The sequence below is a fragment of the Thalia democratica genome, chromosome 5, assembly GCF_965202585.1.
Source record: "Thalia democratica chromosome 5, ktThaDemo2.hap1.1, whole genome shotgun sequence".
Lineage (NCBI taxonomy): Eukaryota > Metazoa > Chordata > Thaliacea > Salpida > Salpidae > Thalia > Thalia democratica.
In genome coordinates, this window is record NC_139169.1 from 75,530,908 (window position 1) to 75,602,996 (window position 72,089).

Sequence of the window (72,089 nt, forward strand, 5' to 3'; positions counted from 1 at the left end):
AGGTTCAAATACAAATAGCGTTTTATTAAAAATGCTGATAATTAATTTTATAATGAATTAAAATATTAAAAACTTCTTTCTGATCTAAATAAAGTAGAAACTTTGATAAATTTTACATAGAAATAAAAGTTTCTATAAATTTTAAATGCCCGTTTTATCTACATTCTAAGCTACTTTTTGCAGTAAAAAAATTAAGAACATATGCCGAAAACAATAGAAAGTTTATAATAAACATATTTAGAAGCAAAACAATCTACCAAAATATTTACATCTACTAATAAACAATTGTAAATAAATGTGCAAACGGAGCTTATATAGACTTAAAGTAATTAGAAATTGAAATCACATTTTATGTTCAATTGAACTTGAGTCAAATTGTATTTTTTTATAGAAAACCTTAACTTTTATTAACATAAAGAATCACACTGTTTATCTATTTCGCAATGTATTTTATTTTTTAAGTGTAGTGTAGTAAAAAGAAACTGTAATTTAAATAAATTTTGTTGGTTTTTAGTAAGCTGTTTGTTGTTGTTTTAGAAAATGCTTTCTTAATATATTTTCTTCAAATTGGTTTGCATATTTATGACTATAAAAGTCAAAAAAATAACTTTTTATATTTTACGGAAACACCTTATTAAAAAGAAAAAAAAAATAACTTTTGATCATTAAGAAGTTATAAACCGATTTGTTATACTATGTTTAATAATATATAAATACAAATTGAGATTTGTTTGGTTTTTTGAATCGTACATTGACGCTTTTATTTTTTTCAAGAGAGCAAAACATAGCATAAGATAAAAATTACTGATTAATAGTGTGTTATTGATATTTGAATTGTTAATATGTTATTACTTTTTTATTTTTTCTCTTATCTTTTTACAAATGTTAGAATTTTCTAAGTGTTTTAATCAAATACATATTGAAAAAATATTTCAAACAGTTTTTATTTTAGTTTTACAGTTAGGTGTCGCACCGTTTTAGTTGCCTGGATAATTTAAAAGCTAAGTTTTAGTTAAGTATAACTTAATAACTTATTTATATACCTTCAAATGGTATAAAGTGAAACAGTTAGAGTTTCAAACTTAAGTTAAGGAGATAAGCACATACATTATATTTCAAATGACTTTAATTCACGTAAAACTTGTAAAATAATTTATGAAGTCTTTAACACTTTATCTGAAACAGAAATGTTTAGTATTGAATAAGTATATTTTCTTGAACAGATTTTAAATTATTCTATATACAATTGATGTACTTAACAATTTAGTCAAAAGTATAAATAGTTTTAAAAAACGGATTAGTAGGAAAATTATAATCTTATATATTTATTAATTTTAAAGTGATATTAAAGTTTTTTCCTAAGTTCTATTTTTGAAAATTCTCTTAGTGTCAACTAAAACTAATATGCTAATAGTTGTAATTGCCTTTTTGTATTCTAAAAATTAATAAATAAAATTAATCTAAAATTATAATTAAAAGGGGTCCACCTTGTTTTTTACAAATGGCTTTACATTATGTAAATTTTCATCTCAGTTGTATATGTATATAATTAAACAGTAGATTTTGAATATTCACCAATGTCTAAAGCAGATTAGTCCACTTGAAATATTTTTTCAATTGAATATTTTTTTAAAACTGATTGTCAAAGACTCATCTTTTGTAAAAGCTGTTTTTTAATCAAATATTTATCTTTATAATAATAAAAAATGTTAACTTCATACAAAACTTGTCTAAAATAAACATCTGTTTCCAACTGGAAAAATAAAAGGTAATTACCTAGGATGATGTTGCAACAATATCAAGCTAAAATTATATTATTTTGGATTTATTTTTGAACTATAATTTTAGACTAAAAATCAATGTTTTAAGCCTAGTATGTTTAATCTAAATTGATACTTTCTTTTAAATAAGCAATATAAGTACATAGTAAGAATTTAATCTATATATTTATTTATTATTATTACTATATAATATTATTTTATTTAAATATTGTTCTATTTATTATAAACTGTAATATTTAATTGATTTATTTTACAATATTGTAAACAATATAAATTAATGTATTGATATAATTGCTTTACATTGTAAAATAAAAGCAATTAAGTATATAATTTTTGTTAAGTTATGATGAACAAGTTAAATTTATTTTTGTATCTATAAAATATAAACTTATAGCCTAAAATTGTGATTAATAAAGAGATTAAATACAATTTAGTTTCAGCTTTATATTGGTGTGACATCATCCTAGGTAATTACCAAATGAAATGTTTTCAAACCCTATTTTAGCTCTCAAAATATATATATTAAAAAAAAAAGATATTTAATTAAATAAAATTTTGTTTAGTTCTATAATATAGTTCTTATATTTCTTTTGGTTTTATTTTAATGCTAATTGGTTTTTGAAAAACATACTTGATTAAAAAGTTGATAAATTTTTAATTCATATTTAAAAAATAAAAGTTTTTGTATAAGGCTTTTTAAAGTTTTTACTTTTATATATGAAACAAGTTGTTCCAACAAAATTTTCACAATATTTTAACTAGGACTTCTTAAAAGTTTAAGTTACTGATAAAAAAAAGATGTAACAGAGTACATATCATTTTCTTTAAATTTATTTTAGTACTTTTGTAGTAAGGCTCATTAGAAATTGTTTCTTACTTTATTGGAATGAATACAAATTGAAATAAAATCATACTGAAGTTTAAAGTTTTGAAATGTAAAATGACGTAATAATCAAATGTTAAAAATTAAATAAGTGCTTATGCATATACATTTTGTATACTAATTAAACTGGTTAGAATAAAAACAATCTAAATAAACAAGCGATAAAAATTAAAAATACAAAAGTACTAAAATAAATTTAAAGAAAATGAAATGTATTCTGTTATATTTTTTAAATAAGTTATGCACCGGAAAAAAGCTGTTGAAAAAAAAGAAAAAATATATTGTGTACTTTAAAATTTCCCAGAAAATTGACAATGAAAAAACTCTGCTTCATGAATTTGCAATTTAAGCTTTTTACAAAGTTGACTATTCCTCTCAAGTTAATTAAAAATTACTTTTCTTATTTTAATATAAAAAAATTAAATTATAATTTAAGGGTTCTTTAAAAAGCTAATGTATTTTAGTAAATAAAATATTTAACCCTTGCTGGCTTTGAGTCCATTTATAATTGTTTTGGTATTTTTATGTATTAAAGATTTAAACTTTTTTTTTTAATTTTTAATGACTTATACTATTATTTTTTATCAATATTTTCATAAAATCAAGCTAAATTGATATAAATCAAGCTGTTTTTTGTCTCAAAAAGTAACTACCCTATTTTTTTATTTTTTGGGTTGAGTTTGTTGTAAAACTTTTGTTGTTATAACAAAATATATTTATAGTTTAATGTTTATAAGTTTATAGGAGGAGCACATGTTTATTTTATGAAATTAGTTATATTCTATATTATAGACTCTATCAAAATACTCGACTAAGCTTCCTTTTAAATTTAATTATTATTTACAGATATTAGCTTTCTTTGGATAATGATTTAGTTATTTACGTAAAAATAAAAATGCCATTACAAAAAAAGAATGACCCGAGTAAGTTTTGCTCTGTTTCTACCTTCTGCTCTGTTTAATATTTTTGAGTTTTACATTGTCTTTAAGAAATTAGTTAACTATGTCTTATTATTACTAATTGCCGTTTATTTACAAATATTTTAATAATTTTAAAAGTTTTTCTTGTACAAAATTATAATTAGTTTTGTCATTCAGATTATAAATTTCTTTATGAACACTAATTAGAAGGTTATAAGAAAACTATACACTGTTTGTTTTGGTGTTGTAATAGTTTAAGCTGAAACATAAATTTTATACTTAAGAAATTATTCTGTTTCGTTTTACTTTGGAACAAAAAATTTTTAAACAAATTTTATAGAGTAAATAAGGAGCAATATAAACTATGGATAAATTTCTGTTAAATCTACTTTGCAATCATTTTATTTGCAATCTACTCTGTGATTGTAGTTATTCTTAAAAAATACCATTAAATATCCAGTTTTAAAGTTGGATAATAAGTTTTTATTGTATACTGTTTATTTTTGCCAAAAAAATTAAATTTCTGAGCTAAAATAGTGATCAAAGTGTACTGCTTGTGATATGATTTCTTAACTTTTTAAACTTATTTTAATTCAGAAAAGAAGGGGGCAAAGCACCATTCGCAGCCAACAGACGTTCCAGTCTCTCCGATTCATTCTGAAAGCAATGAGAAAGTTGACATACTGAATGATGAGGAAATTCAAAGTTATGCCATCAAACCTTTGGAGCTGGAGAAGGTATATGTTTTAAATTGGTACTTATAGTTTAGCCCCAAACTTTAATTAAATAGCATAATCAATTATTTATATATTCATATCATAGTATAAGTTTTTAGGTAGTTTGCTTTGTTTATAAATTGCTATTCAATATACTTAATAGTTACAACTGCTATTAATAAATATCATAAACCCTTTCAAAGTTTAAAACTATGTATGTATACAAAATTACAGATGTTACCTTCCCGCGCAAAACTAACTTGTAAATAGTTACTAATTTATTGCTGCAGGTCCGACAAGCCATGTCAGTGAAGCAGCTGGCAACAAAACCTCCGGGCAAGAAGCTGCAGGTCCACGTCAAAAGGAAGATGGAAGTTAGGAAGCAGACGCCAGTCAAGGACAAGGTGGTCGTGGCCAAGGCCATGGTGGATTCAAATTTGAATGACGTGGATTACTCTGGGCCTGCTGGACCAAGGTTGCATGTTTAAATTTACTTTTACATACAAAAGTACCATTAAAATGTAGAAATCTTCTAGCCTTTACAAGTTTAGTTTCATACACAGTTTTAAATTACGACGTCGTAATATGTTTTTTCACAAATTTTTACTTTTTTGCATGAATATCTTTCAGTTCTATTAGTTTATCATAAGTTTACTGTATACCAACTTTTGTCTGAAAACGTTATGAACTTAACTAGTATGCAATAAATTTCAAAACAATTCTTTGATTTTTTCTAATTATTGATGCAGAAGAAAAATCACAAGTATAAAATTTACTGTAAGAATTTTCTATAAATCTTGTCTAAAATATCTTGAAAGTTTTGAGTTATTGAATTAACTTGTTTGCACAAAAAAAAATGTTTTAAATTTGCAATGCTTTAGTTTTACCAAGGTTTTTAGTTTTTGTAAGTTTTAATGTTTATTAATTTAGACTGATAAACCTGAATTTTGGTTTAATTTTTTTTTATACAAAGCTACTCGGTTGTAAACAGCAAGCTTTTTCTAAACTAATAGTTTTGAGTTTTAATTGTAATGTTTAAAAGGTTGTGGGTATTTCTTTTTGTGATAAGCAGTATTTATAAAGTATGAACTAACAAATCATAAATTCTACTCCAAGTGAAAATAATTTGTTTAATTTAATTTTTTTTACACAACTATCATGTACTGAGTTGTAAACAGCGGGCTTTTTTAATGTATTGATAGTTGAAAAGTAAAGACTTTTACCTAATTTACTTTAACAAGTTTTTATGTTAGAAACAATTATTTGTTTTTCGGATTAAAGTAAATTATAAAAAAAAAATGAAGATTGTTACAACAAAAAAAACTTACTAGTTAAAAATCAAGTTTTAGTTCACATGTTTCATTGTACAAATTATCAAAATTTAATTATATTTTTATTTTTATTTATTATTAAATACTTGATACTTTACAAACTTAGTAGAACAAAATAAATAATTGGAGTAAATGTATATAAAAGAAACATCAACACTATTTTTATTGATATAATTGATTTTTTTTTCACAGATACACAAGTGAGGGCCACATAGTAGAGTACAGTTTGGTCGGTCCCGTGGAGGATTTCATCAAAGAAGCCGTCGAAAGAGAACAACTAACTGTACGTAGCAGAATGTTTGGGCATTTGTTTAAATAACCAACTGTTTAAAAAAACACTTTAATTAAACTTGTTTTAGTGTACATTATTTATAGCCGATTTGATGTTAAAATAAGACATAGCGTTGTTATGAATAGATTTTTTTTAAGTTTACTGCATCGTATAACAATGGTTTTAGAATACCATTAAGTATATTATTTAAAGTTTACAAAAAATTGTTTATAAAATCAATTGAAAGTTATTCTGATCCATGAGTTCATTGATTTAAAATATTTTAATGATTCTTATTTTGTATTACTGAACATATATAGACATAAAAAAACCTGTTTTTTTAGTAAAACAATATAGTTGTTTTTATGTAGATTTTTCTCTAGTGTTAACACTAAAAATAACTACTCTTTTGATGCTTTAAAAAAAGTTTTAGCTATACAGCTTATGGTCAATTTTTCTTTAGTTTTAACATCATAGAATTTCGTTTTTTGCCTCCTATTAACAATTTGTGGATTTTTGTTTTTAGCCAAAAGCCTTTCTAAAACCAAAATTATTTAATGGTATTTTGTCTGACTTTTTAAAAAACTAAAACATAGCACAAAAACTATTCAAATTTTAAAATGATCTAGAGTAGAGTGACAGTGCCGTACCCTTACGGGTGGTTTTGGTAAGTTTTGGGTAATAGCTAGCAAGGGGTAAAAAGTGGACAGTTTTAAAATTTTGGGCATTCATAGAATTTTTATTTTTTAATTTGCTAATCATTATTTGACCCTGAGGTGATGTTTTACCAAAATAAGTCCATTTTGATCAAGTAAAAAAAATATGTGCTCAGTACTAATGTTTTAATGTAAAGTACATACTTTCACTACTCTTACCTTTTTTAAAGTAAAACTTTCATGAATGAAACTACTGTTACTATTTTATTAATTCGGCTTTTCCCAATTTGGGCAATATCGTCTCCTTAGTGACTTTTCTGGTTATAAGAGGACAGTAACTATTAAGGGACGATAATGTAAATTGATAATTAGCTAATAAAGAGGTGATATCTAATAAAACGGGTGATTATTTTTAGAATTTCTGTCAATAGGACAATTATGAAAGTGTGTTTGGATGTTTGATTTAGCGGAGTTTATAATTTTTTGTCTCTGTGATTAAATTTCCCTTCTGTAAAATATAAGAAATTAGTATAATTAAAAAAAAACTGTTTATTATTTACCCTTACTGTTAAACACATGTGTATCTTATTTAACAGCTTCAGACAAATTCAACTTAACCTTATGCCAACGTATTTTATTGTGTAAATTTAATAACTCTTTTAAAACCTGGGGAAAATACGCTTAGGCTTCAGTTTATACTTACATTTATGTTTCTAAATAAAAATATTTTAATATAAATTCCTTTACATTTATTTAATCGTTTAATGGGTCTATTAGATTTTTAAAATCAAGAAGGATAAGTTCATCAGTTAGCAGAAGGTTTCTTATTAAACTTTTTGTTTATTTTTTCCAGGCAAACTCCCCAGCAGCAACCATAGTAACGCCCCGCAGCGTAGACGGTCACATGGCCATGTACGAGAGACCGGAACCCATCCCGGAACACCCGACCAAGTTCACTTACGACCAGAACAAAGCGCTCAATAGGTGGCACCAGCACATCAACAAGAGGATTGTCAATCAGAAAAAAATTGCAAGTTGGTTTTGAAATTATATTTTTATATTATATAATAGCTTAAAGCAATTTAAATTTATTTTAAGTAAAAATCAACACGTTAACAAGCAGATTGTTGATCAGAACTCCATTGCTAGTTGGTTAATTGTGTATAATTAAAAAATAACAATAAAAGTTTTCAATATAAGATTTAGTAATTAATTATACTATATAATCATATCAGCAAGATGATCAACAACCAAAACTACGTTGCTAGTTGGTTGATTTTGAATAATTAATTGTTTTAATTGAAATCAGCACATCAGTAAGAGTATCATTAGTAAGTTGGTAGTTAATTGATTGTTAATAACTTAACTTTGTATTGAAATAAACCAGAAATCCATTTCTATGTAGTTATTTTTTAAAGTCAAATAAAGAATAATTTGATAAATTTGCAGTTAAATGTTTAATTATTGTTTTTTGGTTGTTTGTATACAATTTTAAAAATAGCACATCAGTAGGGCATAGTAAATCAGATCACTTTTGGTAGTAACTTGTTTGAAAGTGAGAAATTGTCAGAATTTTGAAATAAGTTTTGGTAACTTGTTTGGAATAAAAAAAATAGTCAGAATTTTTGAATAAGTTTTGGTAACTTTTTGAAATTTGAAATTAGTATGTTTAATGTAATAATCTTAGTTTTCGCCAGTTATGCATTAAAATAAAGTTGCTTGGGTATTTAATACATTGGAAATAAACCAGTGCACAATTATTTGTTGGTTGTTGAAAGTATTCAGTAAAACATTTGTATGGTCACTATTTATTTATTATTTAACAAGGTTTGAAATTTTATCAAAAGCATAGACTACCTTGGGCTTGTTATTGTGGCTTGGTGTTATGTCTTTTATAAAACTGCTATTTTTTTACTTTAAACTTAGTTTTGGCTTTTATAATTTTGAAATTCTTACTGTTAATTTACAATAAGTTTTTTGTGATAGTAGCTTCAAGTAGTTTATATACTGTTAACTTCCTTTAAAGAAGAAGTTAGTTAACTAGCTGTAAACTAGCTTTTTTGTATTATTTTTTATACAACAATAAGTTGATTTCGGTTTTACATAGATCATTTTTATATAAACTAATTAAGTAAATTGGTGGTTTTAATAACAATTCTTCATATAACTTTTTTTTTCACAGAAAAAATCGACAGAAACGTTGGAGATTTAGTGATGAATGCGAACCGTCACAGCAAACTCAACGCTAAAATGGAGACGAAAAAGTTGATAGAGTATGCAACTCCTTTCTACGATAACTCAATTGTCCTTCCTAGTAAGTTGTTAACAAATATATTACAACTACATATTTTGTTAATCAGTTGTATAAATACTTACTTTTGAAAAATATGGAGTTTACAGCACCTTTTTACGATAACTTTACTGTTCATACTACTCCAGTGGTTCTCGAATGGGGTAATAGCCCTTGTTTTTAGGGGTAAAATTTGTTTATTACAAGTTTGTAAATTGATATTTATTAATTTGTCATTCAGTTTATAAGTTAGTATTTAACTGTGTTTTTTTTAAGTTAAAAATACTCTTTAAATTTTAAGATTTTTTATATTTGAAAAGCCTAAAGTTCAAAAAATCTAGTTTTTTCCTTCAAAATTAATCACTATTTTAAATATTTAGGGTAAATTTGGTAATAAGCGTCCAAAAAGGGGTAAAAAATTATAAACATTTTATAAACTGCTTTACTAGTCAATTTTTCATGAAAAATCATAACTATTATTTTTGTTTTTTCTTTTTGTTGAATAATTGTATATAGACTTATATTTTTAAATAGTTTGCCACTCCTTTCTACGAAAATTCCACCTTCTAAGTTATTTTGAATCCTTCATACATTTGCTTGTTGTTATTGGGTGCATGATGGTTATATTTATCAATATTCAAATTTAGTAATTTCAAATTGTTATGAATTACCTCTTTTAGTAATTTTTTTAGTACTTCTTGTCACTACTGTAGTATGTAAACTTTGCTAACAACCTATATAGATGATTTCTGGTGTGCAGGTCTTTCTACCCTTTGACCAAAATTTTATCGCGCACAATATGAAAATAATAATCACACTTAGGTGTGAACGTAAAGTAACTACAATACACTTAGGTGTGAACTTTTAATAACTGCATACACACAGGTGTGAACGGGTGTGAATTTTGGAAGTATCCTCACCAAATGGGCGGAGAAGACGGAATTTCAACGACTCTAACCAAAACTGAGAAGGGATTTCCTTATTACTACGGTTTTTTTTGTATTAATAACACATAAAATAAGTATTATTTCAACAACTCTCACCAAAACTGAGAAGGGATTTCCTTGTTATTACGGTTTGTTTAAACAATTTACAACTTAAAAAAAAAAAAAGAAATCTTTAATAAAGTTAATGAGTTAAACTATTATTAAAAATTACTTTTTAACAACTAATAGAAACAAATTAAACAGTATTGTTTCTTTATTACACTAACACATGTTTTTTGATTGAATACTGTTTAATTTTTTATTATTATATGTTCCAGTTAACTTGTTTTGCTCGGATCTTTGTTAACAAACGCTTAAGTTTATATCTTTGAATAGTTTTAAATAATCAAAATTTAATTATACTTTCAGAACACATAAGGCAGCCTCTTTCAATTCAAAAGGAAACAGGAATTTACGACTCAGGTGAGAAAAAACTTTATTTTGTACATTTCCAATTTTAAGTAAATTTTAAAGTAGAAAGGCTCTCTGCAAAGAATGTTATCATTTTTATAGAACTAAAATAGGCAGAAGAGATGTGAAAATAAATAAATTTTACAATCATTTTTTGATAATTCAGGTGAGAAAACTACAAAAGCAGAGAAGAGTAGAGACTTCGAAAATATCGACTACCTGAAGAGAAAGAAGCTGGCCATGGGCGACCTCATAAGAGAAATTCACCCCCATAAACCAGTTTGTTACAAAATTATTTATTTGTATGTAGTCCATTCTAAAACTCTACAAACTATAATGATTACTATTATATAAACTACAAATTAAGCAGAATTTTTTTTTCTTTATTACACTAACACATGTTTCTGTGTGTTAAGGATTAGCACACTTCAACGGAGCTATGGATAATGTTTTATTTGTTATTACTAATTACCAGTGCATAAACCAGTTTGTTACAAAATTATTTATTTCTATAATATCCATTATAAAACTCTACAAACTTTTTTGTAACATTTAAACATCAAGTATGTTAACAGACATGTTTGTAATATTGTCAATGTTTAATAAGGTTCGTTTGATAACTTACTGCTGCATAGTTTAAAGTGAATTTTTTAGCAGATGAAACCTACATTTTGAATTAAATTTTAAGTAATGTTTAATTTCTAAACAGAATTTGGACAGCTTGGAGGTCCGCCACCGTAAAGTCAAGCTTCACAATCCTGATGAAAACATAAGCCCCGAACAGACTTCCATCAACAGCAGATTTTATGTTAGTTTTTATATATTAAAATGTTCAAGTCATACTGGATCATTCAACTCAAGTCTTATTGTTTAGTTAGTTTTATTTTGTTGATGTATAGTTAAAATGTAAAGTTATTAGTTCAATCTGTAGAGTTGTTGTATAGCTTATTGAAGTTTCTCATTACATATTTTTTTACGAAACACTCATAATTCATAGATTAGCTAAAGAAACTTAAATAAGAAGTTCACAACCGTTTAACAAACTTTGAATTAAAAAAAAAAATTCAAATAAAAATTAAACTGGAAGAAAATGGCAATTGTCAGTCTTTAAAAAAAAACAATCTGCTAAAAATATAAACAAACTTTTATGTAAATTAAAAAATATAACCTTTAAAAATAAAAAACAATATTATTTACAGACCCCGCACCCCACACACGGGTTCAACAGCTTCGACAGTTCCGAGCTTCACAGCAGCCCCGAAAAAATCCCCTCTCCCGACAGGTACTCTCTGCCCCCGGAGCAAACCGCTGTCATGGCAACCAACGTGAACAACAACCAGGTTTGAATAAAAATAAGTAATAAAACTTTGAGATAATAAAACTTCAAGCTCATAACTTTTCAATACGCAGTAAACTAAAATCTAAAGGTGGTTTTTAATGAAAAAAAAAACAACTAAAACTGTAAAAATATGCAACACTAAACTCAAAGTGTAGATAAGGAAAAACTTACTAAAATAAAATTTTTTTTAGAAACAACAGAAGATTAGACTTAATATTTTTCAACAGAACACCAGTGGATTAAGCTACCAAAATGTTTTTGAATCAAGATTTAATTGAAAAAAATAAATTGACCGTTTACAACCGTAAAATAAACTTTAAAAAACAGAAAATGTACACTTGTGTCAAAAAAAAAGTACAAATAATTTTTCAAAACCAAGGGTTCGCCGGGGCGAAGGGGGAAGTACTCGGCCCGGTCCAGCAAGAACCACAGCAGCAACGGGGACACCAGGGAGGCGCTGAAGGAGCTGGTCCCCGACAACGTGCGGGTTCAGACCAGCTTGGGGGAGTTCCCGGACGTGGAAATGAAGTACTTCGACGGACCGAGCGTCAAGCTGAACGACGAGGTGGCTTGTTGGAACGGAAGCAGCAGCGACAGATTGGTCAGTTGATTGTGTCACGGTTGAATGAACACTAAAACGTTTCATTGTGTTTGAGTTTTCAAAGTTAACTGTAATTTAATTCTGTGTGTGTGCTGAAATTTTTTTTAAAGTTAAACATGGAATAAAAATATTCAGGTAATTTTTTTTTTTCTTTTCAAGAAAAATTTAAAGTTTTCCATCTTTTTTTTTTGGATTTTATTTTACCTTAGGAAAGTGCTAATAGTTAATAGTATAAAACACGATAAATTATTATTTTTATTGAAGTTTATCAATGAGTTTGTTTAATTCAGTTTTATTAATTGTGTAGGTTGGTTGAAATTAAAAGTAAAAAAGCACTAAGTAAGCTTAGCTAATGTTAAAGATTTAAAATTAAAAGAAAATATTTCTGCTGTAAGATAAAATATGAGAAACTTAATTTGTATGTTAAATACAAATTGTTACATCTCCTCACAGGAATGCGAAAGGTCTTCAACTAATTATTACTCGAAGTTATTATTTAGTTTATTATGACGTCACAGGGGGCGAAGGGCTTGCAGGTGCGCATGACGTTCAACTCTGCGATCAACAAGCGTGACGAGATGCAGTTACGTATTGAGAACAACGGAACGACTTCCATGTCTTTCCAATGGAACAAGATACCCACGCCTCCCAAGTTCAGTATTATTCAGAAGGACGAAGTTCAGAGGTTCTACTTCAACATTGGCGACGGTGATTTGTTTTGCATGTAAAAAAAACGACTAGACTAGGATAAGACAAGCGTGATAAATAACCTATACTCTCTTTTGAGAAAACTTTTGCAACGGATGAAATGAAGAGATAAAAAAGTGTTTTAGTTTTTAAACCGATATTTAAATCAGTTTGATGATATGAGTGTAAATTTCAGTTATCTGTAGTTTGCAACCATTTAAGTATTTTAAGTAAACTAATAACCAGCTCTTAAAACTCAGAAGTCTTTTAAACTACTGTAAGTTTATTAACGCAAAGTTTTTTATTTTAGGAGTGATACTGCCTGGTGACGTAATAATGCTTCCGTTCACTTTCAAGTCGCCGAACGCGGGAATATTCACCGAACTGTGGAGGTTTTCAACACAGCCCGTGGTCATGGGTGGGGCATCTTTGCATGTAAGATTTATAAGTTTTTTTTTATTCTAAAACTTTTGTAAGTTTCTTTTAAGTATGTCCTAAGCGTGTGAAATGCGTAATTTTTTTTCTATGAGCTTAAAAGTTTTCAATAGCTTGTAAGGTTTCTTGTTTCAATCATTTTACTTAGTTTAAACTCAAATTAAATTTACTTTGCTAGCTCGAAAACCTTGATCGATTTGTCAAGTTAATAAGTAATGGTAATATAACAGTTTAGAGCTGCTTTTTTTTACATAAAAAGTTAACTTTCATTACTTATTAATAACAAGGTTTTTTAAGAAGTAAACATAACCGTTTCTGCTTACTGAAAAGATGATACTAAAAAACAATCTGATTGCTTAAAACAGATTAACCTAAATATCAAGCAGAAATTTATTCTTTGTTTTATATGTTTAATAATGATAGAAAATGTTTCAAACAGATTATACTGAAAGGAGTCGCAACGCAGGAATCAGATCACGTTAACATGAAAGAAATTTGCCGACAAATAGACTTAAGGTTGGATACATTAAATTAAATGTATTTTGGTAATACAATTTAAATTTCAATTTGATGTGGTTAAGGTTAGATAAATGCAGAAATGTTAAATGTAATTATTTCAATATTTTTTTTAATTTTAAGGTTTTGCTAAATTCAAGGTCGAATCAATTGTTATTGTTAGTTTATTGTCATACGAAGGACCCAGGCATCAAAACCTAGGCCACTTATACAGAAAGACATACAACAAAAAGACAAAAATAAACCAAAATTGTACATTAAAAATGAAAAAAAAAAACTGAGTTTAACTAATTAAAGTTTAAAAATTAACATAAAAAACAACAAAAATTATAACACAAAATTTATAATTCCGGTGCTTCCGAAAAGAGAACAACAATATCCTACTTCAACTTCACCCGAACAGATGGGTTCACTCCAAAACTGGTTTCACTTTCATTCGAACGACTGGCTTCACATTATTTGAACAACTGGTTTAGCTTTCATTTGAGTAACCGGCTTAACTTTTATCCATACAACTTGTTTCACTTTTATTCGTATAACTAGAACCGCTTTTATATGAACAACGTTTTTCATTTTTCTTAGGAGAGCCTGCTTCATATTTACTTTCAAATCTTTAATACTCAGATAACTCAGCGTTTGTTGGACTTTCGTAGTAGCTGATAAATGTTGAGAACACTGACTATAAACAAAACTTAAGAACCCAAGGCCTCTAGCACTTTAACAGCCCAATAAACTATGTATTAAGGAACAGGTTTTGTTATACACAGAGGAAAGGCGCCGCTAATAAAATAAAGCTATAGGTTAAACCAAATTAGACAAATACAACTAGTGGTTAATGAAGAAATAACAACAAAAAAAAAATCACTTATGAATTTTGCTAACAAAATATTTATTTAAATCAAACTTTTTTAACCTTAACCGAAAATGCTCAACTTTTTTACAAGAAACTAATTCGTTTGGAAGCTTGTTCCATAATTCAACTGAACGATAAAAAAAAAGAATTATGCCAAACATTATTATTAAAATTATATCTGCATGTAAATTTTCTGCTGTTACCTCTCAGTAAATAAGTACATTTATGAGGTTCAAAAATAGACTGTAAATTAATTGTAGTTTCACTATTAATCAGTTTGAAAAAAGTAATTAAGTCAAACTCAATCCTTCTATACTCTAAAGACTTAATACCAAGTTCTGAGAGTCTATCAAAATAAGATGTGTATGAGATGTTACAACGGTTGAAGACTATTCTAGTATATTTTCTTTGAATGGATTCAAGATGGTTAATATCTTTCTTCAGGTATGGAGACCAAATTGGTGTGTTGTATTCTAACTTAGGACGAATGTAAACGAGATAAATCTTTTTGAGAATGTTTATATCTGTAGATTTAAAACTCTTTAAAACTTGAAAAGAAATAGTTGATGCAATTTGATAAACGTAATTGATATGGTGGTTCCATTTTAGGTTTTCAGCAATAAAAATTCCCAGATCTTTAAACACTTTAGTTGAAGGTAACCTTATGTTGTTTATTCTAAATTCAGAAGTGATACTAGATGTATTTTTTTGAATTTTTAGAACCTGACATTTACTAGGATTTAAAACTAGTTTTCTTTCTTTTAGCCAATGATAAATTTTATCCAAAGATTTTTGTAGAATTGTGCTAGAATGGCTAAAATTTTTTGTATCGTCTGCAAAGAGATTTATGTTGCTATCGACATCTACTTCTAAAGCTATATCATTGATATAAATTATAAATAAAAGTGGGCCAATAACCCCTCCTTTAATAATTGTCAAACATTAATTAATTTAATTATTTTTGAGTTTAGATAAATACTTAAATGTTATTTTTTTAATGTTTGTAATTTTAATTTTAAGGTTTTTTATTTTCAAAGGTTGGATAAATGCGAGGCGAAGTCAATTGTCAACAGGATGTTATCAGATCTAATCAGAGGCATAAGGACTCCTGAGAGGTTTTTATTGAGTTTTTAAGTTCAAATAAATATACTTTTTATAAAGTTTTAAAATCAACAGTTTAATAATAAACTAAGTAATATCAAGGATAAGAACTCCTAAACGGTTGGTACTTTAGAAATAAACTGAAAAATTTGATTAAGTTTGCTAGTATATGCTATTTTTTTATAATCTGTTCTTCAGGTTATTATTTTAAAAATATTTGTTTTTGCTCATGAGAGTAAAATATTATTTAAATTACTAATTCATTATTGAACAGATGCCCTTCACCGATAGAGAACCATGTAACAGAAGAAGAATTGTTCTTGGAGAAGAATATTGGAATGTTCTACAATTTCGAAGGAGTTTCTGAGTTGAGACTAATATACGAGGAGGTTATTAAAGTGTTGTGTTTTTTTATATTTTATTATTAAATGCATATTTTACAAAGTTATTTAAACATTTAAAATATTATGGTTTGTATTGGCTTCAAGCTTATAGTGAAAGCATATCAGTGTGTAAAAATACATGTTTTTTTTTAGTCTTTATTAAAGTAAGTTTTTTATTTCACTGATAAAACATAAATTTATCAAGACTAATCATTTGTTCAAGTCTGTATGTGCTTACCGATTTATTATTTTATTTTTTGTAGCCGAATTGAGATTTGAAAAGTTAATTAACTAAAGTTTAATTCTCAACCAAGTATTCTATTTCAAGCTACATGCATGTTTTTTTTTGCAAAACCTTTAATAAAACAAACTTTACAGCTCTAATTTAAAAACCATATTATTGAAAATAAAATTATATAAATTCTCCAGTTCATAAAAAAAAATAATAAAAAGTTTAATTATTTTTGAATTATTAATTAGAGAAACCCTCTAATTAGAAATACAATAGTATAAATTCCCACCAACATCAACTACAAAGTTCTAATTTAAATACCCTCTCATTGTAAATGTAATTATATAAATTCTCTAGTTTATTAAGTAAAGTTTTAATACAAAATGTTTAATTATTTCTCTCACAATATAAAAAATATAATTGTACATTACAACAGAAATTTTATTACAAAACCTTTCACGAAACAAAGCACTGTACAATTTAAATTTTAAGAAATTCTCTAGTTCATAAAAAATATAAGATAAATTTTAATTATTTTTGATAAAATTTTAATTTAATGTAATGTTAAAAAATTGAAAATATAATTGTATAAATTCTCTAGTTCATTGAGGCAAAAATAACAAAAAGTTTTGTAGTTGTTTAAGTTTTATTATTTTATCATTTAAGTTTAATTATTTTTCCATCACCCTGACAGTGCATGCGAGTGGAAAACAGCAATGACGTCATACCCCCGTGGTCGTTGAGCGTGGACGACCTGCGACACGTCATCAGGCACTCGTCGGTCAACTGTGACGTCACCGAGAACCTGCTGAAGCGCGTCAATGACGTCATAACGGCGAAGTTGTGCGCCAAGCTGATCACACCTCCCACAAACATCAACTACAACGCCTGGTTTGTTTATTATTTTATTTATTTTATTTTATTGTTTTATTTATTCTATTGTTTTATTTTATTTATTATTTTATTACATTTTATTATTACTGTTTTTTTGTTTAATTTTTATGCTTACAGACGTTTTTTTTTAACTTAATATTTTAAAAACCACATGCGAACTTTCTCGAAGTTATATGTTTGGTATATCTCGCTTTTTATCATTGAGAATGTGATAGTAGTTTAAATGCAATTTATAAGTTTTAATTTTTTACAAAAACATTGGCAAAAGTCAGTAAAAGTCGTTAGCTTGTATCACGGCATACGAAAGTTTAGGCTTCTGCCTTGCTAACTTTCGCCAATGTTTTTGTTGATTAAAAAGTTTTATTTTGAATATGTGAAACTGAGTAGATTTGTTGTGTTAAACAATTTTGTTTGACACCATGACCGCTCAACATCTGAAGATTTAATTTGGTCCAGCACAGACCGACTATGTTTTTGGTGACTGTTCAAGGTCTGCAACAGAAAAATCATTTGGTGTTAGATTTTAAAGGACTATGAACACCTATTCTTAAATATGAAACTACTGACTGCTTTAACTTAATTAAAATTCACCTAGTTTATAATATGTCTTCATACTTTACACACAAAAATATGTCCTCACTGTAAATGTTCGACAAGCTGTTACAGTTGAAAATAAATCTTGATACTAATGATCAAAGTTCACTGATCTAAAATCACTGTTCAAGGTCTGCATCAGACAAATCGTTTGGTGTCGGACTTTAATAGACTATAAATACTTACTCTTAAATATACAATTACTGGTTGCTTTCAGTTATTTAAAATTCACCTTGTTTTTTTTTTAGTTTTTTATACTTTACACACAAAAGTATGTCCTCACTGCAAATGCTCGAAAAGCTTTTTGAAATTAAACCTTGATACTTTTGATCATTCCAAACTGTTTATTTTGTTATCGCACTTAACAACATGACCTCAATGTAAAATCTAGTCAAATTTTAATGTGATAATAGAATGTAAGTTATTATACTTTACTGTGTATACATACATATTTTAAGTATTACTTTACTAAGGTTTCTAAGATTTTACTTATTTTAATATTATTAACAGCATGTCCTCATTGCAAATGTTCCTCGATGAGATGTCGTCATGCTCGTTGTATCTGAAATCAATCAAGTATATCAACTCGACCAATCAGGCGGCCGGAAACAACGACGGCAACGAATCGGTGGTCTCGATGGTTGCCACTAACAACAACGCAAGCGGTTGGTTTATTTTTTGTAACTGTTTTTACGTGTTTTAATGATTTTTTCTTGAGTATTTTACAGAATAAAAAGTATTCAATTATAAAATTTATAAAAAGTTTTAAACGTTAAATACTTTATATTATGTGTTTTAAAAAAATAATATTACAAAGTTCGAAAAATTGTTATGATTCAATAAATAGATAAGTGCTCAAAGCTCATACTTTTTAAAGAAAACTGTCATAAACTTCTAAAATTTCACTACCGAAATGAATTGTTGATTATAAAATATGATTTATAAAGATTACTCTTTTTGGTCTCTGAAGAAAAGGAACAAATATAAAAACGGTTGTTGCAGTCACTGGATAAAACTTATTATCATATTCATCCCATCTTTTTTTCTTGACTTATTGATCATAAATATATTACTGTCCTTTATTCATTTTTTTAACTGATTAATAACATATTTAACCGTTTTTTTTCAATTGGTCATCAGTAGACTCATTTAGCGATCTGTCCATTTCGGATGTGTCCAGCGAAGGAGGTTGTTCCTATGAAAATAGTAATTTTAATTAAAATAATGTAATTTTTCAATTATCAAAAGTGTATTTTTACCAATCAACCACTTGAAATCTTTTTGTGTGACAAAGGTAGTTTAAAAAGTTATTTAAAAACTGTAATTAGAAAAGTAATTCGAAAAATGTTGGCACTAATTAAGTTGGTTAGATTTATAACAATATTAATTGAAGAATACTTATTTAGCAAGTTTGTAATTTCAACCTAATCTTTTAATCTATTTAAGTTTTATACAGAAATAGAAATAAAATTACTTATTTAGAGCTCATACAGAGTTTAGCAGTATTATGTTTATTGATACTTTTATTCTTATGGTGTACATTTAAGACTTTAACATTGCAAATTTATATACAATTTTTTAATTCTTTGTTGGTAAAAAATCTGATAAGGTTGTTTGATTAATTTTTTCACTAGTTGAGTTTATGGTTTGTGATGTTAATTTTTTTTTAAAGTTATTTTTGCTCTAATTTGCGGTAAAAAACAGGTATACCTTGGTTACATCATTACAAAAAGTTTGAACGTCTAAAATATTTCGTTTTTTAACTACAACATTTCTTTTTTTTTTAACCACAGTGCCAAGTTTTTTGCAGTTTAAAAACACATAAAAAATACTGTTAATCAAGTAAACCAATACAAGATGCAATTTGTGTAATTACGAGCTAGTCAAAACCATTGACTACTAATTCATCTGTATCGTTTTAAACTTAATTTTATAAAATTTTAGATTAGAGGTAGTTATTGTCTTGCTTTTTACGGTTTAAGTAACTTGAATTTTTGTAATATTTTTAATATGGTTATGTTAATTTTTTTGCTCGATTAATATCTTATTCAGAAGTTCTCTAACATAAGATTTTTTTAAAAATAGCTGTAACTATTTGAAACCTGTTTTATTTTAAAATTTACTTTATTTATACTCCAATACAAAAGTAATATTTTATTTATTTATTTAGGTAAAGCTAAAGGACCAAAGCAAGAAAAGCCAAGAAAATCTGTGAAACTGGCAGTAAGTTGTAACTTGTATAAAGTAACCAAGTATTTATTGGAAAGTTTTGTTATAACAATATCTTACGTAAAAACTGTCTTGCAATGTATAAATAGCTTTGCTCTAAGAAGAAAAATAAGTTTTAAAATAAGTACCTTGTAACAAGTACCTTATAATAAGTATATCAATGTGTACAAAAAAAAGTCAGTGAACTCTGTTTAGTTATCACAAAAGTATAAAAGAGTTAATTTAGGACTTTTTGTTTACTAAAATTGTTCTTTAAATGGTATTGATAACTAAGTACTAATCGTAGCTTTTTGAGAGTTACTTTGTTTATGAATTTTGTTCCAATATTTTAGTTTATGATTTTTTCTAAAAAAAAAAAACTAGTCATACAAAAATTTATTGATTTATAAGTTTGAAATAAAAGAAGATATTAAAATGACTCTAGCAGACTCTAAATTGAAATTTCATAAAAGTGTCTTTAGTTTAAAGTTTAAAGATCTTCACATATTTCAATGAAAACCAAAACACTCTAACAATAAAAGCTATATTTTTATAAAGAAAACAACTACCTAATTATTCAAAATATATTAATTATAAAAAATCAATATAAATATAGATTTTGGTGAAATTTTTTTCCAACATTGATCTACATTACATAGCAAAAAAAAGTTAATATCATAAAATGATGTTGTAAATATATGCAAAAGATACATTAATGACATGACAATATTTTTACATGCCCAGCAAATATAACAAACTTGGTCGAAAAAAAAGCTCATTGAAAACTTTTTATTGCATACGATTTAATTTCGCAATTTAATAGAGTGTCAAATACGGGAGAAAAAAATAAAAGTTCCTAAATACTTTATGTGAAATCAAAAGTTCATAAAAACCGATTTCAAAACTGTTAATCATGTAAGAGCTAGAGCAAACGCGTTAAACCTTTTCTTAAAAGTGTTTTTTCTCATTATCCGTCACATGTGTTTTCTAAAAAGTGGGCCGCATTTACTATCAGAGGACAGTAAGTAGTGAGAGGGCCAAAAAGTAATGAGGCAACTAACTACTAATGGGGTGGTGTTTATTGAAGGGGCGACTTTAATAAAGGTTCTGTCAAGTAGGCGATTATGAAAATTATTTTGTGAAGACCTGAATTAGAGGCATTATTGTATCTGAAGCAAATTATGTGATAAAGTTGAATGAAAAAACGGAAGATTGTGAAAGTACACGCTTTTATCTAAAAACCAAGTACATCAAATTAAATTCAGTTCAAGATTATTTGATAATAATTTTAAAGAATTAAGTTAAAAAAATAAAAATAAATGCAGAAAAGTATGGTAAGTCATCGATAGAATAAAGAGAAAAAGTCACGTGGGCAACCAGTTTTAAATAGTTTTACAATTTTAACCAAATTAAATCGTGCAAAAGTTATTTTGATTAAGATATTTTGAAAAAAAAAACTCTGAATTTTATCAAAACAAAAAATCTACCGACCGAGGGTAAGGTTTAAGGGGTAACAGTGATAGAAAAATAAAATAAAAAACCTAATAAAACTTATTAAAGAAATAAAAAGAATATAAAAACATTAATAAAAAGTAAAAAAAAAAACCAACCGAGGGTAAGGGTTAGGGTTAATAGTGATTGTAACAAAAATTAATAAACTTAAAGTAAATATTAAAAAAAAAGTTAAGAATTAAAAATTTGCCGTATGCAAAATTCATTATGGTCACAAAAAAACATATCAGTTAAAAAAAAATCAATCAAAATGGCAAAAATTAGACAAAAGTTAGACTGTAACGATCATGGAATACGCGCTGCAACCCGTTTAAGCTATTAGGGGTGTTAATTACTTACGCGGTTAAATAGTAAACGGGTAATTACCAACTACATGAGTTAATAAAGAAAGGCGACTTTTTTTTTTTTGTTTTTTCCAAAGGGGCGTTTTTAAAACAAGTAAAAAACTGTTAAAAAATTAACTGTAATATTTACTAAATGAGCGATATTTAATAAAAGGAGGCAAAACATATGTCGGTACAATAAAAGAAGATACTGTATAATTTGTTTTTATTATATATTCCAGTGAACTTGTTTCACTAGGATCTTTTGTTAACAAACACTTAAATTTATGTTTTGAATATTTTTCCAAAGGGTGTTTTTTAAATAAGTCTACATAAACTATTAAAAAAAATTAACTGGCATATTTACTACATATGAGATCTTTTCAGCAACCGATCAAATTGAAAGACCCGCCTCAGATGCAGAAGGTGGAAGAAACGCCCCAGCAAAGCAGTGACGTCACCAACCCGATGAGTGTGACGTCACTAGCCTCGTTGAACAACGATGACGTCACAGAGAAGGACGACTACGACAAGTACAGGGAGAAGTTCACCGCTATGGTTTGTTTTTAACTAATTTAGTTTTCAATAATTTTTTTTGTTATTAAAATATTTCTTAGATATACTACTTATTAAATTATTTATACAATCAATATTTTACTTAATTTTTTGTGCAAAGAAAAATTCACAGTTATATTTCGGACTAATTAAATTATTAATCTGGATTAATGTGTTTTCTTAGTTGATATAGTTTGAGTTAATTTAAATTTTTATAGTTTTTTGTTAAAATATTACCAATGAGAAGTTTACTCCGATGAAATTAAATTTATATAATATTTATTTTAAGAAAATATTTTTATTTAGTTAATTTTTTACTAAAAGTTTTATTTTTTGTTTAACAAGTAATTAAAAAAATAATTTTTGGGCTAAGGTTTCGTCACTATAAAATCTTAACTTATAAAAAAAAGCAGTTTTAGTAGTTGGTAGTTTTTTAAAAGTCAATGATAAAAAGTTCTTAAAATAAACATTTAAAGTTAGTTGTATTTGAAATTAACCAAATTTTCTAAAAAGTTCAAATCTAAATTTGAGAATGTTTTTACTATCTTTAGTTTTTTATTTAATTTTAAAATAATTTTTTTTAAATAATTTTGTTTCAGACAAGAGAATTGCTCGTGGAAACGTTGGAGAAAATTTTCGGACTTTTCGAGGAAAATTCACAATTTTAAACAAAAAATTTATTTTTTTACTGTTTTTTTTTTCACTGTTAAATTTTTTCATACTCAACTGTGATTTAGTCCACACTGTACTTTCAACTAAATTAAAAATTTAACTGACTATAGTTAAATATTTAAGTTATAACCTAACTTTTTAAATATTGATTTTTGCAGGTTTATGCTTTCAATTTTTTCATACAGTTTAAAAATAATTTTAACTAAATATTTGGAAAAAGTTGATATTTGAAAAAAAACTTATCTCTGATTTGAATAAAGTTTAGTGATGCTAAAATGACTTTTAAAATATTTTTTTAGTAATTTTTTTTGTGAAAATTGGACCATTTAAATTAATTTTATTTTCAACTTGTATTAGAATTCAAGTGTATTCAAAAATATTGTAATTAAGAGTGTACCTAAGAGAAAAACAAATATTTAGTTTTTAGTTTAATGCAGTTTACATGTTTTCAATTGAAGTTATAGAAAAAAAACAAAATAAAGATACTTAGTAAACGTTTAACTAACAATAAAGTTTAGTTTAAAAAGATTCTATTAGTTTCTATGTATAGAAAACTTCATCAAATTCAGTAAAATTTAAAGTTAGGCAAAAAACAACTGGAGAAAGACTTTCTTCTCTTATTAGTATATTGAACTAAATATTGCACATAGTAGTGAAAGTAATGTTTATTTGTAGAAGCTAATTCTATTTCAAAAATACAGTAAAAACAGCATACAGTTTAAAAAAAACTTAACCTTTTAAAAACGGACTTTAGATTATTTTTGTTTAATTCGATTAAGACACATTAATTATAGTAATGTTTTAAACAATTAATGTGAAGATACTGTTTTCGTAATTCAGGGTTGCCAAAAAACATGGAAAAACCTAGAATTTAAGAAATTAAAATAAAACCTGGAATTTTAAACAGAAGTCACTCAAAAATCTGTAGTTTAACAACTTGTTAAACAACATACTAAGTAGTAAGTTTCAATTTGACACCAAAAATCTATCATATAGATAAAATTTTTTGGTCATCTTTAAATTTTTTTAATTATAAAACTCATTTAAAGAAGCTTTAAAATATGTTTTTACTGTTGGTATACTAATTAACAAAGTTTTTTTAACTTTAAACTTAATTTTAAACTAAAAATAGACCCTAAAATGTGTAGTTTTAAAAACCTGGAAGAACTTTATAACCTGGAGAAAATTTTCCAATAACCCTGTAAATTTGAAATCGTTGTTTTTTATGAAGTAGGGCTGTGTAGTGATTTTAAAAAATTGTGCGATGTACAAAAACTTCTTTTATTTTAATATGAATCATTAAAATTTATTAACTTATAAAAAAATATTTTTTATTTATTAAATATAAGCATTTTTAAATTACTCTAGAATATGTTAAAATAACTTGGATTCTATTCAGAAATACAGTAATAAAATACACTAACTAGTTACAAAACTTTTTATTTTTCTAAAATACGTTAAACCTACTAATTACCAAGATATTAGTATGTATAAAGTAATCATAAAGTTTTTTTTATAAGATTTATAAGTTGTCGCTTAGGAATTTAGTAAAAGAACCTGATGTGTAGAAAAATATTTCAGTCATCGAGCTACACACTAAATATTTACTTTAACTATTATTCAAACATAACGAATTAAACTACAATATTTATCTTCTATAATATCAGAGCTTAGAATTTTTTTTTGAACCATAAAGTAATTGTATGTAAATGAAAATTGTATTCTAAATTGGCAAAATGAATATTTTTAATCACTTTTTGTCAATCAAAATTTCAAACCATGATTGATCAAAGCCTCAAAACTAAAATTATGCATACCGTTATGTTCAGGGTTACAGTATATCAAATACAGTTACCTCTCGCATCTTTACGCACTCGTGACGTTACGCACTCTCGTTTACTTACGTATTTTAGAATTCAAAAAAATTAAAAGTATAAAAATTCTAGTTTTTTTAAATATTGCACAAATTAGGTTTATTTTTATTTTTAAATATATTTTAAATCCTATCTCACTTCTCTATACCTAAACACTTTGTAAACTTATGTTCCCTGACTAATTGATAAACATTTAGTTATACCTCAGTATATCAGAAATTATGTTAACAATAAGAGATTAAATTAGAATTCTGAAAGAAATATTACTGTGTTAAATAATGATAGTATAATGAAATAATGAGAGTTTAAAACACAAATAAATAATACAGCACTCTCGCCCTATATATGAATAAAGCAACATAAATTTTAATATAGACACCACACCATTTCTTAATTGTAAACGAATGCTTAATTATAAATTGAGTTTGCTAAGGAGAATAGAATATAAATTTTAAGTACCAAATATAGCACATTTAAATAAAGAAAAAACCTACTTATTATAAAAATTAATAAAATTTTTCCACAAGTATTATTATTTAAAAAAAGTTAAATCATTTTTTTCTAAATACATGTATAGTTTTATCTTTTGTTTTCATATTTATAAATAAAGTAAACACATGGTTAAAAGTAGTAAAGTCCTCAGTCTGCTTTTAACTAAAAGCAATATCAAAAAACAGCCATTAAAGTAAGTATATTTAGTACCTCTCGTATCTTTACGATCTCTCGTATCTTTACGCAGTTTTTCTGTGGACACAATGTGCGTAAATAAGCGAGAGGTTACTGTATTTGATATATTTTGTAAAAAGAATGAAGTAAAAAAATTAACTACGTTTGCGTAGATCAGTTAAAAGTAGTTTAACTTATTAGCAGTAAAATTAAAAAAAGTATGAGCTACATTTTTAGTTTAGTAAAATACGTTTAGTATCTACTGTAATTTTTCGTCATGTTAGTATTTAGTATCATTACAAACATGTTTTTAGTTGTTTATTACTAAACATAATTAATACAGAATATATAAAGGTGTTTATCAATAAGTAAAACATCAAATAATACTAAATTACTTAACAAAGATAGTTAACAATAAAAAAATAAGTACTTGATAGTCTACTTATTAAAAACACATTAAGACTTAAAAAAAATTTTAATACATTTATTTGGAACAAAAAACTTTATTAATTCAAAATATTAAAGCTTAAAATATAAATCTTACAGTCTGAGAGTTTTTATCAGTCTAAACACAATACACAAAATCTTAAAGAATAAGGTAACTTTTTACCAAAAAGTTATACAAATTAATAAAACTGATACTAAGTTTAAAAATACAACTGGATAGATTAAATTATTATTACAAACTTATTTACTTTTCAAATGTTAAAGCTTTATCGATATATACCACAATTTATAATAAAAACATTGTTACACAAACATCATAATTCAGATAAGAAATCGCTAAGTGATTAATAACTTTGTAGTTGGAATGTTAATTGAAGTTTATTTATTAGAAATTAAATCCGATAATTTGTTTTTTTTTTTAAACTTGTGATAGTTTTTGAAGTTTTGTTTGTTTATTTACACAACCAGAATTTGATTCAAAAACTTCTACTACACTTTTAAACAAATGAAGTTTGGTCCACTCCAGAGATTTAATTAAACCATATTATAAGTGCAATTAACTACATTCAGTTAAGTTTTAAAACACTTCTCTACAATTTAATGAAGTTCAAATTTATTAACTTTTCCTTTAGGTTTATGTAATGCTATTTATATATATTTATTTATTGGTTTTATAAAACAAAAATTATGACAACCATAGCTAGGCATCATTCTTCCTATTTTATATAAAGTAGAAGTTTTTCATTTTTTTAAGAATACACTTTGGATTTAAAGAAAGTATTTTTAAAAGTATGAACATCGATATACAAGTTTAACAAAAGTACTGATTCTAAAGGTTTTATTTTTGAATTTAGGAAACCTTGGACACAAAAACATGAAACAGTGATTATAAATCCATAAAAAAATATTGACTTCCACCTCTAAAAAGCTCTTACAGGTATAATTAGCAGAAAAATAAGCGTTAAATTTTCTTTGAAAATTATTTTTAAAGTATAAGAGAACTATTTTTTATAACTTAAAAAAGTTTACATGCATTAAACTCACACACACTTATTCCAATGTACAAAAATTATGTGATAACGACTACAAAAAAGTAAATTAAAACATGTTTTTTTAGTAATTCATGTTTTTCAAATCAGACTGATTTTATACTTTCAATTTTCTAAACCTTACTTAAATTAAATCACTCACATTTGCGCCAATGAGCGAAATTTACGTAGTATTTACTACAATAAATAAGCTTAGAAGAAGTAAATGGAATTGTTTTGAATCTTCACATCTTGATTTAATTTATTTATTTTACTTTTCTTTAATGCGTCACATTATCGATTGCTAGTGACAATAAAACCTACTATCTGCTCGCTTCTTGTAAGCATAATAATCAATCGAGTTTTCCAAGAAATACATTAGACTCATGACACTGTAAAGTTTGAAATTAAAATTAAATAAGCTTTCCAGAGAAGATAGAATTTGATAAAAGTTTTTTGAAAATTCATTAAGTCTGCGTTTACTTGTACAAAAGTACAACAATTTTCTTATCTAGAGGTCAATTAGCACAAAGTAAACTTATTTTACATAATATTTATGAAATTAGAAAAATTTCAACAAATTAAAATCCTCTTTTTTATTTTATAGCATCAATATTTTCCAGAAAAACGTCGTAGTCTAGTATCTTATGTTTTCGAACTAATTTTAAGTACTCAATTAAATGAAACGGAAGACAGGTTTATTATAGATAAAGATTTAACAAATTTAATAAATACGTTTTTACTGTAATAAAAGTACTAACAGATTCTTAAGTAAATCTCAACTCAACTCAATTGATAAAATTGTGCTTGTGCTTGTAGAAAAAACTCAACAACTTAAATAAATATTTTACATTTTACAGTACTGATAGTTTGAGTCATACTTGTTCAGCACGTTTCTTATGTTCGTTTAACGCTGGTTGTTCAGTCATCATTAATTCTTAAATGTTATGTATTCGCATGCATATTAACAATTCCTATCTACAATCGTTTCCCACCCGCACAATTCCCACACATTTTTTTCTTTCTGTATTTATACATACATGTTTTTTTGACTTTTATTTATTTGTGTTTATTTACTTTTTGTTATCACTGTTGTCCCTTACCCTTACCCTTGATCGGTAAGCGGTTTTAGAATTTGATCGGGTAGGAATTGGGTATTGGGTAGGAAATGTTGTGGTTAGAACTGAGCGGTTCCCGTATTTGCTATTTAGAGCTTATGAAAAGTTTGATATCTGGTTGTATGATAATGAATTAATCAAATATGTTAATAGTACAGTTCTTATTCACTTATACGGACGCTCACTTATCCAGACAGTTTCGGTCTGAAGCAAATTAAAGAAATTTAAAATAGTAAACACAAAAATTATTCAAAAATTTTCGCAACTTTTTAAATTCTATGAGTTTTCTGCCGAAAAACGTGGAAAAACTATAAAAAAACGTCTATTATTTCTTATTTTAGTAAAACTTCCAATAAAAACTAGTTTGTTAGGAGTAATATGTTTCCGTTAAATTGACTTTAGACTTAGTCAAAGTTTTTCGTTTTCTTTCTGTCTATTTTTTTTCTTTGATTAAAAGTTTTTGTTTTCATTTAAAGATATAGGTTTACATTATTTATTGTATTTAAAAATAAATTTAACTAATTTTTTTTTAAATTAATAGTTAGGGCAGGTGGAATTGCAATTGATGAATTTTACTTGCTTGACCCTCAAAAAACGTATATAGTTGCAGAGGGTTAGTAAGTCTGTTGTTTTTCTACCTTAGAAAAAATAAATAAATTAACGTAAAGTTTAGCTTTTATTATTTATCATTTTATCAAATATTACTCACAATTAATACGTATTTGTTTTAACATTAACACTTTTATTATACATCGCAATACAGTAGTAGTTATACTATTAAATGAAAAAATTATTTTTGTACTTATCCAAAATTTTGGTTATCCGGACATGCTTACAGAAAAAACTTGCCCAATGTGTCCGGATAAGTGAATAAGCACTGTAATAGAAAAACTACAAAGGTATTTTTTCTTATTGCACAAACATATTCATTTATATAATCGTTCATAAAAAACTTCAAATGGCAAATTTATTGTAAATAATTTTAAGTTTAAAAAAAAAGCATCCAGCTGTATACACTTAAATGATCACTATTTTTAACAATTTTAAACTTGTATTTTGTAGATTGAGGGTTAATTTGTTTTACACAAGTTGATTCTGCGACAACCATGAAATATATTTTGTTAAGTAAAAAAGCAAACAAAAATATTCCGAAATTTGTAAACTGTTTAGTTTGTACCAATTAGTAAGAACTGGAAAGTGAAGAACAAAAAAAACTTAGTGTTGCTTTAAATAGCAATTACAAGTAATTTTTCTGTTCGTCAATTATAGATTGGGTTATTGTAATAAATTTTTTGAAGTTTAATTTTTATAGTAAATGTTTTCTTATTTTATAACATGAAAAGGTCACCTCGGCTTTCTGAGCAAAATGTAAATAATTCAGAAAAATTAAAATTGTAAAATAATGAAAAACCAGCAACAGAGAAAACCATATGTTTTTATCTAATTATTTTTTCTATTTTGTACTACTATTTTATAGTGCTTAAAAGGTTTATAACAATTAGCAACATATTAGTACTATAAGTTTTGTATAAACAGAATAGTTATTTAAAGTAAAAATTCTCTGCAAGCCGATAAATAGAAATATATTTTATTTTCATCATAAATTTTTATGTCTCTACAAAACAAATTTAAGTTATCAAAAGTAATTAGTTACTATTAATGTTTTTTAAGTAGCAACCAGTAATAATCATACACTCTGAATACTAAAATCTCTTCTTCTTTGGTGCACAGAACTTAAACGGTTTTGACAAGTGATTTGCTATTTTTAAATCAAACGTAAAGATTAATTAACTATGCATAGTAAAAGATAAAAACATTCTACCATACAAAAGTTTTTTTAACATGATACTAGTCAACCAGATAGTGACGTTTTATGTAATGAAATTTAGTTAAAGAAAATAATTTTCAGCAGCAAGTAAAATAAATTATGTTTTTAGAACTATTTTTGTAACTACAAAATTCTCCAAACTTTACATTTTAATTATAATTTTTAACTGATCTTTTTGAATGATACTGAAGTAACACATTAAAAACTTTTTTTTAATGTATGCAGTAACTTTTTTAGAAAATACAAAATAGGTTATTAAAAAACTATACACCTTAGTATAAAGCAATTCATAAGCTTACTGTAAAAATGTTAGTCTTTTAAGTTAATTCTAATTTCGTTTTCGTTTTTATTTTTGGTTTTTAAACCATACGCTTTTTTTTAAACTCTTTATTGGAAGTCAAAATTTTTTTATTTTATTCATTTAGACGGTATTAGAAGTGGTAATAAAAAATCTTTTTTTTTTTAATTTATTAATTCTTTTAAAAACATTTTCCAATACAAATTGAAATTTTTTCTTATTTAACCCTGTTTTAGTTTAAACTTTCATATTTGTTTAACATTGCCAGTATGTTCAAAAAATTCTAACAAGAGAGAGAAAATCTTGTTTCCGGTTTAATAAGTGAAACAAAAATATTTCCCTGGGGTCTAAAAGTAAACAAAAGTTTAAAACGTTCAAAAGTTATACAATAACTGAAGACTGTCTCAAATTTTTTTTATACAACTTGAGATTTTGTTATAAACTCAGATTGATACCTCATATTGTTTAGAATATATATTTGTACATAACTTGTAATAAACAATTTTGAAGGTTTGAGGAACTTCAGAGCTGCAATACTTTAAAACTGATAGAATTATGGTTTAATTAGCACAAAAATCTTTCTACTTTCAACAAAGCATTTCATACTAAATTAAACCTTTGGGTTTTGGTACTTTAATAATTCAATTGAACTCATTTTATTTGATTGAAAACATTTGATATGATTGAAAGGAGACAAGTCAGTAATATGTATGTTTATAGTAAAAAAGCTATCATTTTTGAAGCAGTGTTAAAACAAAACAACTTTAACAGTATTTATATTTTATACTTTTGTTTTCACATAACTTAGTTCAAAGCTTGTATTTCTTTTTGGCTTAAACTTTGTATGAATAATAATAAAAGTAGAATTTTTTTCTAAAACGTTTTCAATCTTTAAACAAAAAGATTACTTTTTACTTTTGTCAAAGAAACTTTAATTCATTAATTAATAGTAAAACAGCAGTTTTTTATTTTAGAGTTCGTAAATATTTTACTTTATTTTATGAAGAAAAGGAAACATAAAGTTGTTTATAAAAATTTAAATATGCAGCTATCATCAATTTATACATCAATTCATATTATAAATCAAGTTATAAGCTTAATAACATTAAAAACAAACACTAAGAAAAACTATCATTAATTGATAGTTTTTTGAAACAAAAATGCGGTTAATCCCACAATCAGTTGTAATTACTTGTTCTTAAATTTAACATAGTCATACTAATTAATCAACTAATTTACTTTTTTATGATTTCACAACATTTGGAAAACTTTAATCGTCAACTAATCTAAAATATAAAAATCAAATATATATAGCTGACAAACTGTTTCTTCAAGTTTTGTTTCTCGATAGTAGTTTTATACATATAAATACCAGACTTATGCTCATTGACGCACATTTAAATATTTTCTTAAATTTACTAAAAATTGTATTTGTCTTATAAAAATTGTAAAGGTTATTGTAATTGATTTAGATATAATAAATTTTTGAATTTTTAGATGTTTTAATATATATTTTTAAATTTTCAATCCAAAATAAACTTTAATTTATTAGAATTATACTTAACATTTTTTGTTAAGCTTAGTTTTTTTCGAATGTTTAAAAATACTAGATTTTTAGTTCTTATTTACTAAATTTTAAAAAATACTGCTTTTTTGTTTGAATAAACTAAATTGAAAATATTTATGCAGCAATAACTTTGGTTTTTTTAATTAATAATTTTAAACCATTTGAATTTAAATATTTTTTAAAACTTTTGTCTTAAGTAGGTCAAAAAACTATAACTAACGTAAAATGAGTTTATTTAAAAAAATCAAAAAGTTAATAAATTGTTTACAATATTTTTGATTACTTTTATATAGAAGATAAAAAACCGAGGCTATTAATCTTCATTGTTTTATTTTGTTGTATTAAAAGATTGAGAAGTAACTTAAAAAAATGTATGACTGTTTTAAATCTGTTTAGAATTCCAATATAAAAAACGATTAAAAAAAATCATTTAATTGTGAGGGTAATTAAAAAATAAAATGTTCTCATTATTGCCCCGTGCCTTTAATTATAAGATAAACGAAGAGGTTTTTTTTTAAACAACTATTTGCATATCAAATTATTTGTTTTCGATTTAGATGTGATAGCTTAAATTTTTTAAAGGTATAATTACATATAAAAAATTCTTTATAAAAATTTTTTCAAAAGTATTTTAAGTTCACAGTGCTATTTGTCAAATAAGCTATTGTGTTCTTTAATGTCAAACAGCGATTAATCAAAATTTATAATTTTCTGCGCATAATCTGATTTTAAAAACTGTTTCGAGCGTTGTATGAGTTTTCAATTTTAAAGCCATTTGTACTTTTATAAACTGATGAATTATAATTCATACATACAGCACTGTATGTAATTATGATACATACTTAAGTGATTTTTTTCTAAAATTGTTGTAGGCAATAGTAGTGATAGAAAAAAACTAATAATTCATTCTTAATGAGTTATATTAGCAGGTGAGGTAAATTGTTTTATAAAAAAACATTGAAGTAAAGTATAAATTTAGAAGTGTTAAAACGAAGCTAGGTGTTCTTTAGTTTTATTAAAATCAAAAAATATAAACCTTAGTGTAATAGAACATAAAAAGACCAATAAAAAAGATACCTATAAAAGCACTTTAGTTGCTAAAATTTATGAACAAAATTGGTTTAAAGTCTATATTTTTTGTAAATACTTAAACCCTGTTTCCAAGAATAAAAAGTTGCTGAATGTTAATGATTTTCTACACAGAAATAGCTGTTTTTGTTTATTCTCAAACTAATCGGCCCTTTAGCTTGCATTATCACTCAAAATAGAATTTTTTCGTTCCGCTTAACTAACCACGTGCAAGCGAATTGGTTGCCATGCCGACTTGTTGTTCGATATTTGATGACTTCAAATCGTTAGCTTCTCATTAAAACGATCAGACTGAATTGTTGTCTCTATAGCAACACATGATAAATTGAAGATAGCGTCTCGACCAATTAAAAGCATTAATATGCAAAACAGATGCGATTTGTCTTACAAGATATAAGGACATTATTTATAGATAAGTAATAATGGAAAATATCAAAATATAGTTTTTACTGTTCTAACTTTAAAATTTTATCAAAAACTTTTTTATACACTTTCAAAAAGTATTGTTTTGATTTATACTTATTTAAGCTTTGCTACCAATATGCAAAGTACATACAATTTGTGTTATAAAATTATATTATTTCTATAAACTGTACTATTCACTTTAAGTTTATACAAACTGTATACAGTACTTAGATCGATAGAACTCAAAAATATAAAAACATGCTTTCTACCATTTGAACCTTAAAAGTTGAATGGAGGCTATGTAAATATTTTAAAAAATGCTGATTTTTGTTTTTTTCTCTGTTGTTGTTATTTCAGCCTTGGAGTTGATAAAATAAAATAGAATTTCAGATATAGTTTAAATTATTATCAAACTTTGCTTAATTCTACGTAGTCAAATTAAAAAAAAAAGTAAATTAATTTATCTGATAACTGACTATACTACTGTTTATGTTATATTAAATACGAATTTTTATCAAAATATAGTGTTGTTTTAAAAGTAGCGATCGTAAATTAAATGTCTACGATTAAAGATTTAGCATTTAAAAATCGTATTTGATTTTTGATTATGTCAAAAGCTAATAAAATTTTTTTTAATAAACTTATATTTTATTTTTCTGACACGTTGTATTTATTTATGATTTAAAATATAAAACTGTAACATTGTTTAAGATAAGGACATTTTACACAGCTTTAGGTGCAACAAACTTTTGTTTCACCTTATTTGATAAATTACTTATTTTTTGTTTTTGACAATCAATAGTTTAAATTAAATAAAACTTTGCTGAATGTAATCAAATACTAGTTTACTTGTTTAATGTTTTGTTAAAACCTTTTTATTGTACAAATATGATTAAAGCTCAACGTTTTAGAACACGCTTAAGTAAGTTATTTTAGAACATACTAAGAGCAAAAGTTAATTTATAAATATATACAAATAACTTAAGAGTTTAAGTTTGAGAAAAAACAAGCAAGCTAATGATTTTGACGAAAAAACTGCTTCTGCAAATTTAATACTAATTTTGTATCGCCGTGGCATGTTTAGCAATATTCTAATTACTCTAGTTTATTATCATTATTATAGACAAATGTGAATAAACATTGTAATAAACTTTATGAGTTTTGAAAAGTAAATATTCATGTCTCTCCAATATCTTTTTAATTTTTTTAAAATAAAAACTGAATAATTTTACGCGGAAATTTAACTGTTAAAAATTATCAGTTGTATGTTTTTCTCATCAGAATTATTTGATTACTACTAAAATATATTAAATAAAACTTACTTTTTGCCTAATTCATTTGTTATTCTATTGATAAAATCAGCCCAAGTTGTACTGACTAATTTAATCAATGTTTTAAAAAAAATATAAGGAAATTTGATATTACCATGAAGCTATTAATTTCATCAGAAAAAACTGATTACTAACAAATTATATTAAACTACACTTACTTTTTGCCTGTTACATTTGTTATTCTGTTGATAAAATCAATCCAAGTTGCAATGACTAACTTAATTTATTTTTTAAATAAAATATAATTGAAATCACTATTACCATGAAGCTATTAAAAATTTATTAACTGATTATTTCAAATATATATTTTTTTAAATAAAGCTGTATTACAAGTAAAGTTTGTTGGTTAAACTACAGACTGTTTGTACGTGTACTTTATGCACTCGTAACTATACTATTTGTGAAACATTTGATAAAAGCAAAGAAGAAAAAAAAAGTAAACATCTTTACTCGTGACTTTAACAAAGACTTAATTTTAAACTAATGTTATTTCTAAAAAACTTCAACCGAGTGATAAAACAATCAATTGAAATTTAAAAACCATATTTCAAATCACTAACAAAAAACAATTTTTGTTGTTTGTCACCAAAGTGAAGCTTTTTTTAACAAAATGTACCTGAAAAGCTAATTATTTTTTTTAAACCTTTTTATTTTTAACTAAGAAACTGCCTGTAAATATTTTATAACTGTTTTTAAATCTGAGCAAAATTCAAAAAACTATCACCAAGTAAAAATGTCACTCTAAAAATTTTCGTCGCGTTGAAATGTCACTTTGAAATGGTGTCCCAGAGTTAACACTGACACTTACTCAAGTGTATTCTCCTTTTATTTTGCATATTTAACAACTAATAAATTCTATTAATTTTTGAAAATAACTTCAACTTTTTCAAAACCAACATTTTTTTTATAGTGTAAAAAATCGGCTACAACTTTGAAAAATATTCAAAGAACTAAACATGGGTTTACAAAAACATATACTTGTTTTCAGACAAAACAATTTGTTTTTATCAGTTTAATTCTTACGACAGTTGAAATTTTATCTTTACTGTAAGACTGATTAAAAACATCGTATGATTGCTTGTTAGCTAGAATAATCTTTTGTTTAACGTATTGTTTCGAATTAAATATAAAACAATTAGTAATGTAATCTTAAAAACTAGTTTTATCCAGATTTAATGACTTAAGTATTTGTTTTTTCTTTTTATAACATAGACATGTAAGTACAAAAAGCAAAAATTTTTAGTAAACTAAAACCATGTTTATTTTTGATATAAATTTAACAATTTAAACTTTTATTTTATTATTTGAATTTATTTCAAGTTTAAAGTTTACAGGTTTTAACTCCGAGGTAAGTTTAAAATTATGCCAATTTAAGTTATTACAAAAATGTATCTTTAGTTAAAATGCTATAGAAAGCTTTTGTGATATGACACCTCCTTTTAAAATGAAAGTTTTTATTTAAAACTATAAAATAATTAATCATTTTGGAAACTAACATTTAATTTAACATAAAACTTAAAAACTTAAAATATTTAACTAATAGTGTTTACTATTTTGAATAAAAAACGCGTCACTTGAATATGTAAAAAGTAAATTTAAAATAAATAACTGTTTATAAATATTGCTTATATCAAAATTAAAAACTTAAAGTTATTTATTTAACACAAAAGGAAATAAATTGCATGTTATCTATAAGCTACAAAACCTTATACTTAGCAGTAATGAAATTATACAATGTTTGATTAGAAATAAGTATGTATAAACAATTTTGATTTAATAGTTTTTATTCAGTATACATATTTGTAACTCTTTTAAAATATTATTATTCATAAGAAATCGGTTACTTTAAGCTTGAAGCATAACTGTATTTGTGGAACAACAACATGTTTTGCTAGCTAAAAGTGTATATTGAAAAAACTATATTCAAAAAGTTTTAAATTTTCTCTTAAAACATATCTTTACAACTACAATGTATAAATAAATAATTCGAGGGCAGAAGTCTGTTTTACTTGATAATAAAAAACTCAACATATTAATTTTATCCCTTTTTTTTTGATACGATAATAGCTGACATTGCACTTCCCATTCAGTGAGTTTGTAACAAAAAAGTCAAATATTTAATCATATGTGAGCTGCTTGGCTGAGTAAATATTTTCCTTAATATTTCAGTAGGCAGAACTGAAGTTTCGTATGAAAATGATTTTAAGCACGCAACACTTTTAAGGTTTCAATTTGAAAGTAAGATTTTTTTTTTATTTTGCTTACGAATATTAAAATCATAAAATGAAAACATGTTGTAGTTAATTTGTAAATAATATAACTTTTATAAATCATTATTTTTTATAACACTCTTATGCTTTTATTCGTGAAATACAAGAAAAATGACTAACATACTTCATTTTTACATAATTTTTTTGAATCTTTGAAATATTTTTACACACAAACAAATAGTACAAACTTTGCATGTATTTTTTCAGAATGTGTGCTGTAGTCAACCTTTTTACAGAAAGCGAAAAAACCTTGATCAAAATTATAGTTTTTACGAACTTCCTGTATTTTTTTATAATAAATTTAAACAAAACTTTAACTATTATTAGCCTGAAAATATTATTGACCATATTTGTTACATTTTCAAAGCACAAGTACGTAGGAATATCCTAGATATGAAGCTTACGTAAAATTATTATTTATAACCTTCTGTTTTAGTTTTACCATGTGCTCATTTTATCATTAAGAATTCAAAGAATCTGTTTCATAAACTTTCAAAATAAGGTTTAGACTACAGAGCAAATAAGTGAAGTTTCGACTAGTTACGAAACAAGGGAGAACGTAGTTGAACGAAAAACAAAGTTATATAAGTTTATCATCACCATAGTTTCATAACTAATGTAAAGCTGTTGTCCCTTGAAAGCAAACTTTACAAAAAATAAAAGTACAAAAGTGTTAGTTCGCGTAATTAACGAAATAAAACTTCTTAAAGTGATCATTACGGAATAAAACAATATTTTAGAAGTTTTACAAGCTCTCAATTTATCTTAAAATTGCTTTTTAATTTCTTTACGTTAAAACATAGTAAAAAATAGGTCTATGTTTTTTGTTTAGTAGTTTGAAAAATATATTATTATATAATATTTCGGAAACGTTAGAAATTAAATAACTTAAAAAAGTACAATAAAGTTTTAAAGCTAGTTCAGTTGATAACTTGATTTTATAATTAAAGTCAACATATAAGCTATTAAGCTTGTTTAAAAAAATAAATTATTGTTATATTAAAATCTTCTATTCTAAACTGATTAAGTTTATATAGGTTTGAACTTATAAAAAATTTAGCTGAAAGAAAAAATTATAATTTTATTTTCAGTTTCACAAAAAATCAAATAAACTCGAATTACTGTTTGTTATGTAAGTTTTAGATTGATAATTTACTAATCTTTTATTAATATAAACTAGATGGCTGGTAACTTACAATATGTTTGTTTGTTTTTGAACAACAAACTTCGAGAGCAAATTGAAAGTTTCTCAATACTGTAACACAGAAGTTGCTTAGTGTTGCTACATAACTTTTAATTGAAATCAAACAGTTTCGCAGTTTAACTGTGTTTTTAAAAGATATTTATAGATTAAGATATATATATATATATATTCTAAATAATAAAAATATATCAGTGTTTAAATGTATTTTATAGTAATGAAATTAAATTAATTTGAAAAAAAACAAGCTTATTTAACCCTTGCTAAAAAGTTCCGCTCGTCAAGTCTCTTTAAGTAAAAAACGGTTTTTCATAGCTTTTCCAACATGATTTCAATTTTCATATCAGATATAAACTGTACAGTGTTTATTATAACTATTATTGTATTGCAGTATTTATGCGGATTGGCTGACAAAAGTTTTTAAAGTTAAACTAACCCTGATCAGCATTTAATTATATACAAAGACCTGTGTTTTGCGAAAACTTTTATTTTCTTCAAAAATAACCGCATATGGCCCCTCTAAAAATTCGTTAAGTAATTAGTATAAAAAGAAAAATAACACAAGTTTTAAATTAAAACATCTGAAATTTACCAAGAAAAGTTTACACATTTGAAAACAAAAAACCCTGATCATAAGTTTAACACTTTCTCAGTTCATATAAAAACCACAAAGTGTGGGAAAATTCCGAAACTCAAATCCCAAAGCCGTTGAAGATACGACGAAATTAAAACACCGACAATTGTGCAATAACTGGTATGTGCAGCAATGTTGAAAAGCTTGAAATAATTAAGATATTTTTCCGAGTTATTTAGAAAGAAAACAAGTTGTTGTTTAGAAAATTACTTTTTTTGCCATCAAGCTTCGTTTTGGCTGTCATCGAAATTTTTTTTTGTAAAAAATACTTTTTAGTTTTGATAATATTAAGAGTGTTTAGGTTTGAAACGTATCGAATTCATCTAAGTGTACATCAAAATTAACTTTTTAAGTTAGTTATTTAAGCAAATTTCAATAAGCTTGATAAGTATTAGTCTTTATAACTTTTGAAGTAAACAATTTTATTAGAGACAATTGCGTTATAGTTCTAAAAACAAACATTTATATACAATTTTTAAATACTGGGAGTGTATAACGACTTTAATTAATCTTTATAAGTTCAGTCAAGATTTGAAAAATATTCATGTATATTCAGTAAAAATTTGGTGAAACTAAACAAAGTTGTTCTAATAAATAGAGAAAATTTACAGCATTGTTTAAACGAGTATATAAGTTTAGTATTTAAAGTTTTATCTTTTTGGTCTTATGACGCTTCGTAAATAACTAATTAAGTAATTACTACGAGTAATTTGTTTATACTAGAGCTAGTCATAACACTTATTTGCATACAGTAACCTCTCGGATCTTTACGCACTCGTGACGTTACGCACTCTCGTTTAGTTACGCATTTCAGAATTCTGTAAAATTCAGAAAATAAAAATTTTTTTTTTTTTTAATATTGCACAAATACGTTTAATGAATATTTTTAAATTAAAATACGTTTTTGAATGCTAACACACCTCTCTATATCTTTAGACTTTGTAAATTTATGTTTCTTGACTAATTGATAAACATTTACTTAAACCTCAGTATATCAGAAATTTTGTTAACAATAAGAGATTAAATCAAAATTCTGAAATAAACATGACAGTGTTTAATAATGAAAGTATAATGAAATAATTAGAGTTTAAAACACAAAGAAATAATACAGCAGTCTTGCCCTAAATATTAATAAACACCATTTTATAATTGTAAAGAAATGCTTAATTAGAAATTGAATTTGCTAAGTAGAATAGAATATAAATGTTACATATAAATAAAGATTAAGATAATTTCTACTTATTATTAAAATAGTAAAATTATTTCTACTCGTATTATTATTATTTTAGAGAAATTCAAATCCTTTTTATTAATATATGTACAGTTCGATCTGTTGTTTTCATATTTGTAAATGAAAGTGCCCAGTCTACTTTTAACTAGAAGCAATATTAAAAAACACCCATTATAGTGAGTATATTTGGTACCTCTCGTTTCTTTACGATCTCTCATATCTTTACGCACTTTTTCTGTGGACACAATGTGCGTAAATAAGCGAGAGGTTACTGTATATTAAAAGTCATTACTCAGAAAATTTAACTTGCTTGAATCCAATAAAATTAACAAACATAAAATAAGCCAGTTAAGCAATAGTTGGAAAGTTGGTATGAAATATATTTAAGCTAACTATCGTATAACATAAGTAAAAAAAGTAGTTTTGCGACTACAAAATACAACTTATTTTATATTTAATTATCAAAAATAACTCCTTTGATTCTACCATATTGCAGAAAACACAAAAATTTGCATATAGAAACCATATGTGACTTTTTTTAAGTTTCCTTTTTCAAAAGTAAAAATAGATGGAAGTAACACTATCGAAGAAAGTCACTCTTTAAAGTTGTAAAACACTTTTCTTAAGCTTTTGCTACCTTGTATGCATATTAAAACTGTTTTATAAACCAAATTCTTTTTAGTGAATTAATTAGGTGGTTAAAAAGTAATTTATTGAACATTTTAGTTTATTAAGTGCTTTTAAGGATGTCTAAAACTGTAAACAATTGAATTGTAGATTAACAATAGAACTATACAAACTATTAACTTCTACTTATTTGCATACTCATTGTTTTTTTTAAGCCAACGTGTTTTTAGTGAATTTGTTAGGAGATTTAATAGACAAATAAATTTGGAATTTACTAAGAGTGTATAAAATGTTTAAATAAGTAGTATGGCCATTGAAAATAGTATTAGAGAAATTTATATTTACTCGTAGTTTTTCTTATGAGCACACACACACACATGAGTTTTGAATTTAATCAGTTTAAAAAACTGAGTTATGGAGTTTTTTTTTAATATGTTTTATAAAGATAATTGAATTTAACAAAATCTTCAAAAATAGGTAATTAATAAACTACAGAGAAAATTTCTACTTTGAAAAAAATGTGAAAAGTTGTGAGTAAAACTTAACAAGTACATCCAAAGCCCAATTTAATAAAAAATAGTACGCTACTCATTTTTAAATACTAAAAATTAATTTTAACAAGTTAGCTGCCGTTTTGTGTATACATCTATAATCTTAATCTTATTAAAAAAACTTATTAATATTCTTTAGTAATTAGTTTTGATTTATTTAAATAGTACTATTCATAATTAGCTTTAGCATGTACAAACATTTATTCTAAACATTTCTAATAACTCAAGTTTTTTTTTGAATAGTTCAATTTATGTAATATCGGACAAACATGGAAATGTCTATAATTAGTATATTTTAGCAGGAATTTATTTAAAATAAAAGTTCTTCTTACACACGAGATTAATGTATAAACTTCGTGTAATGCGCAATACTTAGCTTAAAGAGAAAACAAAATATTATTAAATGTCAGATTATTAGCAAGTAACGGTTTTGGCAGGCTAGATTTTAAAATTTTATTATCATTTTCAACAAAAACTTGACTTTATTAAAGTAACAAAAATATAATATTTAAAATCACTAAGTTTTAGCAATCTGCATTTTTTGAGTTTTAACAAAACTACTCATGTTGTCAAGTTTATTAAGAGACAAACTAAACTCAGTTGTTTACAAACTCTAATGATTTAACATCAATATGTACTATTTAATAAGTATAAATTAGAGTAATGTTTTACACAAATATATTTTTGATGTTTTAACTTCAGCTTAAAACCAACATTATTATTGATAGATAAAAAACTTAAGGTTATAGTTAAAAACCGATTTTCTGAACTACTTTGTAATATTAAAAGTTTCTTAAACTTTATTTAATGGTTTCTAATATTTACAAAATAACACATTTTGCCAACAACGCAAAAATTTGAAACTTATTAGTGTTTAGTTTTTTATAAAAACTGTTTAAATTTATTTAGTAAAAAAAAGTGAAAAAATATTTTAAATTTTGACTAAAACACTGCACTTAAATAAAAACTAACTTTAAAACTTGTTTTTGGATGTCAAAAGTTCCTAATTGTTTATGCAAGCTTCTCTAAAACCCACACAGAGAGTAAATTATTCCAATCGCTCACACAAACGCAGCAGTAAACAGATATCGAAACATGTTTTCAACAAGACAGTTCATCTGAGTTGCAAGTGAAAAGTTTATGCGAGGCGAACTATTATATCGGCTTCGAAGTAGGTCGGTGAAAACAAACTTGCTTGACCCACTTACTTGTTTGCGATATCAGCTTTCAGCTGCTAGCATGTGTGCTGCTTCGTTATTGGAAATAAACAGTCGGTTGTATTGAGCATTTGTTTTCAGCTCGGTTTGCTGTGTAGACAATATTCATATGCAAGATGGATCGAGGTCGAAAGTATTGTGAATTTTAAAACAAGAAGTTTAATTTTAGTTGAAAAAAATTGTTTAAGGTTAACTAGCTACGCGAAAAAATGGTTTTAATGGTACATATATGTGCAATAAAGTATGGTTTTATTGCGTATACAAGTAAAGTTGTGAGATTTTGACTTTAGTGACTTTGACAACTTGTTTTATGTTTTAAAATGCAAAAAATATAAAGCATAAAGTATTAAAGTAATAAAATAGTATAAAGTTTGTTGTTTTACACTTAATTTTAAAGCCATGTGTTTTAAATCGAGTAAAAACAGCTTAAAATTAGAAAAAAAAAGCTATATAAAAAAAATTTCGAAAAATATTAAATAAAGTCCAATTCATTTTTTCTAAACTGATACTGCCTTTCAAATATTAGTCAATTAAACTAAACAGCGTCAAGCTAAACTAAAATTTATCTAACTGCAAGTAAAAATTTTTAAATAGTAATTGAGTTCTGTTTTGAAAATTTACTGGTTTTACAAAAACTTTAATTTAGACAAAAAAAGCAAACTGAAGATAAAATATATTTAATCATAAAGTATAAAAGACTTACATTAAAGATGTTTCTATAAAAGTTTCTAAGATAAAACAGTACAAAAAATTTTTTATAAAATGATAAGTTTTTATAGTTTACATAACTTTTTTCGATATGTGAAAAATTTTTTCATCGAAAACAAAATTTAATTTAGTTGTTTTTAAAGAAAACAGAAAACCCTCATTTAAACTTATAGAAAAAAAGTAGCTGTACTTGTTTAAACTTTTAGTAACAAATTAAAATTAAATTTTAATGATTTCCACTTGATATATGGTTACTATATACTGTGCTAATTTTAATGTTTTTAGTATAATCTTGAAAAATAAAAACAAAGTAGCTGTTTGTTGAAAACAATATTTTAAGTGTTTTTAAAACAATCTACATTAGAATATTAAAAACTAATAAAGTTAGGCTTCAGAAGTTTTATTTACACTAAAGCTATTTAAGTATTTGATATTTCGTAGCATTACCATTTTATTTTGTTTTAGAACTATAAAATCAAAAACACTGTCTAGTTTTGCTTGAGAATAATTTTATAGACAAGGTTGTAGTCATTAAACCCAAAAAAATAAATAATTAGTTAATTTAATCATTTTTATCTCATAACAAGTTTTCTCTTAGTTCAAAGGATGCTTGTAGTAAGTTATTATAATACTAAATTTATATTTTTTTGTAGTGATTTTAGTTTGTTTTTCTTGTTTCAAAAATAACTTAACAGGAAGACTAAATTTTGTAAAGTTCATGGAAGTTAGCGAAAATTCTCAAAAAAAGCTAAATGAAACTAATCAGTAAGAATAAAAACGTTATGAAACAAATGATTTTTGTTTAGTTTTTTCTTGTTTTAAAAAATTACTTTAATAAATAAAATATCAAGCAAACTTACAGGTGTTAGTAATACTCTGAAGTCAACAAACTTTTAATATTAAATCAACAAATTTAGTAAATAAAAGAAAAATTTAAGTTTAATAAAAATAAAATCAACAAGTGCAAACTTTACTCTGGTTTATTTGCTTTCTCACAATAACAAGAAATAACTTACGTATAAAATTTACGGTACAATAAAATGTTTGAAAATAAAGAGAGTTTAGTATCATGAACTAAAAGTTAAAAGCTAGCTAAAACAAATGCAAAATTAACAAAACTGAACTGTGTTCGGTATTTTTTAATTTAATGTATGATCGTTTTTTATCTTTTATACGATGTTAAAAATTTCGACTTATTATACAAATGCTTGACAAAATTTCACAAAAAACAATAAATAGAAATAAATTTAGATGAAAAATTCATTTGTAAGTTTTAAATCACGTAAGAACCAAGTTAATATGTATAGTTTTAGGAACTTTTATTTAAACAAAACTTTCTGTCAGGTAATAAAAAGTACAAATAAAATCATAAACACTAAAATTAGTCATATCATAACTAGACACATATTAAAACGTTTCAAAAAAGCATGTAATACTGAAACAACACAACTTAAATAAAACTTTTCTCTTTACTGAACTGGCTAATATTATATTATGTAAGTGTAACGAATAATAGAATGTAGATTTTTTTCTTTAAATTTTTTTGTCAATGTAAAACTTATACATAAAAGTATATATATAATGTGTGAGTTTTAAAATATAAAATGACTTATTTTGTACATTTTATATGTAACTTTCTATTATCAGTAGAACAAGATTAGAAGCAATAGTCGGTGAAAAGCTACTTTTAAGCACATATATTTTAACATAATATATTTTGATAATGTATATCATTATTCGTGGTTATTATCGATGTAGAACAGGCAAGAAAAAAAAAATAAAAAATTATTTTGTAGTCTTCTTATTTTTCATCTCAGAGATCAAAAAAGTCAATTTGTTAGTTTCGCACGCCGTTTCTAGCGCACACAAGCGCTTTATGATTCATAAAAATTTAAATACATAATAAAATAAAAAGTAGTGGTAACCCAGACTACTTTGACAGCAAAATACAGTGTTTTTTTTAAACTGTTTTTTCCTTTTTGTGATAAAAGCAACTGGAGTATAAACGATTGAAAAATACTCTTGCACTGACATGCAATTAGAATAAATACTTGATAAAAAATTAAATAGTAAATAAAAAAGGCTCAGTGCATCGTCTTTGAATAGAAAACAATCTGAAACGCGTGGTAAAAAAAAAAACTGACACGCGAATAAAAAAAACAAATAAAATATTTTCTCTTTTCGAGATCCCTCAAAGTTTGTTTTCCAGTTTATTTCTAAATGCAAAAAAATATTACGAGATCGTTATCCTTAAAATACTCAAACAAATGTTTTTTGAAAAAATGTCTTTTTTTGCTTCTCATGAACTTTTATGACGTCACGGTTACGTCATGGCCGTCATCCACGGGTGCGTCCTGATTTCCTCCAGCTTCAGCCTCTTCGCCTCCTCCTTCACCAGCAGCTTCCTGATGAAGCTCCTCGAGGACTGGGGGCTCCTCTTGAACACCAGCTCGCACTTGGTGATGTCGGATCGCTCCTTGAAGGGGACCTCCGACTCCATCATCGTGTACAGCAGCACTCCGAGGGACCTGCGAGAATAATAAAAAATTAAATTTTTTGACAAGATATTATAAAAAGCTGTTGAAAAAATAGGTTGAAAAGGTTTTTTTAGTCTAATATTAGTTTTAGTACATTTGCACTGTGGATTTTTTACTTGATTAAAAATAAAACGCATTTTACGATAAAGCAAAAAGAATTTAAAAACTGTAGAAGCGAGAAGGCCAAGTGAAAAAATAATGTTTTTATGCAACATACTTTTGCATGCAGCACATTTTGTTTTTTTATATCACTTTATTACAACACAGTTGTTTACTAAACGAAAATATTCGCAACGAGCAAATCAAAGTGCAAACAAACAAACAAGTTTTGAAAGTTTTGCGGAATTTAATATGCATATTAGTAACAAGCTTACCAGGTATCCAAGGTCTTCCCGTTGTACCTCCTGTCCTTGAACCATTCTGGGGGGTAAAATTCAGGGGTTCCGGCGAACTCATGATAGTCTTCGTTCTGTAGAAAAATCAATATTTTAAAGTACTGTTTGTTCATTTTAAAAAAACAATAAGTGAAAAGTAATAAAGTTTATACTAAAACAAAGAACAAAAACATATGCTTATTTTAGTGATTTAATGCATCTAAAAGTATTTATATACTTAAATAAATGTTAGTTTATTAAAAGCCTACTTTACTAACAATTTTTTTTTTCAGTGTGTACTTGCTTTTTTTAACTATTGTCTACAAGATCGACCTATATATATGTACACTGTGCCTAAATATGTATGCTTATGTAAACTGTTTACTTTAACCCATATACTTGCTCTTTACTTGAATTTCCTTGAAACGTTGTGTGTGCACAACCCACGCACACACTTGCAGTGTTTACGCTCTTTGTCTAAATGTTTACGTAAAACTTGCAAGCGCTTACAACATGCTACAAGCGCAAGGCCTTTTTGTTTTCGTTTGAAAAACGCAATTGGAAGTTTTACGGAACAAAAGCACTTTGCAAAACTTACGTAAGCGTATAAATTTAACTCGTTTTAAATTGTGATTTGTAAACTTAATTTTCAGAGTAAGCTACACCATTTACAAATGTTTTTTGTTTATTAATGAGTTTTACCTACATTTGTGTTTTTGGAATTTACAGAAAAATACTTCAGATAAATCTGCCCCTTCAGAGTGCTAGCACTGAACCCCGAACGCGCAAAAACATGTTTGTTTAAAAATTGCTGCAACGCTCAACTTGAAAAAACTGCCCGACGCTCGAAAAGCAAAAACAGCAACTTCAACCCACGACGATTGTTTTCGCGAAAACAAATTTAGTATTCATCGGCACCAATCACACACCAGGTTCGCGTGAGAACGTCGCCGTTGTTTTGACTGAAAAATTTTCAATATTTTGGTAGGTGGCAGCGATGGGCGCTGGTTTAGAAAAAAAAAGTTTTAAGTGCTGGTGATGAGTCACCGCCACTCGTTGCCATGACTAAGCTGCTTTGTTTGCAGCTGAGTTTTTTTTTTCAAGGTTTGTTTTGAGCAGTGAAAAAATGCCGTTTGACAAAAAGAACTTTGTTTCGTGAGTTTTGAAGCTACTTCTTTAAGTTCATCAATAAATATAAAACAGTTAAAATTTCTAAGTTTTTTTAAACTTTCAGTATCTGTAACAATGACTTTCAAAAAAACTAAACAATTTTTGTTATGTAACTCTGTTTTCAGTTGATTTCCTGCCCACCTTAAATCTACTCAAATGATTTAACAAAGAAAACTTTTTTCTCATTTTTGCTTGTATATCTTGACCTCGTAAATATTTTTCAACTACTTTCAACCGTCTAAAACACCTGAAACAGTGTTTACAACAAATTTTTGCAACATCATTTACAACCAACCTTTAGTTTAGCAGCGCACCCGAAGTCGATGATCTTCGCCTCGAAGGTGGTTGGGTTGACCAGGACGTTCTCGTCCTTGATGTCCCGGTGGACCACCCCGTTGACGTGACACTGCGTCACAGCCTGGACGACCTGAAAAAAATTAATATTAAAAAAAAAAGTAAATAAAAATGGTGCTTGTTTTCAACGGATTTTCGTGACAGTAAAGTCGTTGTTTGTTTATGAGTTACTAAATGTTTGCTTTGCAAAATGTTTATCGAAATAGTAGTGGTTTTAGAAAAACAAGCAGTTGATAGAAAAAAAACGACCAATAAACTTTATGTAGCCTTTACTTTCCAAACAAGCTTGATAAAAACAAGCTTCCTGTTTGCAGTTATGTTTAAAAAAGAGACAAAAACAGTTTTCATAACGATTTAAGGTGTAAAAAAAAAACAAGTAATCAAATCAAAAATAGCCAAAGTTGTGAGCACATACAAAACTAAAAAAGGACTTTTCGCATCACGCACAATTCACCAGTTTACCTATCAAACAGGCTTAATTACTCTTGTTCAACACGAATTTCGTTTCAGACTTGTCAATGCGAAAATAGCTTCACGCGTTCTTTCTATCTTGCTTGCAAATACTTCAGCAAAGCTGCCTCGAAATGTCACTTATTCGAAGCCGCACACAAATAGTTTCGACTCTCAGTTCTCAGAAACAGAACTTGCCAAGCACGCGCGTCAAAGCTGCAAGCTTTGAGGCGACTAATTTTCACTTTTGCTTTTTATGACGCGTACAAAGCAGTTCTTTTTCAAGAAGTGATTAGTATATTTTATTTGACTTTTGTTTTGCCTGTCTGAATACTTATCTAGCGCGCAAAATAATAAGCAGCAACACTTAAATATATGGGAAGAAAAATACCAAAAACATTTAATTTTGACGGGTACAAAGCAGTGGCAGTTTACTTGTCTGAACCTTTTCAACGCGTAAAACCAGAGTTATTTAAAATAATGTTTTTTTAAAATAATAATTTTTTTACCTGTTTAAATATCTTCCTTGCGTGTCTCTCCTGCAGGGGTCCTTTGCTGTTCATCAGATCGAACAGGTCCATGGAGTTTCTGGTCCTCTCCATGACCAGGAGGAACTTCTTCTCGTACTCGTACCAGTCTAAAGGCTGTACTACTCCTGTTAAATAATTATAAGTCATAAAAATAGAAATAAACGTTGAAAAAAAAAACAATAACTGTTTAAAGCTTAAGTTTTCTTTAGTAATGTTTTTAGATTAACCTATTAAATTAATAGTACGTCTTTGAACAAAGTTGTTCTCATATTATTTTAGAACATTGTTTATATGGTAGTTTCATTGGAATTATATACAACTATTGTAACTTTTTATAAATTATGAAAACTAGTTAAAGCATTTGAAAAGCGCAAAGTCACGTATTAACAAATACCAGTTTCTGCTGCAAACAAAAATACATTCACGCTACAAACCTTTGTTTTGCTTGGCAGCTTTCTGGTACAGCGCGAACTCGATGGGAACGGTGCACCCGGAAAGTGTGGACCACCGTTTGACCGTCTTCATGTCGATCTTCTTGATGGCCACGTTCAAACCGTCCTTGCGTCTTTTTCCTGGTGAAAAATTTAATTGTGAGTAAATGTGTGGGAAAAAAAAGAAAGTAAAACCGTACTTTTAATTGGTGTTAGTTAACAGGTTAAAAAATATTAGCTGGTTAGAAATACACTATTTGCTTTTTCATATTTTACTTACACGAACTGCGGCGATACAAGAGCACGCGCAGCTAAACCGAAAACAATTTTTATGAATCGGTTTCTCTTTGAAAAAGGCTTTTATTTCCTGCTCATACTTTACAAAGAAAACATCAACCGAGGGCAGTTTCTCACTTCGTTTTCGCGGAACAAAAGCCTTTTCGCAAAAAAGATTTTTAGACGAAAAAGAAAAGCTGTGTTCAGACAAAACAGTTGAGAATTATCTCTGTGAGCTCTATTAAAAAAAAAAGTCTGTTCGAAAAAACTTTCTACCAACCGTCTGCCTTTCGACTAACTCTCATCAGAGTGCGCGCGAGCTCGCCACCTTTCTCTTTAACTTAACGCGGAAGTCGCTTGAATGCTCGAAAGAATGAAAAAAAAAAGTGAACATCGAACACTTGCTGCTGTTTAAGGTTGCTGTGATTGCTGAATACGCTGATAAGAGATAACCCTCTCTTGAAACTCACATGTCTCAAACGTTAATCTGCCCCCATTGCAACTTGCCCTCAGTGTAACGTTATCAGCAAGCTTTTGTGCAGTGGAAGTTCGATTTTCGTGTCATTTTGTTTTTCCACGTGTTCCAGTCACACGCAGTGTGACGTCACAACAAGAGCTTTGTGTTTGCTTTGCGCAGCCTTGGATGTTTTCGATTTAACGTTGAACCTCTCTTTGTGGCGTTTTGTGACGTCACAAAGGCAGCGTGAAGCAGCACCGGTCACTTCAGTCGAGCTCGATTGGCTGGTCTGTTGGCGACTGTGGAAGCCCTTTGTGTTTCGTTGTCGAAAACAAATATTGTTTTCAAAGCTTTTTTTTTTTTGAATGATTGAGCACTTATGACTTTGAGTTCACTCGCTGCAGTTATTTATTAGTAATTGTTTGTGAAAAATTTCAACAACTACTCGTTATGACACATACTTGATTATCAGGATGCTTTCAAGCAAACAATGCAAAAAGCGTTTATGTAACTAAAGGAACTCGCTACAAAACTTCATCTTACCATGACACATATTTGCTGAATAATTCATATAAAACACAACAAAAAATTCAGCCGAAAGTCAAGCAAACGAGATAAGAGTTAATTTTCAATTGTCTCCGGTTGCCCGCGAGCCGCACCTTCTCGCGACCTTCACCAGCGAGCCGAGAGCCCGCCTGCACCTCCCCCGTCCTTGTAATTTAGTTGTTTTGCAGCCGAGCGGTGTTTGTTTACGTTTGAACGCGCACCAGCCAGCCCGCTGTAATTTTCTTCCCCTTTTCGGCCTTCAAGTTGTTAGAAGAGAGCTTTCATTATGCGGGCAAAGTAATGACGGCTGAAAAGCAACAACTGGCAACGAAGTCGCGACTGAATTCTTCCCGATGAGTTTTGCTTTGATTGAAGTTTCGACTTACGAAGTCACAGTTGTTTCGGTAATTGAATAAGATGTATCAGAGCATGAAGCTGTCACGTAGGCAGGATTTAAAACACTCAAACACGGGCTGCTGATTAAGTAACGGCTTTTTCACAACTGCCTGCAAACAGTGTTTATTGTTTCAGCCAAACACTCACACCTTTCAAATCGGCCCGTCGTTATTCTGCTCGCCCTCGGTTCAAAGAAAACTGTCGTGCCTTCACACAGAGCCGAGTGCAAAGAGCGCTCTAATGTGCAGCAGCTTTGAAGCGAGAAAAATTTTCATCTGCTCGACAGGCAAAGCGTTTGAAAGTTTTTGCTTTTTTCGAGGCTGCATGTGCGAACAAATGCTGTTGTTGCTGCTGCTTTCCGCTTCGACCAGACGTCTTGTTTTTTTTTTGCAAAGCGCTTGCATAAAATTCACATTGTTTTTGTTTGTATTGCATTTTTTTTTATTAGATGTAAGCACTAAGGGTAAGGATATTTTACTTCTACATGACAAAATTAGAAGTTTTCTGCTTAGTTTTTAAAATTTTTATACTCAATTTTACGGTATATCAGCTTAAAGCAAATTGGTCGAATGCTTGTCAACTTTGCAGCCAGCAACTTACATAACCGTTCTCCAACACTTCTAAACTTTAACTATACATTTTTTCGAATATAAACAAACTGTTATTATGCAACTTGCGAGTACAAGCTTCGTTGGTTTTCCGAGAATTTTCAAAACACCTTAAAAAGACTTCGAGCAATTATTTATTCACAGCAATTTGGAGGGTAAAGGGCTCGGCGAAATTGTTAGTCATAGCTGGCGAAGTCTCCGCTATTACGTAAGCTATCTTATGTAATACCGAGGCTTGTGACTTACAAAGTTCTTTGAAATATTTTTCAAAATAGTATAAGTTTTGTTTATGCTCGAAACTGTAAAGATTACGAAAGGTCTTGCTTCAAAGAAGATTTTTTTTTCTAAATTTAAAGTCAAAAAGTGCTTTGAACTTTTGAATGAAAAGTTTCGCGAAAAGCTATTAACATATAGTTTCGACTGGCCTCAGCCAGTTTACATAACAACTTTGCAGTATGCAAAAAACTTGACGCTGTACAATTTTTTTAAAGATTTTAAAACCGTCTTTTTAATTTTTGGCCGGATTGCTGTTTTCTCCTATTTCTAGACAAAGACATCATATCCTTATATTTAGACTTTGTGTAGCAAAACAAACAACAAATAAGCCAACGCGGAAACTCACTCATACTTCTAACTTGTATAACGTTATATATTTTTGAACTACGTAATTAGCTGGTTGTAAGAGTTTTTCACAAAAAATAAATTGAAAAAATTGCTACTTTTTTTTCTAAAATGATAAACTCTTTAAAAAAAGAAACAAATAAATACCTGCATACACGGTAACAATAAATTTAATCTTATAGTTATCTAAAACGAATAAATAAATAAAAACTCATTTACCTGCATACACGGTACCACCCCCTCCCTTGCCGATCTCCTTCAGAACCTGGTACTTCTCGTGGAAGTTGTTGTTCTTGAAGAAGTCCGCGTACTCCTTCTTCAGCTTGAGCGGCGAGTTTTTCACCTGCTTCATCCTCTTCGTTATCGGAACCTTAAAGAATAATTTTGATTAAAAATAACTTTTTAGGTTGGTTACAGAGGCAAAAGTTTGAATTAGACTTCGGAAACCTGATATTAGAAAAATGTATACGGTTACTTGAAATCGAATAAGGTTTATAAAACAAAATGCTTTTTTCGACTGGTTAAGGCATTTTTTGTTTGACCAAAATTTGGACTTAAAAAAAAACATTGATTAATTGCAATTACAGAAGCAAAAATCTGAATAGGTTGGTGATAGTAGTACAGCCTTAACCAGAAATTTTACAATTCCTCTAATTAAAATGTGATATTGAAAACTTTATTGCATTGCGTTAAAACATTTAAAATTCAGTTTAGTTGATAGTATCAGTAAACATATAGCTTTACAATGCACTAAACCTTACTAAAAATCATTAGAAAATTAATGTTCATAAAACTGATCTATTAGCTCTTATCATGACTAATCTTGTCACTCACTTGTTTCGAGTTGGCTGCCATCGGTCTCTTCAGCTTGCTCCTGGTGTTGGGGCTCGACGTCGCCTCAAACTGCTTCCTCGCCGACCTCGTGATTTTCGCGGGGGCCGGAATGTAGCCGGTGAATATGACGTCATCGTCCGAAGAGTCCTTTCTCTGCTGCTGCTGCTGCTGGGGCGGCTGCTTCCTCGCTTTCCGGGGCTTCCGCTTGGCGGCGACGTCGTCCTGGTGGTAGGAGGCGACGAAGATCACTTCGTCGTCGCTTTCGTCGGCTTTTGTGACGTCATTGTTGTTTGACGTCGCGGGCTGAGCGTTTTGGGGCGGCGCCTGCTGGGTGGAGGTTGAGGGGGTTGCCTGGGGCAGCTGCATCACGACCTGGGGGCAAAACGGGACGACGGGCTGGACGTTCTGGGGGCAGACAAAGGGGCCGTGGTCCATGACGATGCCCTGGTCGACGGACGCGTTGTACCCGGACGATATCATGGAGGTGGTCGTTGCCAGGTAACTGCTGGTGGCGGGGTCCATCACCTGGGCTTCAACCTGGTACTTGAAGGGCACCTGGGGGTCCGCGTAGCTGTAGTGGTGGTTCCTGATCGCGGGTTGCTGGTTGCCGTGGAAGTTCCACCCGCCCGTGGCGCTCCTCGTCGTCAGGGCGGTCTGCTGGGGGAAACCCCCCACCTTGTCCAGGAAGGGGCTCCGGGAGAGCCTCTCGTGGGCGTACGCGTTGTAGACCTGCGGATCGTTGGCGTGGTTGCGGTAGTCCTGCGAGGTGGTCAGCGACTCGTGGCTCCGCTGGTAGCCGGAGTCGAGGCTGGAGGACTCGGTGCAGTTTATGGAGTTCTGGGACGCCATTTGTTGGGACGCCACCTTCTGCTGGGCGGCGAAGATCTTGGAGTGCTCTGGGATCTGGTTTGCCATCTGGCTGTTGGTTGTGTTTCAAAGTGTTTGATGAAAAAGTGGGGTATAAATGTGGTGTTAATAATTAAGTAAAGCTGAAAAAAAATAAAGTAAAGTCTTTAGTTTGTATTTAAAATATACTTTTTGTTAAAATTCTTATCTAAATTTCTAATGCTTAAAAAAATGTTAAATACATCAAAAATAAATTATTTTAATAATTTCTATACTTAAAAACACATCAAAAACTTATTTTACTCATTATGTTTTCAACAACATCATAAACAAAAATTAAATCATCAACACAACACTGAAAAGGCTTTGAGCTTTGTTTTTTTGAACAAGAGATAACACACAAGGCATGACGCTCATCACAAGACTGAAAGTTGGTTGAACAAATGCACGTAGCGAAGGGCTTACACTGCCTCCGCAGTCAATACTCGACTTTCGAAGCTCACAAGGGTTTGTGTATTGTGAGGCAACCACTGGTGGAAAAACAAGTAGTTTTTGTGAACACTTGTACTCCAGCTACTGTGCAAGGCTCGTAAGGGCAGAGAGTGATGAGCAAAATGAAAGCTGGGTTTTTGAAAGCAAACTAATTAAAAACAATTAAGTGATATCATTAGACAGTGTTAACTACTATAATAACAGCTTACAATGGATAATCTTATTTATACTTATTTTGCTTTCTTTTTTTTTACTTAAAGTGTAATGTTACAAAATTTTATTTCACTAGAACTTACTATAACCCTTCAAAATTTTAAGCCTTTTTTACTTTAAAATATAATGTTACAAAATTTTATATAACTGGAACTTTGTGAAACCTTTAAAAAACTTAAGCCTTTTTTACTTAAAGTGAGTTCAACTAACACTTTGTTTTCATTTGCGTGCTTTTGCCAAAATCGGTGAGCATACTAAACTCTGGTTTCTAGGAAAACATTCTCGCAAACATTCCATATAAACGCAGACTTTGAACGACGCAAGTTGAAAAAACAAACTAGTAAAAACAAATACCAGACAGTTTGTTAGAATACATTGAAACTTCAATGTACGTAGAGTATGACTTTTGTGGTTTTTAAGCTGAATAAACTAATAGTTGATTGTAGTCTAAACAAAAAAAAACTAGAGTATCAAGTTATAGAATTGATAAAGGAAGCTCTCCAAACTGCTTTTATTTTCAAGCTGTTTAAGCAGGCAAACTCAAAATCTAAAACTTTTAAAAAATCTTGGTTTATTGTAATTTGTCTGCTAAAAAAAATTAAAACAAAGTTCTGACTAAAAGTACTAGCTGCTCTATTCAGCGAACAGTGTATTCTAAACTAAACTTTTAAGATGCAAAACCTTTCTTTTATAGCACAACACTAATTAGAAGCAATTAAAACTAATTTACATATTAAGTGTTTTAAGTTAGAAATAAAACTAAATGAAGCATAAAACTAAGATGTTAAAATTAATACCTAAAAAGCCTCAAGTAATTAAAACTTTCACAAGGTAGCCACTACTAACTAACTTAAGAAGTTTTAGCTTAACTGAGTAAAAGCAGCTTATTAGTAACAGCTGCGTCATTGTATTAAAAACACTAGAGTTACAACAAAATAAACTTTTTTTATGCTAACTTTCATGCTAAAAACCTACCAACTAGCACCTTTACAGGCTGGCTGAGGCAAACAAAAAAAAGTTCACTGAAAAATAAGTCACCAGCAAACACAACCGAACGTTTTTTTTTTTCCAATCGAAGGTTGAAGCAGCCTACAGTTGGCCTTCTCTCTCTCTCTCAAAAAAAAGTAACACAGCCAGCTACAGAAAGCAAAAAAAAAGTGAGCGTTTCAAACGCGCTCGGTTGAGAATGAGAAGAGAACTGGCGAGAGGTTTCTGAGCGTTAGCAGCGCTCCAGCAATTAAAATAAAGAAACCAAGCAGTTCAAATGAAGCCGGTTGTTGCTGCGTTGGTGAAAAAAAGTCGAAAAGTTACGCCAGCCACGAAAGGTTCTGCTGCTAACTGAGCAGCGATGGTTTGTTGTGATTTTTTTTTTATTGAGAAGAACGTGAGATGCTTGCTGGTGACACCGGAAAGACTTTTACCGAGTATTGACTTTTCATTATAATCCGTGATGGAGTTTTTGCTTGAAGCTTTGAAACAAGTCCTGGGTCGCGTTTCAGAGCGGCTCTTCAAATCAATAACAAAAACGAAAAAAGGGGGAAGAAACTTTTTGCTGCTGAAACGATAAGCCCTTGCATGAGCTGAAATAAAACAGAGCAGCTGTAATATGTGTGGCGGTGTTTAAATATTAATAAGCAAAGCGAGGCGGGGAACACGTAGCAAAGTGTGATATGCTTCCGAGAACTTATTCTTAAACTCAGACATGCCCGAAAACATAAAAAATATTTTATATTTTCAATATGCCAACTGAGGCGGTCGGTATTATTCCTACTTGCGGGATTTCAAAAACCCATCCCAAATAAAATAAAAATTTCCTCTATTTTCGTGCGAAATGCCTTCTAAAAATACTCGAGTGTGTGCCGAAGTTTTCTAGGGAGAAACCTTTAAAATGTCGTGCAAACGAAAATAGCTTGGCAGCCAAAACCGCCCGATCGCAAGAACTGGTTGGTGAAAAAAAACGAGAGAGCTTCTCTCTCTCGTTTCGCGAACGATGATGGGGATCCGGTTGCGACTGGCTGCTCGGACCCCCTTTTGTTACGTCACGATCGATAACAATCCACCAATGAGCGTGTGTGGCGCAGCGATGTCGAAAAGTTTCATGTTTGCTCGTAATGGTTGCTACTTTGGTTTTTTTGAGTGTTTTTTGTTTTTCGTTGGCAAAACGAAACTGGGCTTTTGATTTTTTTTTATTTGACTTGTGTTGGTAACCTTGTTTAAAAGTTAATATTCTAAGGATTTTTTTAAAGTTGCACATTTTAAATTTTAATTATACTTGTATAATGATCTTTTATGGTCATATAAAAAAAAACTTTTGTTTCTTTAAAATTGAAACTAAATTATTGTAATACAATACAAAATGCCATTTACATAATTAAGCTCAAGCCAGATTAAAAGCAATGTAAGATTATCGCTAACTTATTTAATGCATCTCAATTATACTAAAATAACTTAAGCTTATAATTTAAGAAACTCAGCTTATTTATAAAGAAAAACATAAAACGTTTTCTGGCAAAAAGTAGTGAGAATTTATTTTTTTCTATGGTGAAAACACAAATAAAAAAACAATCTACATATTTGGTAAGTTTCATTAAAAAAATTTTTTTAACTGAACAAAACTACTAAGAAACAATTCCTTAACCTTCTGCACACATTTCAAACAATCCTTTGAAAACATCATCGGATAATTGAATGAGGAATTTCAAGCACGCCATCAATGAATAAGAGAGAGATGCTTCTATCTGTCTGTGTGCTACCATATACTTCAATCAGTGAAATTGTTTTGCAACTTGGTTTGAATAAAAACAACAAGCAAATTATGAAAACAACAAATAAAATGAAAAACAACTTGCACTGAGATGTGATAACACTGAATTGAAAATGTTGTAAACAAAAAAGTTTGAAGTATGTTTATCAAGCTTGTGCTGATTGTCATTGCACGATTTGGTAGCTTGAATTTACATAAAAACTAAACAAAACTAATTTCAAATAAACCATAACTTATAGCAAAGAGATAACAAATGAAAGTTTATTAAAACAAAATTATGTTATATGCTAAATTTTTTCCCTTATAACATTGTACAAATCAAAAGTTTAATAATATATAGAAACAAACTAAAAGTTTTAAAACAGCACATCTCATGCACAACCTGCGTAAACACAATTGAATAAAATAGTTATTAGTTGTATTAAAAGTACCATAAATAAATATAAAACTGAAAAGTTAGACAACGCATAAAAACTGATGCATAAAACAGCTTACAAAAACCAACTACAAGTTGTTTAAGCACCACAGCTAAAAAACAAAGTTCATAAATTTGTCTAAATAAAAAGCTTTTAAGCTATTGCAAAAACAGCATAACAGTTTATCAAAACAGAAAAGCTAAAATTCCAACAAACACTTTTGAATTACTGTAAAGCGCAGCGCAAAAACAAAATTTGTTCGCTGCTTCAAGCAGCTAGTTTGACGTCACAGTTCAGCTCGTGTGCATGCTGAAGTGTGGCTGAACAGTAATGCTGCATTCAAACTGAGTTTCCTCCTGCAAGCCGCAACAACAGCAACCACCAACTTGGTCGGTTCAGTGCGAGTTGCAAGAGTTTATGTGATTTTGTTTTTGTGCGACTCGCGTAAAACTTTATGTGTGTAGCTTCGGATTTCCACTATTGTTTTTGAGTAGCTTGAACATAATGCAAATAATTTGCATATTTGCTTAATATTTAAAGATTTTTAATATTTTTTTAATACCTTTATCCCTAACCCACTTACCCAAACATAAAATAAATCAAAAAATAAATTTTTATTATTTAAACTAAAAACGATATGAAAAAATAGACTCTTTAATGCTGACTCAGCAAATATGGTTTGCTACTCTTATGCAAAGGATTTGCATGATTTTCATGCTACTCAAAAACTGTACTTGAAATCTGAAGCTACGCCTTTATGTTTTTATTTATGTTTAATATATTTTTACACCCTTAGCCCTAACCCACCTTACCCAAACATAAAAAAAAATGAAGTTTTATTATTTAAACTAAATAAAATGTGATTTTTTTTTGCTGACTCAGGAAATATGACTTGCTACTGTTATGCAAATGATTTTCAATTTTCAAGCTACTCAAAAACTGTACTTGAAATCTGAAGCTACGCCTTTATGTTTTTATTTATGTTTAATATATTTTTACACCCTTAGCCCTAACCCACCTTACCCAAACATAAAAAAAAAAAATGAAGTTTTATTATTTAAACTAAATAAAATGTGATTTTTTTTTGCTGACTCAGGAAATATGACTTGCTACTGTTATGCAAATGATTTTCAATTTTCAAGCTACTCAAAAACTGTAGTTAAAATCTGAAGCTACGCCTTTATGGCGTAAAAACAAGTTGTGTTTTGTAATGAATAAAGTTTGCATGTCTTAAAACGTTGTGTGACACTTAGTAAGTGACAACGCTTACTCAACCTAGCTAAAAATAATAACCTTTGGTGGTAAACACAGTCGAAATGTTTCTTTAATAAAATTTTGACTTTTGTAGTTGTATTAAATTGAATTGCGTTTGCTTGACTTTAATCGTACAACTTCAATAAACTATAGTACGATGTGCTTTTACCATAAAAGGATTGTTATTTAATAAAACAAAAAAAAACGTTTGAGTTAAGTTTATTAAATAAGTTTAAAACTAAATTAATTAGTTTTAAATTCAGCTAAGTTAAGGCTTTAAATTGTTTTGAATAACTTAAAGACACTTTAAATTTTTAAATTAATTCAACTAAAATACTTTAAAGTTCATAAATTTTATAGCTTTTCATAACTAAAAAAAGTTATGAACTATTGCTGCTAAAAGTTTCTCCTTTAATGTTATTTTATTCTAACAAAACTAAAATCTCTTATATAAAAAATATAGAAAAACAAAACTTATATTCAAATAGCTGCAGTAATGCAAAGTTTTATTAATGAATGAGCTGCTCATGGTCTCTTCTTTGTTTATTTTACGCCCATTTTAGTTGAAAACTTTAATCTAGATCCTGTCTACACCAATTGAGTTTTTCATAATAAAATTTAGTTACTTTTAAGTTAGTTTATAAACATTAGTTTCAGTAGCGCTATAAAACAAACATGTTACTTTAAATATTTTTATCGTACGATGGGAACATTTTATAGAAGTAATTTTTACAGCTGTACGTTCTGAAACCATTGTGAGAAAATAAAAAGTATTGAGATTTCTTATCTTTATTACTTTCAAAACGATCAAGTTTCATGAATACAAATATGCCATTTGATATTTCGTCACTGTTATAGCTACATACATTTAAACTATTTGCACCAAACAAAGATGTATTATAGTTTGTATTGTTGAAAACTAAAGCTTGCTGCCATAATAAAAATAAGCACTTTATAGCAAAAGTCTTATGTAGTTCTTAAATGTCTAATTTAGATTTGTGTATTTCTAAATCTATTGAAGTGAATAATATACTAAAATTAAAAAAAAAAAAAGTTACACTATTTTTCTAAATCATTTTTAATGAGTAATTTGTTTTAAATAAAAATTTTTGTTCAATTTACTGTGGTGTAACTAGTTGGTAAAGAAAAATATTTAATTTGCACTAATGTTTAAATTTAGTGTAATTTTATATTAAATATCACACTTACAAATTAAATTAAAAGGCTATCTGTAAAACCAAAAAAACAAAACAAAAAATTGTAAGGTACAAGGTACTTGCTGTTTTTGAAGTTTAAATAGTTTTCAGATTATTCTATGTCATTTAAATTTATTACTTATTACTAAAGCTGTTACCTACCAAACATTAGCAAAAAACTAATTAATCATCATGCTACAAACAAAGTATAAGCTATCTTACAAAGGAGAAAATTAATAAAATGCAGGGTTAAAGCTTAATCAAATTAAAGTTTTATTTCTATCAAATATCTAAACTTTAACTGGAACAATCCTAAAACAAAACTTTACAAACATAAGTTTATTTAGAAATATTAAGTACAATTTTTTCGTATGCCAAGCAAAGTTTTAATTTCATCTCGATAACTTGTTTTTACCATAGAAAAAATAAATTGAAACTGAAACTAATCTTAAACAACTGAATACTTAAACAAAATCAAAAACAAACCCTACACTCAAATAACTTAAGGCTAATAAACAAAAACAAAACCTCAAACAAACAGAGCCAGCACAAATCAACAGATAAGGGCTTATACCAACTGGAGAAAACAAAAACAAGGCAGAGAGCTTCAAACAAGACAGCACTTCTGGCAAGAACAGGCAGTAATCTGATATCATCAGTGTGTGGAAAGTATGTTCGCATGGCAACAGCAGTGGAAACCGTTCGCATGACAACAGCAGTCACCAAACTGTCTCCCCCCTAGCCCCTTTCTCTCTTCTTTCGCTTAGTTGTCGACATTTCAGCTTGTTTGTGCGCTGTGATATGCGCTCAACCTTCGAATAATGTTGTTTTCTCAAAACTTCAAAAGTCGTTGCTGCTTTTTCTTTTTCTTCAACTCAAAGCTTCTTTTGTTGCGACAAACGAAAAGAAATAGCTCGTTGTAGTTCAAGTTTCAGGTTTGACACTTGAAAAAACAAAACAAAGTACACAAAACATAAAACAAAAACACTTTTTTTTTTCTAAATTGCAGCGCCGAACGTGCGGTTCGAAGCTGTGCAAAAGGCTTTCAGCTCGATATTGCAACACTTTTTTTTTCTGCAACTTTGCAAAGGTGGGCAGCTGAGAGGCAGCTGCTGCAGAGCGAGCGGCTCGCGAGCAGGAGCAGGATGATGGCAACACGAGGCAAAAATTTTGACCTTTGCAGAGTTTTTGTTGAGTTTCCCAAAACATGTTCATATTTTCAAGAAAGTAAAATAGCTCATTGAATATTTTTAGCCGTAAATATCGCTTGAAACTGAAACTCAAATTTTTTGTTAACGTTTTTTACTTTTGTTTTGAATAAAATAACAGTGTATAAATGCATTAGTCACCAAATGTTTTGCTGCAATAAAACACTTCAGAAAGTTAAACATCACGTTTTTTTAACAATTTTTCGTAAACAAAACTCTCATCTAACTACGTCTTTTTATTTGTAAAATAAAAGCTTTTGTTTTCAACTGAAACTTTATAATCTTATCCTACTTGTTTGAACAAAACAATACAAAAATTTCTCCTACCACTCAATAACAGTTCCGTGTGTTAGCAAGCTCTTCATTTCATTCTATGTACCAACACCACGCGCATATACCAACAAATATTTCGAAATTTCTGTTTACAAAAGTTCCTGCGAGGCCGTCCACTTAAGCGCGTTTGCCAAAAATTTTTGTTTGCAAAAACGCGATGTTTTCAACTTCTCTAACGTCGCACTTTGCTTTGAAGGGAGTTTCATAGGCTCGGTTAATCTTCGGTGTGATTGCTCGCGCAGTTTTGTTTTCGTCAAAAGGTCAAATCGAGTGTGATGTGCTCGACAAAATTTGCGAAATATTTCAGTTTGTTATCAAAAAGGAGTTTATACTTTTTGTTTTTGATTTGTAAAATATAAAAGTTCAAATCGTATGATTTGTAAAAATGAGCTATGCTTGGTATTACAAATAACAAATTACTATCTGAACTATTTTAATTTGTTATGAAAAACAAAAAAGGAGTTTGTCTGAAACGTAAACATGTTTTTTACAACGCAGTTATTTTTCAATCTAAAATGCCATAAACGCAAGCTTAATTAGAAAATAGCAAATAAGAATTAAAAAAAAAAATTAATTTTGCTCGAATTTTTATGAGCAGAGACGCTGAGTTTAAATTTATTGTCCTTTTTATTTTCCGCCTTAATTTTGCAATTTTTTTTTTTAAAGTTGCTGAACTTTTATTTTGATTGCTTTATTGAATACGCTGAAACTAAAGTTTATAACTAATAAAAATGTGCATTATTTACAATTTAAAATTCAGCGATTTCAGCAAACACACTTCCAATTATTTTCATTTGATAACCAAAAAAACAATATTAGCACAAATTTAAATAATGATAAGTTTTGAAAAAAAAAACTAAACTTTTGTGTTTTTAGACCAAAAAAAAACATTATTCTTTAATAAAATAATTAAAGTATTATCAATTTAACATTGATAAAAACCTTTTTTAAAGTTGTAAGCTCATAACTTTTTCTATTTTGTATATTTCTGTAAAAAATTTCTCTTATAAAAGTAACTAATTTAAGATAAAATTTATGGAAACAAACTTTTGTTTTTAATTGTACATATTAAATATACTATATAAAAAGTTAAACTTTAAAGTGAAATAGGTGAATAACACATTTGAGCAAAACATTTTAAGTAGTTTCCAAAACTATTTAATCCATAAAAAATTTACCAATTGCATGACAATTATTCAAAAATTAAAGTTTAAGTTTGAAATATAAGTTCAAAGATTCTTTGATGAACTTTTTTTTTCTTGTATTTTTTGGGTCAAAAGTTTCTTGCAGACCACAACAATTTTAATTAATAATTTTAAAAATCATCATGTTTTACCTGAAAACCCTGTGAACTTTAACTGTTTTATAAATTAAAATTTCGAAATATTTTTCTATATTTTCTCACCATAAAATTTTATGTTCAGCAAGTTTTACCATACTTCATTAACTTCTAGATTTGTTTGGTTTTCAAACATGAGCTTTTAACACCATTGAATTTATCATTGCTTTTCAAATGCTTATTAAAATTACTTCAAAGTTCAATTTTAATCAGACCACAATAGTTTTGAATAATTTAACAGACGATCATATACTTTGACATAATCAAGATAGCTTCCTTTAGGTTACATATCAGTTTGTATTTACAGCCTATTCTGAAAGTTTAACTAGGTTTGAAGTATAAGCAAAAAAAAAAAGCAATAAATATATAAACTATTAATAAACTTTTAGTCACTTTAAAAATGTTAATGGTTATCATATTATTTGTGAACATAAACACTAGCTTAAAAAAAAATAGTTCTTAATAGTTATAATTTTTTTTTTTGATTAAAAAAAATAATACTTATTTTCTTCTATTTTTTTCATAGCCGTTGAAATGAAACTAGGTTACATATGTATTAAATAATATTATTAAATGTAAAATATACCTTCAAAACAAATATATTGTCTTTGTATGATGCAATTGCCCCAACCTAAACCTTTTAAAAGCTATGCAAACTAAATAACTGGAAAAAAACTGTACACTACATGTTTTAAAAAATATAAATTGTTGTAAAAAAAGTATTAGTTTTAAGTGCATAAATAAAAACTATTTTAAGATACTTTAAATTATATAACAGTTATTTTCCTATATAAAAAGACAAATAAAAACCTCTTTAAGAACAAATTTCATCTAGCCAAATTCATGTGCCCATTGAAGTAATTTATATGCAAAATGGTGAAGATGACACAATGCAACATTGAAAATTTATATAACAAAGCTTTATAAACTAACATTTTTGATAATATTGCTTTTTAAGATGCTTTTTATTTGTTCATTTAACTCATGAAAACAAGTAAAATAATTTTACATTTTGAAAATATTAGGTTTAAAATTTTGTAAATATCTGATACAAAGATAAAAATATTACTTTTTTTAAAATGACTTTACTTAAAAGTATAAAGTTTTTAATCAACTGTTTTAAAAAAATGTTTTTATACACCTTATTTTTCTTTGTTATTTTAATGAAATGTTTAGATATAAACTGTGCTTCAACCACACAAAAAATAAATCACTTTGTACTGACCTCATATTTGTTTTGTTTAATGTTGTTATTGCAAAGTATTATCAACTTATTTTTCTAATATTTCATTCTTAAAACTTGGTAAGCCAAATATTCTATTCAAGTCTGAACTATTTTCATTTCTTTTTGTTTTGATGAAAAAATTACAAATCTTTTAATTACTTTAATTGTAATAACGTTTTTAGATCTGTAAAAGAAGCACTTAGTTTAAAAGGTGAAAACTTTAAAAAAAAAAAAAGGCTTGTTTAACTTTTTTTTTTTTTAAGTGTTTTATTTTGAGTTTTTACTTATGCAAAAATGAGCTTGTACACTTTGAGTTCAATTCAAGGGTAACAATTAAGCCTTAGATGCAAGATATCCAAAACTGAAACTTTAAATGCTCTATGGCAATGGTCCAAAGTATAAATTAAAATTTAAAAAAATGTTTTATACTTAGTAAAACTAAAGTAAATGTTATACCATCAAAAAGTATCAAAAACAATTTTTATGAAGGTAAAGAAACTATTTATTATCTTAACTGAGACTGTAACTACTGTGCTATACTTTTAACATATTTAATAACAAAACTGTTATATTTTTTCATTTTTTTCTAAAAATTCAGTTTATTCTACAAAAGTATATCTTGCATTTTCAAATGTTAAAACAAATATCATACAACATTCATAAAATGTACTAATCCAATTACTTAATTAGTTTCACAATAGTACATAAGCTTTATTAGCATATTATCTAATTAAGATGTTTTAATATTAGTATTATGAGTGTGTGCAAATTAATATTGTATTCTCTTTATAAGTTCTTACTATTTTGAATTAAGGAAATTTTTGGTTTGATTAATTTATTTAGATTCAACCTGGTAGATTGTAGTATTAATCAACTTATTTTTTTATAAATGATGCAAAACTACTTTACAAGTTTCACTGGATTTAGTTTTGAGTAATAAATTATCATAAAATACTATTTTAATTTTAACAGCAAATAAAATACTTTTGCTGTTATCAAAAACATGATTGATACCTTTTTAAAAAATTTAAAATTGTAAAGTTTTCATAGTTTAACAAGATAATTTTTGATTAAATTTCTTTTTTACTTAGAATTCTCTAAAGTTATTATTTTCACTATTTAAAAGTAATATAGTTCATTTAAGTTAAGCTAAAAATAAATCTATTGCCTACACGTTTTTTTTTTTATGGAAGTTAAAATAAATAAATAAGCTTTTCAAGTAGTAATTAAAAGTCAATTAAATTATTGGTTTAACTTACTTATTGTAAAGCTGTATCTCTTTTTTTTTAACGAAAGTATAAAAAACAAGAAAATCAACAAAAAAAAATAAAAGCTATGAAAAAATATAAAACACACCTACTATACAACAAACACTTATTTCACATATATTTCAAACTTTCTTCAGAAAAACATAAAAAATATTAAAAACAAGTACAAACTTTGTTAAATACCTTATTTCAACCAACATTCTAGATTTATACACAAAATTTTTTTTACTAAACTAAACATAAAAAATCTAAAGTACCTGGCATAAGAAAAAAACCAAGCCGCATCAACTTTAATTACTTTATGCGCTATAAAAGGCTTAGCGTGGTGTTGTATATCAACAGCAGTAAAGTTTTACAACTTGATTTTTTCACAATTTTTGAAGGTATGTGGTGAGTTCTAATAAACTGAGCAATAAACATACTTTTTAATCCGAGTTGTTTGTATACACTGCCAGAGAAATATTTCAAAATTTGTTGTGTTTGAAATTTTTAATTATAATATAAGTCTAGTAATCATTTGATATTTTGTTTTAAAAAATTGCTGTAAAACTGTAAACTTTTTATGATTTGTTTGTCCAAAAAACACAAAGTGTAACAAAATAAAACCAAACAATGTTTCGAAATCAAGGTTGTTGTTTCGCTTGCACAAAAGGATTTTTTTAAACCTGCTTATTATACAAAAGAAACATGAAACCTAATCATGAAAAAAATACAATCAGTTTATGTTTACGTGCAAAAGAGCTTAAAAAGGTTTTACTAAACAAGATTAAACTAGTTGTCATTTGATAAGGTTACTACATATACACATTTTGTCTTTTTTTATAAAGCACAAGGTTTCATACCTCAGTTATAATAAATTTACGCACAACTATTATAAATAAAGTACGGCAGACGGTTTTTTTCACTATTTAAAAAAAAATATTATAATAATATTTTTAAAAATTTCATTTTTCAGATTAAATCGTTTTTTTTTTCGAACATTTGCTGCAGAAAAATTAAATGTTTTGTATTAAGTCAAACACAAACACGACTAAACGACATTAATTTTTAATGAAATTAAACTATATAACATCAAGCACAATAAATTTTCGTCTGACTTTGGGAATATAAAAATGGTTGTATAAGCGAATTATCAACAAAGATGATAAATCAAATTTCGATTGTAAATTTCCAAAAGACAAAATGCTTCTTATCAAAAGGTACTTTTGCAGAACGATAACTTCGACTGCACTTAAAGTTTATGTTTACGATCAAAATTTTAATGAAACGAAAAGATAAAAGAAACTTTTTTACATAACTTCAAGGTTCTTAGTTCCGAGAACACGAATTTCGATTGTCATGCATTTAATGTGTGACGTCATAGTGCAAACGATAAGGATGAGAGAAATTAGAAGAAACGAAAAGTTGCAAGTCGAAAGACTTCATATTAGCAGCGAGACTTCTTAGTAATTACTTTGCTGATTTGATTTGTACTCAATTCTTTTAAATTGGCATCGATGTCTTATGTTACCGTTAACTCGAGATCGTTTTAAATTCTGCTAAACGTCACTTTCAATTTTTCATACTCTAAACAATTTCAATAAAAAGTATCAGACACAAAAGTTTTTTTTGTCGTAATAAAACTTACGTTGTTATATAGATTTCTGTCAAACAATTTTTCAAAACAAAACGTAAAAACTAAAATATAAAAAGAAGTTGTTTTCTAAAAATAAAACTAGTGCTAATAAATGTTGTGCGTATACTCAATAAACCAGCATCGATTTCAAACCGAATGGAAAAGCGCTCACGTTCCAATATTCTCATATTATGCAAACATTACATAAGCAGACAATGCGAATTTATGTAAGCCAATTTGCTCATAAACAATTCGGTTGTGTAATATCGCCTTTGTTTTTGTTAGGTTACACTGGAAATTACTAGAAAGTAAAATTTTTGTAAAAAACAATTTATTTGGAATTTTGAGCTTGTCTGATTTTAGGTTACATGACAATTCAAATTCGGACAATTCAAATTCTTAAAATAATATTTAAAAGACTATATCTGAATAAGTGATATAAATTTGAAAAAAAACAAAAAATACATGTGTAGATCTTATTCATATTTAAAAGCCTCTTTTTCTTTTTTTCAAAATGTAAAGTACTTTTCAAGATATTTTAAAATTACTAAAAATAATTATGTTTTTTGCTTTATTAATGCAATATCTCGAAAAATATTTAATGTTTTATGAAAAGAAAAAATGGCTTGTAGATATTAATATGACCTACATATGTATTTTTTTTATTTAACAAATATACTTTACTTTTTTATTCATGACTGTTTCAATTTTTTTTAAGAATTTGAATCGTCGGAACTTGAGTTGTCCGAATCTGAATAGTCGTGCACCCCTGATTTCATAACATCATTAATCTAAAAGCAAGTCCAAGCTTATCACAAAAATCATTTTTGAGCAAATAAAAAAAAAACTAAAAATAAGTTTATTGTAATATGTTTTGTATACACTAAACTAAATTGCATATAACAAGTTTTTTTTTGATAGTTATATTCGTTGATACAGTTTTACAACAAAATTTAGAAAGAAAAACAACTACATGTTTTAACATGATAAAAGGCAATTACTTATGGTTAGGATAAAATATAAGTTGAAGAATATAAATACTTATGCATTACTACAGCAATTTCAAGCATACTAAAATTTGAAAAAGGTAACTTTATACAAAGTAATAAAAAACGGTAAATTTAAAAGGTTGTCAACTTTTTAATTCAAAATAAACCAGGAAAAGTCAGATAAAAATAAGTTCATGAAATGCGTGTAACAAAAATAACTTACAACTGAAATAAAAGCACCAAGTGCTATTAATACACAGCTTTATACTATAAAGTGTCATGATCATTCTAGATTAAGTTTACAACAATGAAAGTATGATCTATACTTTGAATGTATTTTTGACGTCGCTTTTGTTTTCATATTTCTCATTCGTGTTGAATATAAATAGTTGTTAAGCCTCGCTATGATAAGTTTTTCTTGTAAATCAAGTTATATTTAGTTGTTAAATACCAAGTATGTACTCTTAAAATGTTAACATTAAGTAAAGTTTTAAATAGTACTCTATGTTGAAAAGTTAGTAATAAATTTACTGCAATTAAGTAAAAAACAACTATAAGTTTCAAACATTAGTTTTTACTTCTGTTAAATTGCACTACAACTAAAAAAAAAGATATAAAATTAGTTGTGTTTAGTTATTGTAAATTAGATGAATAAAACATTAATACACACAAACATTTTAACAAATTTTAGGTAAACAAATTAAACTTTGTGCTTTTACCAAAATAAATTTCATATAGAAAAATTCTTGGTAAATTGTGAACTTTATACTAAATAAACTTTGTTTAAACTTACAACTAATGTGTGCTTAAAAATTTTAAGCATTTTAAAAAATCTTCACTGCATTGCATATATCAACTACAAAGTGCTATGAGAGATTAAAAACATAAATATTGCGTTATATTCACGCATTTCAAAAAGTGTTTGATTTATTGTAAGACACACATAAGTGTACAAGTTCTTTAAAACCTTCGGAGCCTAATCACGTTTAGCCGTCAAATTTATGTTTAAAATTAGCATAGATGGCGGTTTTATTGAAACATCAATTCAACCACAAAAGTTAAACATGAGTTTCAAAAAAATGTAGTGAATGCAAATTTCATTTACATTTGCAATAATTATACATTTTTCTGCATACAACATAAATGAACACTAAAAAAAAAGTCTATATTTTTTTAACACTGTTTTCTTTAATTTAAAGTAATTATTTACAACTATCGTTTGGTTTAGTAGTAAAGTCAACTGCTTGTAGTTACTCAAATAATATGCAGTAGCTTACCGCTTTAGTTCTCACACGACGACTGGTTTTGTGCGAGCTAAAGCAGCAGTTCTCGTTTATTACATCCAACCGTAATCTCCACAGCGTTTTATAAGTTTTATGCACGTCAATTTAATTAGATTTTTTCAAAAGTAACAAATATGTTTTGGATTTTTAGCTCTACTCCTACTACTTTTTGATTTAAACAATCTAGTCAGTATTTTATTAAATTAAACTTAGAGTTCATAACAACATGACTGAAACTTGTCTGCGTCACTTGTTAATATATTTGTTGTTTTCTCATTCTTTTTTTTGCTCATCATAACTTTCAACTGTATGTGTATAAAGTTGAGAAATTTTATATTTAAACTTTATAGTTCAATTAAAACTTTGCAATTTTAAAAAGTGGTATTTTTGTGATACTTTCTAAAACAGTCGTTAGTGTTAGATATATTTGAAAAATACGCATTGTATGTGAGAACAATAATTTTGTACTTATTCTTATTTTTTAGTCTACTTATATAACTTATTTTTAGATATAATTTCAATATGAAAATATTAAAACAAAAAAAATTTTATGAATAAAACTTTGGCTCACAAGTGCGAAGTAAAACAACAAACTACTGAGAATAAATGTTTTTTTTTATCCTATATATATATATACTTAAGATTTCAAAAAACTAGAAACTTTAATTACCATAAAACTCCCTGGAAATCAACCAATAAATACTTCAGGGCAGCGTATTGAGATTTTTCTCGCACCAATTTTGTTGAACTTGCACTAGCTACTTGTTCTTTTAAAACAATGCTAAAATTAAGTTGTGTAAAGTGAAAAGAGCAAAATAACTAGATATTGAGAAATTATTTATTCAAAATTCGTACACAGTTTCAACTTTTGCAAAATAACGTTTTTTTTTTTAAACAGTAACTTTTTTTTCTACTTAAAACATTTTTTAAGCATTTTAGCATTTTGAAAAAAAAAATCACTCTAGAAAGTCTAATTTGTTTATATATTTGTTCTTCTTATATTAACAAAACCGTCTTTAAAACTCAAATATTAACTTTAACCTTTAAAATATATTCTGTAATTATATTATACCATAAACCTAAGAAAAAACTAGTAACAAAAGTTGATAAAACCAATTCTTGTGGTACACAGATTTTAAAAACTTAAATCCATTAAAACATGTGTACATTTAACTTTGGAGGTAAATTCAACATTTCAAAAAAAATTAGGAATTTAAAAATTTTGTTACGATACATAAAATAATACAACTGCAGATAATAAAATTAAGTCTAATAGAAAAATATTTTGCTGGAAAAATATTATTTCCTTTAGGTATTACAAATTTTAACAACCTTTTTATAAAACAGACTTCAACAGACTATTTAGAAACAACTATGTTTCTAAATACTGTTTCTTATTGAAAAAAAGTTTAACAACAAACTTTAATTTAAAACAGAATACAATAAAAAATCAAAAAATAAAATTGTGTACTTAAAACTAACTAACGTACCCAAGGAGAACAAGGAAAAATCTAAATTGGTTATAGCAACACTCATGACTTTAAACTAAAGTTATAAAAATACATTATAGTTGCAATACAAAGCACAAAAACAAATGCTATTATTACACAACATTTATGAGAATACATATCACGATTATTTTGAATTAAATTTACTGTAACGAATGTGGAGTCACTAGTCACTGCATAAAATGTATTTTAAGCTATTTTTGTGTCAAATGTTTATGGATTTTCTCGGATGCTGTTGTTGTTGGTCGTGTGGTGAAGTTCATTATTCATTATTGATTGAAACAAATAAGGAGTTAAATTTATTTTACAGTTACTCTTAAAATATTATAGTTTTTATCAGTGTTTTTTTTTTCATCAGTAATTCAGAAATGAAAATAATTTTACCAATAAAATAAATACTTTTGAAAAATACTAATATTTAAAGAAAATTTTATATTATCATTAACCAAACATATTAAACTATTTCGCATAATTAATTACAGTAGTACATATTTTTTCAAAAAATTAAATTCTTTATCTGTTTCCTTGTCACTAACTTTAATATAAAATGATTAAGCATCAAGTAAAAAATAAAAATGCCGCAGTTTAAAACATAAACTAAAATAAAAACCTATCAAGGAAAAGCTTTCATGATCTGTAGTATAATTTTTATGCTAAATAAACGTCCTTCACTATTACAACCGATAGATAACTGATGTTTTTCAAACTCTTTTGAACTCCTTATAGCTGTTTCCGCGTATATTTACCAGTCTACATGTGTTACAGTTGTTCACGAACAATAGCATCGCTTTACTACTATACACTGTAAGCAAGAAATTGTGCAAAATAAGATTGAAAAAATTATAACTAAAAATTTTCAGACTAGACTTCAAAAAAGCTTTGCCTACGTTTCAAAACAAAAAAAGCATTCACTTATTTTTTAGAAATATTAGTTTTTCAAAAGAATTCAAAAATATAAAAACTTGTGTACAAATAATGTTGTTCGAAACAAAAAGTAGAAAATAAGAACAAGTCTCGCAAAAAATATAAAATTGAAGCAATAAAAAACGAACGCAAAGTCTAATTACTGTGTACTTCAATTGCAACATAAAACAAAGACGAGGTTTAAAATTCTCTCTTGCCTATTTCATGCCTAATAAACTTTGTACACGGTTCTACTGATGTGCTTTTTATTTGTTGTTTCCTCATTTTAAATTTAGAAAAAAAGCGTATTTCTTTTATGAATAAACACGATTATTTATTTTTAGGAGAAACAGATTAATGAAAGAGTCTGTTCTACAATATAATGTTTAATAATAAACAACTTGAGTTTGTTT

At 27.2% G+C, this 72,089-nt stretch overlaps 2 protein-coding genes across 2 annotated transcripts; one reads left to right on the forward strand and one right to left on the reverse strand.

Annotated features, from left to right (window-relative positions):
- The first annotated feature begins 3,508 nt into the window (after positions 1-3,508).
- Positions 3,509-23,218, forward strand: LOC145836028 (MYCBP-associated protein-like). The gene is made up of 22 exons (XM_082943815.1): positions 3,509-3,587; positions 4,182-4,321; positions 4,591-4,775; positions 5,824-5,914; positions 7,412-7,592; positions 8,741-8,872; positions 9,734-9,838; positions 10,204-10,257; positions 10,412-10,524; positions 10,955-11,053; positions 11,445-11,585; positions 11,964-12,185; positions 12,704-12,893; positions 13,183-13,307; positions 13,747-13,823; positions 15,714-15,791; positions 16,052-16,166; positions 17,087-17,283; positions 18,391-18,545; positions 20,051-20,103; positions 22,311-22,481; positions 23,078-23,218. Exons 1-22 carry the CDS (start codon positions 3,560-3,562, stop codon positions 23,144-23,146), a joined length of 2,721 nt encoding a protein of 906 aa, XP_082799941.1. The 5' UTR covers positions 3,509-3,559; the 3' UTR covers positions 23,147-23,218.
- Positions 23,219-44,219: 21,001 nt separating this feature from the next.
- Positions 44,220-53,809, reverse strand: LOC145835412 (uncharacterized). Its single transcript, XM_082942986.1, has 7 exons — positions 52,825-53,809; positions 52,210-52,360; positions 49,090-49,227; positions 48,635-48,780; positions 47,617-47,748; positions 46,152-46,246; positions 44,220-45,768 (listed from the first exon to the last, which is right to left on the reverse strand). The coding sequence occupies exons 1-7, from the start codon at positions 53,737-53,739 to the stop codon at positions 45,564-45,566; spliced, it is 1,782 nt and encodes a 593-aa protein (XP_082799112.1). The 5' UTR covers positions 53,740-53,809; the 3' UTR covers positions 44,220-45,563.
- Between the last annotated feature and the right edge of the window lie 18,280 nt (positions 53,810-72,089).

Bases quoted from the DNA above. Each gene is read 5' to 3' on its own strand.
- LOC145835412 (XM_082942986.1), bottom strand. From the start codon at position 53,739: ATGGCAAACCAGATCCCAGAGCACTCCAAGATCTTCGCCGCCCAGCAG. The intron at 46,247-47,616 runs GTTGGTTGTAAA...ATTTTTCTACAG, and splicing joins GGTGCGCTGCTAAACTAAAG to AACGAAGACTATCATGAGTT. The intron at 45,769-46,151 runs GTAAGCTTGTTA...TTATTCTCGCAG, and splicing joins GGGAAGACCTTGGATACCTG to GTCCCTCGGAGTGCTGCTGT.
- LOC145836028 (XM_082943815.1), top strand. From the start codon at position 3,560: ATGCCATTACAAAAAAAGAATGACCCGA. The intron at 10,258-10,411 runs GTGAGAAAAAAC...TTGATAATTCAG, and splicing joins AACAGGAATTTACGACTCAG to GTGAGAAAACTACAAAAGCA. The intron at 13,824-15,713 runs GTTGGATACATT...TTATTTTCAAAG, and splicing joins TGCCGACAAATAGACTTAAG to GTTGGATAAATGCGAGGCGA.